The sequence below is a fragment of the Triticum aestivum genome, chromosome 6B (assembly GCF_018294505.1).
Source record: "Triticum aestivum cultivar Chinese Spring chromosome 6B, IWGSC CS RefSeq v2.1, whole genome shotgun sequence".
In the NCBI taxonomy this organism is placed as follows: Eukaryota; Viridiplantae; Streptophyta; class Magnoliopsida; order Poales; family Poaceae; genus Triticum; species Triticum aestivum.
The window spans coordinates 562,724,499-562,796,587 of NC_057810.1; the positions used below are offsets into that span (position 1 = coordinate 562,724,499).

At 45.6% G+C, this 72,089-nt stretch overlaps 1 protein-coding gene and 1 pseudogene across 1 annotated transcript; both read right to left on the minus strand.

The window, feature by feature from the left end:
- Positions 1–20,104: 20,104 nt before the first annotated feature.
- Positions 20,105–35,904, minus strand: LOC123134423 (fatty acid desaturase DES2-like). Its single transcript, XM_044553681.1, has 4 exons — positions 35,693–35,904; positions 35,294–35,389; positions 25,165–25,903; positions 20,105–20,746 (listed from the first exon to the last, which is right to left on the minus strand). Exons 1-4 carry the CDS (start codon positions 35,902–35,904, stop codon positions 20,312–20,314), a joined length of 1,482 nt encoding a protein of 493 aa, XP_044409616.1. The 3' UTR covers positions 20,105–20,311.
- Positions 35,905–38,077: 2,173 nt separating this feature from the next.
- On the minus strand, positions 38,078–53,628 carry LOC123139382 (flotillin-like protein 2; annotated as a pseudogene).
- Positions 53,629–72,089: the final 18,461 nt, after the last annotated feature.

Consider the following 72,089-nt stretch of genomic DNA (forward strand, 5'->3'; position numbering starts at 1 on the left):
GCACCCCCTACAGCCCATGTGGCCCCCCGGGGCAGGTGGCCCCACCCGGTGGGCCCCCGGGACCCTTCCGGTGGTCCCGGTACAATACCGATGACCCCGAAACTTGTCCCGATGGCCGAAACAGGACTTCCTATATATAAATCTTTACCTCCGGACCATTCCGGAACTCCTCGTGACGTCCGGGATCTCATCCGGGACTCCGAACAACATTCGGTAACCACATACAAGCTTCCTTTATAACCCTAGCGTCATCGAACCTTAAGTGTGTAGACCCTACGGGTTCGGGAGACATGCAGACATGACCGAGACGTTCTCCGGTCAATAACCAACAGCGGGATCTGGATACCCATGTTGGCTCCCACATGTTCCACGATGATCTCATCGGATGAACCACGATGTCAAGGACTCAATCGATCCCGTATACAATTCCCTTTGTCTAGCGGTATTTTACTTGCCCGAGATTCGATCGTCGGTATACCGATACCTTGTTCAATCTCGTTACCGGCAAGTCTCTTTACTCGTTCCGTAACACATCATCCCGTGATCAACTCCTTGGTCACATTGCGCATATGATGATGTCCTACCGAGTGGGCCCAGAGATACCTCTCCGTTTACACGGAGTGACAAATCCCAGTCTCGATCCGTATAAAACAATAGATACTTTCGGAGATACCTGTAGTGCACCTTTATAGTCACCCAGTTACGTTGTGACGTTTGATGCACCCAAAGCACTCCTACGGTATCCAGGAGTTACACGCTCTCATGGTCAAAGGAAGAGATACTTGACATTGGCAAAGCTCTAGCAAACGAACTACACGATCTTTGTGCTAGGCTTAGGATTGGGTCTTGTCCATCACATCATTCTCCTAATGATGTGATCCCGTTATCAACGACATCCAATGTCCATAGCCAGGAAACCATGACTATCTGTTGATCACAACGAGCTAGTCAACTAGAGGCTCACTAGGGACATATTGTGGTCTATGTATTCACACGTGTATTACGATTTCCGAATAATACAGTTATAGCATGAATAAAAGACTATTATCATGAACAAGGAAATATAATAATAATACTTTTATTATTGCCTCTAGGGCATATTTCCAACAGTCTCCCACTTGCACTAGAGTCAATAATCTAGTTCACATCGCCATGTGATTAACACTCACAGGTCACATCGCCATGTGACTAACACCCAAGAGTTTACTAGAATCAGTAGTCTAGTTCACATCACTATGTGATTAATACTCAATGAGTTTTAAGTTTGATCATGTTGCTTGTGAGAGAGGTTTTAGTCAACGGGTCTGAACCTTTCAGATCCGTGTGTGTTTTACAAATCTCTATGTCATCTCCTAGATGCAGCTACCACGCTCTATTTGGAGCTATTCCAAATAACTGTTCTACTTGGAGCTATTCTAAATTGTTGCTCCATTATATGTATCCGGTATCTCTACTCAGAGCTATCTGGATAGGTGTTAAGCTTGCATCGACGTAACCTTTACGACGAACTCTTTTACCACCTCCATAATCGAGAAAAATTCCTTAGTCCACTAGTTACTAAGGGTAACTTTGACCGCTGTCTGTGAGCCATTCTTGGATCACTCTTGTACCCCTTGACTGACTCATGGCAAGGCACACTTCAGGTGCGGTACACAGCACAGCATACTGAAGAGCCTACGTTTTAAGCATAGGGGACGACCTTCGTCCTTTCTCTCTATTCTGCCGTGGTCGAGCTTTAAGTCTTAACTTCGTACCTTACAACTCAGGCAAGAACTTCTTCTTTGACTGATCCATCTTGAACACCTTCAAGATCATGTCAAGGTATGTGCTCATTTGAAAGTATTATTAAGCATTTTGATCTATCCTTATAGATCTTGATGCTCAATGTTCAAGTAGCTTAATCCAGGCTTTCCATTGAAAAACACTTTCAAAATAACCCTATATGCTTTCCAGAAATTCTACGTCATTTCTGATCAACAATATGTCAACAACATATACTCATCAGAAATTCTATAGTGCTCCCACTCACTTCTTTGGAAATACAAGTTTCTCATAAACTTTGTACAAACCCAAAATCTTTGATCATCATCAAAGCATACATTCCAACTCCGAGATGCTCACTCCAGTCCTTAGAAGGATCGCTGGAGCTAGCATACCTTTTAGCATCCTTAGGATCGACAAAACTTTTCTGATTGTATTGCATACAACCTTTCCTTACGAAAACTAGTAAGGAAACTTGTCTTGACATCCATCTACCAGATTTCGTAAATGCAGCTAATGCTAACATGAATCCGACGGACTTAAGGATCGCTACGGATGAGAAAATCTCATCGTAGTCAACTCCTTGAACTTGTGAAAAACTTTTTGCCACAAGTCGAGCTTCATGGACGGTGACATTACCATCCACGTCCATCTTCTTCTTAAAAGATCCATTTATCTCAATGGATTGCCGATCATCGGGCAAGTCCATCAAAGTCCATGCTTTGTTCTGATATATGGATACTATCTCGGATTTCATGGCTTCTAACCATTTGTCGGAATTTGGGCCCACCATCGCTTCTCCATAGCTCGTAGGTTCATTGTTGTCTAGCAACATGACCTTCAAGACAGGATTACGTACCACTCTGAAGTAGTACGCATCCTTGTCATCCTACGAGGTTTGGGAGTGACTTGATCCGAAGTTTCATGATCAATATCATAAGCTTCCACTTCAATTGGTGTAGGTGCCACAGGAACAACTCCCTGTGCCCTGTCACACACTAGTTGAAGAGACGGTTCAATAACCTCATCAAGTCTCCACCATCCTCCCACTCAATTCTTTCGAGAGAAACTTTTCCTCGAGAAAGGACCCGATTCTAGAAACAATCCATATTGCTTTCGGATCTGAATTAGGAGGTATACCCAACTGTTTTGGGTTTCCTATGAAGATGCATTTTATCCGCTTTGGGTTCGAGCTTATCAACCTGAAACTTTTTCATATAAGCGTCGCAGCCCCAAACTTTTAAGAAACGACAACTTAGGTTTCTCTAAACCATAATTCATACGGTGTCATCTCAACGGAATTACGTGGTGCCCTATTTAAAGTGAATGTGGTTGTCTCTAATGCCTAACCCATGAACGATAGTGGTAATTCGATAAGAGACATCATGGTATGCATCATATCCAATAGGGTGCAGTTATGATGTTCGGACACACCATCACACTATGGTGTTCCAGGCGGTATTAATTGCGAAACAATTTCCACAATGTCTTAATTGTGTGCCAAAACTCGTAACTCAGATATTCATCTCTATGATCATATCATAGACATTTTATCTTCTTGTCACAATGATCTTCTACTTCACTCTGAAATTACTTGAACCATTCAATAATTCAGACTTGTGTTTCATCAAGTAAATATTCTCAACATCTACTCGAATCATCTATGAAGTAAGATCATAACGATATTCACTGCATGCCTCAGCACTCATTGGACTACACACATCAAAATGTGTTACTTCCTATAAGTTGCTATCTTGTTCCATCTTACTGAAAACGAGGCTTTTCAGTCATCTTGCCCATGTGGTATGATTTGCATATCTCAAGTGATTCAAAATCAAGTGAGTCCAAACGATCCATTTGCATGGAGTTTCTTCATGCATATACACCAATAGACATGGTTCGCATGTCTCAAACTTTTCAAAACGAGTGAGTCCAAAGATCCATCAACATGGAGCTTCTTCATGCGTTTTATACCATTATGACTTACATGGCAGTGCCACAAGTAAGTGGTACTATCATTACTATCTTATATCTTTTGGCATGAAAATGTGTATCACTACGATCAAGATTCAATAAAACATTCCTTTAGGTGCAAGAGCACTTATTCAGGTTTAATACTAATCTTGATGGTAGAGGGAGCGTGCGATGTTAGATCACATCAAACTTGGAAACACTTCCAACACATATCGTCAGCTCACCTTTAGTCAGTCTCCGTTTTATTCCGTAGCTTTTATTTCGAGTTACTAACACTTAGCAACCGAACCGGTATCTAATACCCTGGTGCTACTAGGAGTACTTAGTAAAGTATACATTAACATAATGTATATCCAATATACTTCTATCGACCTTGCCAGCCTTCTCATCTACCAAGTATCTAGGGTAATTCTGCTCTAGTGACTGTTCCCCTTATTACAGAAGCACTTAGTCTCGGGTTTGGGTTCAACCTTGGGTTTCTTCACTGGAGCAGCAGCTGATTTGCCGTTTCATGAAGTATCCCTTCTTGCCCTTGCCCTTCTTGAAACTAGTGGTTTCACCAACCATCAACAATTGATGCTCCTTCTTGATTTCTACTTTCGCGGTGTCAAACATCGTGAATACCTCAAGGATCATCTTATTTATCCCTGATATGTTATAGTTCATCACGAAGCTCTAGCAGCTCGGTGGCAATGACTTTGGGGAAACATCACTATCTCATCTGGAAGATTAACTCCCACTTGATTCAAGTGATTGTTGCACTCAGACAATCTGAGCACAAGCTCAACGATTGAGCTTTTCTCCCTTAGTTTGCAGGCTAAGAAAATCGCCGGAGGTCTCATACCTCTTGACGTGGGCACGATCCTGAAATCCCAATTTCAACCCTCGAAACATCTCATATGTTCCGCGATGTTTCGAAAACGTCTTTGGTGCCTCTACTTAAACCATTTAACTGAACTATCACGTAGTTATCAAAACGTGTATGTTCGATGTTCGAAACATCCACATGCGACATTTGGGGTTCAGCACACTAAGCAGTGCATTAAGGACATAAGCGTTCTAGTGTCCGCATAATCGCTACTGTCAACTTTCAACTATATTTTCTCTAGGAACATAACTAAAACAGTAGAACTAAAGCGCGAGCTACGACATAATTTGCAAAAGGTCTTTTGACTATGTTCAGGATAATTAAGTTCATCTTATGAACTCCCACTCAGATAGACATCCCTCTGGTCATCTAAGTGATTACATGATCCGAGTCAACTAGGCCGTGTCCGATCATCACGTGAGACGGACTAGCCAACGTCGGTGAACATCTTCATGTTGATCGTATCTACTATACGACTCATGCTCGACCTTTCGGTCTCCGTGTTCCGAGGCCATGTCTGTACATGCTAGGCTCGTCAAGTTAACCCTAAGTGTTTTCGCTGTGTAAAACTGTCTTACACCCGTTGTATGTGAACGTAAGAATCCATCACACCCGATCATCACGTGGTGCTTAGAAGCGACGAACTGTAGCAACGGTGCACAGTTAGGGGAGAACACTTCTTGAAATTTTGTAAGCGATCATCTTATTTACTACCGTCGTCCTAAGTAAACAAGATGCATAAACATGATAAACATCACATGCAATCAAATAGTGACATGATATGGCCAATATCATTTTTGCTCCTTTTGATCTCCATCTTCGGGGCTCCATGATCATCTTGTCACCGGCATGACACCATGATCTCCATCATCATGATCTCCATCATCGTGTCTTCATGAAGTTGTCACGCCAACGACTACTTCTACTTCTATGACTAACGCGTTTAGCAATAAAGTAAAGTAAGTTACATGGCGTTCTTCAATGACACGCAGGTCATACAAAAAATAAAGACAACTCCTATGGCTCCTGCCGGTTGTCATACTCATCGACATGCAAGTCGTGAATCCTATTACAAGAACATGATCAATCTCATACATCACATATCATTCATCACATTCTTCTTGGCCATATCACATCACATAGCATACCCTGCAAAAACAAGTTAGACGTCCTCTAATTGTTGTTGCATGTTTTACGTGGCTGCTATGGGTTTCTAGCAAGAACGTTTCTTACCTACGCAAGACCACAACGTGATATGCCAATTGCTATTTACCCTTCATAAGGACCCTTTTCATCGAATCCGTTCCGACTAAAGTGGGAGAGACTGGCACCCGCTAGCCACCTTATGCACCAAGTGCATGTCAATCGGTGGAACCTGTCTCACGTAAGAGTACGTGTAAGGTCGGTCCGGGCCGCTTCATCCCACAATACCGTCGAAACAAGATTGGACTAGTAACGGTAAGCATATTGAACAACATCAACGCCCACAACTACTTTGTGTTCTACTCGTGCAAAGAATCTACGCAATAGACCTAGCTCATGATGCCACTGTTGGGGAACGTAGCAGAAATTCAAAAATTTCCTACGTAACACCAAGATCTATCTATGGAGAGACCAGCAACGAGTAGAAAGGAGAGTGCATCTACATACCCTTGTAGATCGCTAAGCGGAAGCGTTCAAGTGAACGGGGTTGATGGAGTCGTACTCGTCGTGATTCAGATCACCGATGATCAAGTGCCGAACGGACGGCACCTCCGCGTTCAACACACGTACAGCCCGGTGACGTCTCCCACGCCTTGATCCAGCAAGGAGAGAGGGAGAGGTTGAGGAAGACTCCATCCAACAGCAGCACAACGGCGTGGTGGTGATGGAGGAGCGTGGCAATCCCGCAGGGCTTCGCCAAGCACCATGGGAGAAGAGGAGGAGGGAGAGGGGCAGGGCTGCACCAACGAGAGATCAAATCGCGTGTTATGGGCAGCCCCATGCCTCAATATATATAGGGGGGAAGGGGGCTGCGCCCCCTTTAGGGTTTTCCCACCCCCTAGGGGCGGCGGCCAGCCCTAGATGGGTTTGGGGTGCGGCCAAGAGGGGGGGAGGAGTCCATCCTCCCCAAGGCACCTCGGAGGTGCCTTCCCCCTTGAGGACTCTTCCCTCTAGGGTTCCCTAGGCGCATGGGCCTCTTGGGGCTGGTGCCCTTGGCCCATGTAGGCCAAGGCGCACCCCCTACAGCCCATGTGGCCCCCCGGGGCAGGTGGCCCCACCCGGTGGGCCCCCGGGACCCTTCCGGTGGTCCCGGTACAATACCGATGACCCCGAAACTTGTCCCGATGGCCGAAACAGGACTTCCTATATATAAATCTTTACCTCCGGACCATTCCGGAACTCCTCGTGACGTCCGGGATCTCATCCGGGACTCCGAACAACATTCGGTAACCACATACAAGCTTCCTTTATAACCCTAGCGTCATCGAACCTTAAGTGTGTAGACCCTACGGGTTCGGGAGACATGCAGACATGACCGAGACGTTCTCCGGTCAATAACCAACAGCGGGATCTGGATACCCATGTTGGCTCCCACATGTTCCACGATGATCTCATCGGATGAACCACGATGTCAAGGACTCAATCGATCCCGTATACAATTCCCTTTGTCTAGCGGTATTTTACTTGCCCGAGATTCGATCGTCGGTATACCGATACCTTGTTCAATCTCGTTACCGGCAAGTCACTTTACTCATTCCGTAACACATCATCCCGTGATCAACTCCTTGGTCACATTGCGCATATGATGATGTCCTACCGAGTGGGCCCAGAGATACCTCTCCGTTTACACGGAGTGACAAATCCCAGTCTCGATCCGCATAAAACAATAGATACTTTCGGAGATACCTGTAGTGCACCTTTATAGTCACCCAGTTACGTTGTGACGTTTGATACACCCAAAGCACTCCTACGGTATCCAGGAGTTACACGCTCTCATGGTCAAAGGAAGAGATACTTGACATTGGCAAAGCTCTAGCAAACGAACTACACGATCTTTGTGCTAGGCTTAGGATTGGGTCTTGTCCATCACATCATTCTCCTAATGATGTGATCCCGTTATCAACGACATCCAATGTCCATAGCCAGGAAACCATGACTATCTGTTGATCACAACGAGCTAGTCAACTAGAGGCTCACTAGGGACATATTGTGGTCTATGTATTCACACGTGTATTACGATTTCTGGATAATACAGTTATAGCATGAATAAAAGACTATTATCATGAACAAGGAAATATAATAATAATACTTTTATTATTGCCTCTAGGGCATATTTCCAACAGCCCACACCCTGGCCAGGAGGGTGGGGGGCGCGCAGGCGCGCCCCCTATCTCCTGGGCCCCCTAGTGGCCCTCCAGTGTCCATCTTCTGATATATGAGGGCTTTTATCCTGGAAAAAATCGTGGGCAAGCTTATGGGACGAAACTCCGCTGCCACAAGGCGGAACCTTGGCGGAACCAATCTAGAGCTCCGGCAGAGCTGTTCTGCCGGGGACACTTCCCTCTGGGAGGGGGAAATCATCACCATCGTCATCACCAATGATCCTCTCATCGGGAGGGGGTCAATCTCCATTAACATCTTCACTAGCACCATCTCCTCTCAAAACCCTAGTTCATCTCTTGTATCCAATCTTGTATCAAAACCACAAATTGGTACCTGTGGGTTGCTAGTAGTGTTGATTACTCCTTGTAGTTGATGCTAATTGGTTTACTTGGTGGAAGATCATATGTTCAGATCCTTAATGCATATTATTACTCCTCTGATTATGAACATGAATATGCTTTGTGAGTAGTTACGTTTGTTCCTGAGGACATGGGTGAAGGCTTGCTATTAGTAGTCATGTGAATTTGGTATTCGTTCGATATTTTGATGAGATGTATGTTGTCTTTCCTCTAGTGGTGTTATGTGAACGTCGACTACATGACACTTCACCATTATTTGGGCCTAGAGGAAGGCATTGGGAAGTAATAAGTAGATGATGGGTTGCTAGAGTGACAGAAGCTTAAACCCTAGTTTATGCGTTGCTTTGTTAGGGGCTGATTTGGATCCATATGTTTAATGTTGTGGTTAGGTTTACCTTAATACTTCTTTTGTAGTTGCGATGCTTGCAATAGAGGTTAATCATAAGTGGGATGCTTGTCCAAGTAAGGGTAGTACCCAAGCACCGGTCCACCCACATATCAAATTATCAAAGTACCGAACGCGAATCATATGAGCATGATGAAAACTAGCTTGACGATAATTCCCATGTGTCCTCGGGAGCTCTTTTCTCATTATAAGAAATTGTCCAGGCTTATCCTTTACTACAAAAGGATTGGGCCATCTTGCTGCACTTTATGTACTTTCATTGCTTGTTACTTGTTATAATTTATCTTATCACAAAACTATCTGTTACCTACAATTTCAGTGCTTGCAGAGAAAACCTTACTGCAAACCACTTATCATTTCCTTCTGCTCCTCGTTGGGTTCGACACTCTTACTTATCGAAAGGACTACAATAGATCCCCTACACTTGTGGGTCATCAACTGTCATTTGGATCGTCGAGGGGTCTTTTGAACCCGAGTGAGACCAATCTTTGGTCTAACTTTGAGTTCCAAGCTCTTGGCACTTGCTTCAGCCCGTACAGTGCCTTCTTGAGCTTGTACACTTTCCCTTCTTATCCTTTCTTCTCATAGCTAAGGGGATGTTCTACGTACACTTCTTCTGTGAGATCGCCATTGAGGAAAGCGGATTTAACATCCATATGGTGAACTTTCCAATCCTCTTGCGCTGCCAAAGCTAGGAGCACTCTCACCGTCTCGAGTCGAGCAACCGGTGCAAACACCTCCTCATAGTCAACTCCTTGATGTTGTACGTAACCCTTTGCAACGAGTATTGCCTTGTACTTCACAATGGCACCCTTCGTGTCCTTATTTAACTTGTAAACTCACTTCAAACCTATGGCCTTTTGGTTCGGAGGTCGGGTTACCAAAGTCCACGTGCCATTGCTCTCGATCGCCTTCATCTACTCATCCATGGCTTGCATCCAACTTGAACTTTTGCTCACCTCTACGAAGTTCGCCGGCTCCTCAACTCCGAGTAAACACAAATGGGAGTACTCGAGTGTAACTGTCTTTGTGTACTTGTAGACTTTCTTGAGGGGCTTGTAGCGACAAGGCTCGGAAAAATCCATCGTGTCTTGCGAAGGGGGCGACACAAGTTGTGTCGGTGTCGATGCACTTGAGGAAGACCGTTGAGTATCATGCATGGCAGATGCCGGATCGTTGGCATCCTTGTTGTTGGCGTAGTCGTCGTGACCATGACCATCATCTTGATTGTCATCGTCACTATGCGCCTCATTGTCGAGATCTCCGCCTGTGTCGTGCGCGTCATTGTCGCTATCACCTTGCGACCCATGCGCGTCGTCGTTGGTGTCGGCACCATGGTGATCACTGCCATTGCGGTCACCTTGGTTGGATGTCTTGCCAACCACCTGAACATCCTCCCTTTCATCATCATCAGTTGGAAAATCAACTGTGAATATGTTACCGTTTGGAGCATCGTGGCTGCCGCGCTCCAATTCCATGCTTAGTTTTATTCAAACACAACGTCGTGTGAAATCCGTAGATGCTTGGTTCGTAGATCATAGAAACGGTATGCTTTGGTGCCGGAACTCCTCTCGTATCCAATGAACACCATCTTGGTGCTACGATCGGCAAGCTTTGAGAGATGCGGCTCCGCCGTCTTCACATGCGCCACGCACCCGAATGTCCGTAGATGAGACACATTTGGCTTACGTCCATAAATTGCTTCATACGGAGTCTTGCCAATCACCGCCTTTGTTGGAGCCCGGTTGAGAAGATAGACCGCCGTCGAGATAGCTTCTCCCCAAAAGGTCCCCGGCAAGTTCTTGCTCTTGAGTAAACTTCTCGCCATGTCAACGACGGTTCGATTGCGCCTTTCAACAACCCCGTTCTGCTGTGGCGTATAAGGTGCTGTGAGGAACCTTTTTATGCCAATCTTCTTGCAGTAGTCATTGAACTCATTCGACGTAAACTCTCCGCCGTGATCTGTCCGTAAAGCGCGAACCTTCAGCTTGTGTTCCATCTCCGTTGCAGCCTTCAACTTCTTGAACGCTTCAAATGCCTCATCTTTAGATCGTAGGAGAATGACCCACATGCATCTCGAGTAGTCATCTACCACAAGGAAGAAGTACTTCTTTCCTCCGTGAGTTGCTGGGGTGATAGGGCCACATAAATCACCATGGAGCAGCTCGAGTGCATCACTTGCACGATAGGTAGACTGAGCAGGGAACGGCCTGTGGTGCTGTTTTCCAACCAAGCACCCATCACATACTCGATCAACATGGTCGATAAACGGTATCCCAGATACCATCTCCATCTTCGACATCTTCTTCAAGGCGTAGAAGTTAACGTGTCCAAATCTAGCATGCCATAACCATGAATCATCATCACTCTTGGCGAGCCAACACTCCGGTTGAGATTGATCAAGGTTGAGGATATAGAGCCTGTTCCGCGTGTGATTCACATGCGCTAGCACGTTTTGGAGGTTATGGAAGATCGTCATCACTCCGTTCTCAATATCCACCTTGCATCCATTCTCGTTAAGTTTCCCGAAAGAGATGATGTTGTTGCGAAGCCGTGGGATGTAGTACACTCCGGTGAGTATGCGATGTTCTCCTGTGAGACCCTCGAAGAGGACATAACCTTACCCGCAAATCTCCACATTTGAACCATCACCGAACTTGACCGAGCCTTGAACATCATATTCTAGCTCGAGGAACTTCTCCTTGCACCCCGTCATGTGGTTACTGGCACCCGTGTCTAGATACCACAACACGTTCTGGTCCCGGATAACTTTGGTGTTACCTTTTTCTCATGAAGTAGCACCTTCCGGTTTGGTTTCACAACCACCGTTTGGACGAGATCACAAACTTTGGCCATCAGAAGACCTGGACGTTCGTCTTTTTGTTTTGCCAAATTTGCCTTGATCTCACGCTTGTTAGGCTCCACAAGATCACAAACTTCGGCCAGCAGAAGACATGGACGTTCGGCTTCCTGCTTCACCAAATTTGCTTTGATCTCCCTCTTGTTAGGCTCCGGACAATCCTTCGCAAAGTGACCCATCTCGTTGCAGTTATAGCACTTGACCTCGGACATATCCAAGTTCCGTGGCTTCCGCTCTTTAGATTGGTCCGCCTTACCACGACCTTGTGGCTTGCCTTTTCCTTTGCCTTCTTCGGTTTGTCCGCCGCGCTTTGTGTTGCTTGAGCCTTCGCCAACGTTGCGCCTTCCTTTGCTACATGGGGACTCCCAATCTGCGCGCGAGTACATAAGTTGGTCATAACCTCCTCCTTTTCCTTTCCGACAGCCACGAACATTCTCTTCCCATGTTCGCAGGCGTCCGATCGCCTCCGTTATGGTCATGTTGTCGATGTCGTAAAGCTGCCCGAGCGTGCCGATGATGTAAGTGAATTTATCAGTCACTGAACTGAAAAACTTCTGGCAAACGACTTTGGAGGTCCGTAAAGCTGTTGATCAGTGATGGAGCGCGTCGAGCTCGGGTGTAGAGGTGATCTGTCTTCCATCCCTTTGGTGGTCGCTTCGGTGGTGTCGAAGGAGGGAGATAGGCGCTGGTTTTTTGCATAGATTTATCCTATCTTTTCATGCCTGTAAGGTCGGTGTGTACGTGCCTTGTAACTTGATTTCATCTTATAAATGAGACGCGTATTATCATGCAAAAAAAGTATTTCTTGTGTAAGGCCTCAATCCCCTCTTCCCATGTGCGCCGCCGCCATGACCACAACATCTCAACATCCGTGGAGGAAGCTGTCATGTAGCGCAGTCGTCATCAGCCGCTAGCCGCCAGCGACGACGACGCTAGTGATTACTATTTTGGAAGGCCTCAGTCCTCTGCTCCCTTATCCGCCGCCGGCGACGACTGACGAAAACAATGTCTATGTTGTTGCCGCTCTCTCTCTCTCTCACGCCGGACGGAGGTGGAAGAAGGAGCACACTTTTTTCCCGGCGACCAACGCCCCGGCGCCCAAACGCCACTTTTATATTCAGCACACATGCTACATCACGGCTCGTACCGGTGCCTTTCTATCAGTACACAATGGGGTTTTATACCCAGGCCAGCCCACACACGTGACCCGAGCACCAACTCCACACACGCACACACGACCCGCCACCACGGCCACTAACTGCATGCACTTATCCACTCCTAGAAGGACTCCACTAGCTAACTAACTCAGCCATGCATGCAGCTAGAACCACACACGCCCAGCCTTTGTAGCTAGCCAACTAACTAGCCGCAACTAACAGCGATTAACGAAAGCACAGGTGCACACATCCACGTGCATGTCAGAATTAAGTCTAACATTTTTCCTCCTAATCTTGACATGCTTCGTCCTCGGCCGTCATCTTGAACGCACTGCACGCGTCAACGCGCGACTAGGCCACTGTGCCACACACATACCGCGCCACGCGCCTCCACGGCCGTCGCACCGCGCCACTGCGGCCTTCGCCCGTCGCTGTGACGTGTCGCATGCTTGCCGTCGTCGGACTTGATGTTGCTACTCCCATTGTCGTCGTCACGAGCGTGACCCAGCCCGCGGACCCGACCTGGCGCAACGACGCCGGTCGCACCGTGCTCCATCACGACTCCGGCGACACACGCCGAGCTCTTCCTCCGTCGGCGACAGACGCTTGGCGTCCCTCTGCGTCCCGCACGTCCCGCGCGCATCCGACGCGCCCGACAAGCCCGACAGCATCAGACGCTCACCGCGTGCCGCCTCCGCGTCCGCCATGGCAGCCGCCACGCCGCGCCTACGTGTCACGTACCTTCCACGGTTGTCGCCCCGAGCCGTCGCGACCTCTGCGCCACCACGCATGTCCTTCGCGACCTCCTCGTGTCCGCGACCGCCGTGCCCTTCGCGCGCACTCCCCACGTCCCCACGCTCCCGGCCCGCGCTCCCGCCGCACACGTACGCGATCTGCGCAACCAGGTCCAGCGCCTCGACGCGGTCCCGACGCGCCCGACGCGTTCAGTGCGCACTAGGCCGCCGCGTGTTATTGCCCTGCACCGCCGTGGCCTCCATGCCGCCATGTCGTGCCGCGCCACCGCGCCACAACGCAGCGCCTCGGCGGCCTCCGCGGTCGCCGCACGTACGACGTCACCGTCCGCCGCCTCCGCCACACGCCATGGCAGCCACAGCGCCGCCCACCTCCATAAACCGACACACGACCCGGAGCTCCAACACGCAGTCGCCGACGAGCGCCGCCATCGCTGCCACGCCTCCGGCACGGCAAGCACGCCCAAGACACCAAGCTCTGATACCAATTATTGTTGCCGCTCTCTCTCTCACGCCGGACGGAGGTGGAAGAAGGAGCACACTTTTTTCCCGGCGACCAACGCCCCGCGCCCAAACGCCTTTTTTATATTCAGCACACAGGCTACATCACGGCTCGTACCGGTGCCTTTTTATCAGTACACAATGGGGGTTTTATACCCAGGCCAGCCCACACACGTGACCCGAGCACCAACTCCACACACGCACACACGACCCGCCACCACGGCCACTAACTGCATGCACTTATCCACTTCTAGAAGGACTCAACTAGCTAACTAACTCAGCCATGCATGCACCTAGAACCGCTCACGCCCAACCTTTGTAGCTAGCCAACTAACCAGCCACAATTAACAGTGATTAACCAAAGCACAGGTGCACACATCCACGTGCATGTCAGGATTAAGTCTAACAGTCTAAACAATTGAACATCCCTTCCAGTTTCCGTGGAGTGGACGCTTTCAAGTAGCACGGCCGCTGTCAGCTGCTAGCCGCCAGCGACGACGGCGCTAGTGTTCCTTTCATCCTGATCCTGTGATAACGACAAGACGTGATCCTCGTTCTAGGCCATGCATAGTCGCCTGCTCACGGAAAGGTAGTACATGTATAAACATTCAGTGCAGACTCACTCCCTCTGACTAATCAACATGGTAATCGTTTTTTGATAGTATATGCTATCACAAGAAATAGTACACGCATGCCCTCTTAGCAAAATTCAATGCGTGCTCAATTAGGGCATCTCTAACACAAACCCGCATATTTACTTCACATCCGTTAGTAAACAGAGTGACCATTCCGAGGACATGGATGCGGGAGCCTGTTATCCAACGGTGCCCATATATATTAGGAACCAAGTTTCAATTAACTAGACGAAATTCATGCAAACACAACGGATTTTCATATAAACCGTAAGGAATTCTATTACATTTTGAACATTTTTCATTAAAAAACATGGCCGGACCCTGAAGCTATCCTACGGCGGTGGCCGTCGTCCACTTCCTTTGTATTCGGCATCGGTGACCACGTCCTACATCTGCCGTGTCCATGAATGGCGGCGGGGTTCAAGACCCGTGAAGTGGAGGTGCGGTCTCTGGCAAGGAAAAGTAGAATATGGGAGACAGACCGGCCCACTTGGGAGACAATGCTCTGCCGCCTCCCATGCCCTAGTCATCTTCGGGGGAGTCCGCGACCTGTCCATCGCCGATGCCGGTGGACGTGGACGGTCCGTCACTGTTCACTTGCCATATGCGCCCCTGAAAGTTGGACGGCGGCACGTAAGACGCGCAACTGGCAGCATTCTCATCATCGACCGCCTGCGCTGCCAACGCTTGTTGGGCGGACTGCCTTGCGAGCGACACATTAAGCATGCACAGCTTCGTAGAGCATCTGCTTCTCCGCAACGTAGTCTGGGTTCGTCGCGGCCATGGCAACCACGGAATCCTCATTTGCGCGCTCGTTGTAGATTTGGCCCTTAGCCAGCCGGCGCTGTCAAAGAGGAGCAGGTTGTACCTTTGCTCCTCCTAAGCCTGCTCGAATGCCGACATAGGAGCCGGCGCAGATTGCTCCTAATCCGCCATGGCGGCGATGTAGTGCGCCTGCACCTACTCCATGGTCAAGCCAGCATGCAACGGCGCAGTGTCGTCATCGAACCCGTCTCCATTGCGGGGTCAGCGGCGCCGACCTCGGGGGAGCTGGCCGGCATGCCAGCCTCAATCCGCTTGGCACAGCAGCACTGCTAGGTGGCCGCAAGGGCGGCGACCTCGCGCTTCGTCTCCGTCGATAGGCTCTCCCATAGATCGTTCCCGCTCGCGTTCATGGTGGATGTGGTGCAATGGAGGAGGATGTGGAGCAGATGTGTTGTGGTGTGGAGTTTAGCCGGGTGTGCCCGCGGTTGATTCCGGTGAGGCCAAGCGTCCGGGTGCACCTCCGCAAAGCCCCCCCCCCCCCCCCCCCACACACACACTTCTCTTTGGTTTTGTGGGAAAAAGCACGTCCGGACTGACCTACAGACCGATACAGGATCACATTGGTTGGCAAAACACGTCAGGTCGGGACGTATGGGGGCGGTTTGAGGGTCGGCGTTGAAGATGCCCTTACTCGGTAACAAATAAACTCCTGTGATAGACCCTTTTTGCGAAAAGGGCAAAGGTACCTCTGGCTATATAAAGACTCGAAAAAATTATCACTCCCTCCGTTTCATAATTTATTTCGTGGTTTTAGTTTAAAATTTTGAACTAAAACTACAACAAGAGTTATATATACCGTCTCACAAACAAACATATATACTCACGACAAGAGTTATATACTCTAAACATCCCTTCCCGTGGACGCTTCTCATGTAGCTCGGTCACCATCAGCCGCGAGCCGCCGAGCCACCAGCGACGACGACGCTAGTATTTCTTGTGTAAGGTCTCAATCCCCTCTTTCCCTGTGCGCCGGCGCCATGACCACAACATCTCAACATCCATGGAGGACGCTGTCATGTAGCGCAGTCGTCATCAGCTGCTGGCCGCCAGCAACGACGACGCTAGTGATTACTACTCCCTCCGTCCGAAAATATTTGTCGGGGGAATGGATGTATTTAGATGCAATTTAGTTCTAGATACATCCATTTCCATCAATTTCTCCGACAAATATTTTCGGACGGAGGGAGTATTTTGGAAGGCCTCAGTCCCCTGCTCCCTTATCCGCCGCCGGCGACGACCGACGAAAACAAAGTCTGAACAATTGAACATCCCTTCCAGTTTCCGTGGAGTGGACTCTTTCATGTAGCACGGCCGCTGTCAGCTGCTAGCCGCCAGCGACGACGACGCTGGTGTTCCTTTCATCCTGATCCTGTGATGACGACGAGACGTGATCCTCGTTGTAGGCCATGCATAGTCGTCTGCTCATGGAAAGGTATATGTATAAACATGAGTGCAGACTCATGTTGTATTACTTATTTATTCACACTCTCTCTGACTAATCAACACGGTAATCGCTTTTTAGTATATACTATATGCTATCACAAAAAATGGTACACGCATGCCCTGTCAGCAAAATGCAATGCGTGCTCAATTAAGGCATTTCTGATCCACAAATTTGCTCCCGCATCCGTCCACATATATTTCAAACCAAGTTTCATGCAAACACGACGGATATTCAGATAAACCATACGTTATTGCATTTTGAACATTTTTCACCAAAAAAAGTAGCCAGGGCCTGAAGCTGCCATACGGTGGCGCCCGTCGTTCACTTTCTTTGTATTCGGCATCGGCGACCATGTCCTCCATCTGTCGTGTTCATGAATGGCGGCAGGGTTTAAGACCCGTGAAGTGAAGGTGCGGTCTTCGCGAGATAAAGTGGAACATGAAAGATGGGTCTGCAACCTGTCTGTCGCCGATGCAGGTAGACGCGAGGTTGATGATCGATGTGGACGGTCCGTCACTGTCCACCTGCCAGATGCGCCCCCGGAAGTTGGACGACGGCGTGTAAGACACACAACTAGCAGCGTTCTCGTCCTCGACTGCCTGCGCTGCCAGCACTTGTGCGGCTGCGTCCGCGTCCGGCTGTGCCAGCACTGCGTTGCGAGCGACGCGTTGAGCACGTCCAGCCTCGTAGAGCGTCTGCTGCTCCACAACGAAGTTCGGGTTCGCCGCTGTAATGGCCACCACGGCCTCCTCGCTTGCGCGCTCGCCGTAGATTTGGCCCTTCGCCAACCGGTGCTGTCGAAGAGGAGCAGGTTGTACCTTTGCTCCTCCTCAGCCTGCCGGAATGTCGACATAGGAGCCGGAGCAGGTTGCTCCTCATCCGTCATGGCGGCGTCGTAGTGCGTCTGTGCCTGCTCCATGGTCAAGCTGGCATGCATCGGCACGGTGTCTTCATCGAACCCTGTCTCCATTGTAGAGTCGTGGTCGGAGGCCTTGGGGGGAGCTGGCCGGCATGCCGGCCTCAATCTTCCTGACACGGCGACAGTGCCAGGTGGCCGCAAGGGCGGCGACCTCATGCTTCATCTCCGTCGATAGGCTCTCCCATAGATCGTTCCCGCTCGCGTTCATGGTGGATGTGGTGCAATGGAGGAGGATGTGGAGCGGATGTGTTGTGGTGTGGAGTTTAGCCAGGTGTGGCCGCGGTTAAATAGCGGATTCCTGTGAGGCCAAGCGTTGGGTGCGTCAATGCGCGGCAGCTGACGTTGGGCTGGAACACACATGGATGAAGGAGGAGGGTTTTTGACGGGCCAGTGTAGTCAAGAGCGTGCGTGGTAGCGGTCCGGACGCCCGCAAACCCCTCCCTCCCCCCCCCCCCCCCACTTTGTATGATTTGCGGGAAAAAGCTCCTCCATACTGGCCTACAAACCAATACAGGATCGCATTGGTTGGCAAAACACGTCTGGTCCGGACGTATGCGGGCGGTTTGAGGGTCGGCGTTGGAGATGCCCTTACTAGGTTACAGATAAACTCCTATAATAGACCCTTTTTGCGAAAAGGCCAAAGGCACCTCTGTCTATATAAGGACTCAAAAAAATATTACTCCCTCCGTTTCATAATTTTTGTCGTGGTTTTAGGTTAAAATTTTGAACTAAAACCACGACAAGAGTTATATACCGTCTCACAGACAAACATATATACTCACTCACCAGAAAATGTGTATATACTCACTCACAGAAAATGTATATATACTCACCAGGAAAAAAATACCCATTGTGTAAAAAGAAGGTATATACTCTTTTAGTTTCTAAGTACTCCTACTATATACCTCACCTCAAAGTAGTACAAATACAGCACAATTCGCTTTTTGTGGGCTAAGTCTCCTGACACATAAAAATATTGTATAACATTGTATCCTCCTTGGTTGCAAGTAATCCCACTAAAAAGCATTAGTGTATGTTCAAAGTTTCAGACCCAGTGGCATCGAAAAAAAAGCTACTTATACTACTCTCGACGGAACATATACTGCATGGAAGGGGGGAAACGTGAACTGTGCAGTACAAAACGTGGATAACATCCAAGCTTTTCTGATTTCTAGGAAGGAGGTATGCACTCGTAGCAAGTAGTTAGATTAGTTGGACGGACGAGCCCCCAGGCTGTCTTGTCTTAAACCTTGTGGATGATGTAATTCCTTTCTAAGTTAATAAAGCTAGCCATGATGGCTTTTCCTAAAAAAAAAGTTAAATTATTTACTAATTTGCATCATAGTTTTCACTCTATTGAATACTAGATGATACTTGGCATGTTGTTGTGAAAATGTGTTGCAATATATTCATAGTGTTGCATTTAATATGAAAATTTTGAGTAATAATATAACAATTAAAACTGATATTCATATGATTTTTGTGTTTGATTATTGTATAATATAAACATCATAATAGAATGAAAATGGCATGCATGTTTGCATGTTGAGGTGATTTTTTATAGATAGTTGTACATGTTGAGGTGGTTTTTTTATAGATAGTTGTACATTGAGGTGGATCTTTTCCCATTCATATTGAGATAAGTAGATTAGTGGAGCTAGCTATTTAAATACAGAAGATATTCACCCCGTCCAGCACATTCACTAACGATGGAAGTACATACTCCTAGGAGTATAAAAGAGGAGTCTTACAACCGGGTGCGGTTACACTCACATCTCATGTATTGCCATGTGATATTATATATACTACTCCCTCTGTAAAGAAATATAGAAGTGTTTAATATGTTCATATATTATATCTAAGATACTTTAAAGTGAGCTATATCATATATCTAAGATATTCCAAGTGAGCTATATGAAGGGGGAAATCTAAGAGAACCCATAATTTTTACTATCATCATATTCCACTGGAACATTTTCTCACTAAATCACTAATCAAAGCTTACCGTTAGTTTAATTTTGATTAGAGAGACTTGCAAAATCACACAATGGCTAGCAAGAACATTTCGAGAAAGACAAATATTTAGGAACGAAGGAAGTATCAACATAAATATTTAGTTTTGCTAATGAGGCATATGTTGGCCAACTATTATTGTGCCGCATGGTGCGGTGCGCAAAAGCGAAAGCCATGGAAAAGAACCGGTGTACTATGAAAAATCCGACATAAACACGAAATGGTTTATTGGTTTACAGCAACACGACATGCATGGACGGGGAGATGACAGACGCACACACAACATACGGCCATGTCAATGGCCACGGACACCAAGGACGACCGCCGGCCAAACCATGTCCGGCGACTAAATCACAGAGAAAAAAGTAAAGATGGAACTGAGCAAAACCACGGTAATAGTCTTCCTTCCGCCCAAATGCCCTGGATCTCTTCCTGAGTTCTTCCTGCAGCACGGTTGATGGATCCTGGCGGCTAGAACTTGTTGCTGTACCAGAAGATCCCCTTGCTGTCCTCGCGCTCGATGTACAGGCACTCCTTGGCCTCGCGCCATGTGGCCTTAGCGAGGGGGGTGGCGTCTAACTGATAGTACTCGCCGAGGATGGGCTTGATCGCCTTGGTGGCCTCCATGGCGTGGTAGTGCGGTATGTTGGAGAATAGGTGGTGCAAGATGTGCGTGTCCGTGATGTTGTGGAACACGCGGTTGAGGATGCCGTAGTCGCGGTCCATGGTGGCGAGCGCCCCCCGCAGCCAGTCCCACTCCGTCGAGTCGTAGTGCGGCAGCGCCGGATGGGTGTGGTGCAGGTAGGTGACCAGGACCAGCCACGCGTTCACGATCATCAGCGGCACGCCGTAGACCCGCACCACCCACCAGAACCCGAACGTCGACACGAGCTTCAACATGGCGAACTGTTGAGTATATTGTGTATGTGTATATTTGTGTGTAGGACTCACCTCCTGTTTCTTTGTATAGTTGAGGTTATGGCCCACCTCTGTACTTATATATACGTGACTGGTGCACCGATCAATACATCGAGATTGCACAGCCCATATCTTGTCCTTCTACATGGTACCTATCGCAGCACGATCCTAACCCTAATAGCCGCCGCCGCCGCGCCTCCACGTTCCGCCGCCGCCGCTACTCCCCGCCGCCGTCACCAGCCGCCGCCGCCGCCCTCCTTTCGGTCCGCCGCCGCCGCTGGTCACCGCCGCCTCTCCCACCACCTCGCCCACCGCCGCCGCCGCCTCTCTCCAAGGCCGCCGCCGCCTCTTGCTCCTGCTTCCGCCAACCGCACCCGCATCATCACCCTCCACCCGCGCCGCACCCCTCCCCTCCCCTCCCACCCGCGCCGCCACCCTTCCCCTCCTCTCCCACCCGCGCCGCACCCGCACCACCCCGTCTCCCTCCACCCGCGACGAGTCCCGAACCCTAGCCATGAGCTCCTCCTCGTCCACCGTTTCCAACCCGTTCGCCGGTCCCGATGTCACCCTCGTCCGCGACCTCAACATCCATGAGCGTGTTCCGGTCAAGCTTGATCACACCACCGCGTCCTACTCCGCTTGGAAGCGGTATTTTTCGCTTGTGTTCCGTGAGTACCTCCTGCACGGCCACGTGGACGACACCGTGGACTCGGCACTCATGATCAACGATGAGGAGTGGATGATCCTCGACGCCACCATCATCCGCTGGTTCTACCTCACCATCTCCAGCGACCTCTTCCACACCGTGGTGGACGACGAGGACGACGCCTATGCGGTCTGGACCAAGCTCAACGGCCTCTTCACCGACAATCGGCTGCAGCGCAAGGTCCTGCTCTATGGTGAGTTTTACGGGTGCCAGCAAGTTGACTCATCCATCTATGATTTTTGCATGCGCCTCAAGAAGCTCGCCGATGAGCTCCGTGATCTCGGGGAAAAGATCGGCGATGAGCTCCTCATCAGCACCCTCTCCGGCGGCCTCAACGAGGACTTCGGGAACGCCGCCTCCAACCTCACCCTCATCCCGGAGCCCACCTTCGCCAAGGTGGTCGCGTACCTCAAGTTGGAGGAGCGCCGGATGCGGGTGGCGCGGACTCGCGTGACCCACACCACCCTCATCGCAGGCACCCGCGGGGGTTCGGCCCCGCCACCGCCGCGCCCGACGCCGCCACATTCGGTGGCGCCCGCCTTCCCGCCCATACCGGCCGCCCCCTTCCCGCCGCCCCAGCCGGCGGCCAACGGGGGGGGGGGGGGGGGTCGTCGTGGCGGCCGCAAGCAGGGGGGCGCAGGTGCTCAGGGAGGAGCGCCCCGCCCACCGCAGCAGGCTTCTCAGCCGGTCCCGTGGTACGCCGGCCTACTCCATGCCGGTTAGCCGGGCCCCTGCCCCGGGCATTCTCGGCACCCGGCCTCAGCCACACTAGGCGTACTACACCGCGCCGCAGCCCTACGCGGCGCCCTATGGTCAGCAGCCGCCGCCAGGTGGGCCGCTGCTGCTGCCCCTGACGGCCGCGCCGCCTCTCCCGCCGACACCGTGGGACCCGGCCCTCCTGGCGGCTCTCCACAACGCTCCTTACCCGTCCAGCTACACCGGCGGCGGCGATTGGTACATGGACAGTGGCGCCACCGCTCATATGGCGGCATACCCCGGTAACCTCCACACCGCCCATCCTGTCCACACCTCCAACCGCATCACCGTCGGTGACGGCTCTTCCCTTCCTATCACTCATATTGGTCATACATATTTTCGGTCTAACTCCACTCCTATATCCATGTCTAATATTCTAGTTTCTCCTGAACTTATTAAAAATCTTGTTTCTGTTCGTTCTCTTACACGTGAAAATCCGGTTACCGTTGAATTTGACGAATGTGGTTTTTTTGTTAAGGACGCTCGCACGCGGATGGTGCTCCACCGATGTGACAGCCCCGACGAGCTCTACCCGGTTCACTCCGCCACCTCCACTACTTACGCCGCCCATGTCGCTCTCGCCACTGGAGTGGATCTTTGGCATGCTCGCTTGGGTCATCCTAATCCTGCGACCCTTCGCCACATACTTCGGAGTTTTTCTTTCACGTGTAATAAGAACGAGGATCACTCGTGTCATGCATGTCGCCTCGGTAAACATGCTCGTCTTACGTTTAGGGCTTCTTCTTTTGTTGCATCGTACCCGTTTGAGTTAATTCATAGTGATGTTTGGACATCTCCTATTGCCAGTAATACGGGCTTTCTTTATTATCTTGTCATACTTGACGATTTTTTGCATTATGTGTGGACCTTCCCGTTGCGCCGCAAGTCGGATGTTGTATACACTCTCGCAGCTTTCTATTCTTATGTTCTCACGCAGTTTGGTCGTCCCATTCTTGCGTTGCAGACAGATAACGGGAAGGAGTTTGACAACCTCGCAGTCCGTAATCTTCTCACCACACATGGCACGATTTTTCGTCTCACTTGCCCGTACACCTCGCAGCAGAACGGTCGTGCTGAGCGCATCCTTCGCACTCTCAATGACTGTGTTAGGACTCTTCTCTTTCATGCCAATGTGCCTCCGCGCTTTTGGCCTGACGCTCTCGCCACCGCTTCTCTCCTCATCAACATCCGCCCATGTCGTACTCGCGGGAACTTTACACCTCATCATCTCCTCTTCGGTGCACCGCCCTCTTATGATGGGCTTCGCATCTTTGGCTGCCTTTGTACCCTAGCATCACCGCTACTGCACCTCATAAGCTTGCACCCCACTCCGTCGCCTGCATCTTTCTCAGCTACCCACCTAACGCCAAGGGCTATCGCTGCTATGATCCCGTCTCCCATCGGGTTTTCACCTCCCGACACGTTTACTTTGATGAGATGGTGTTTCCATTTCAGCAGCAGGTACCCCTTGTCGTCTCGTCACCGCCGGCCACCAGCGGCTCTTCGACGACTTTAGGCGAACGGTCCCGCCTGGCCCGTGGACCGCCTCCGGGCTTTGGCGGTCCTCGCGCCCTCACGCCGGTGCCCGCCCCCTCGGCCTCCTCGGCCGGCTTTGACGGTGCAGCCGTCGCCCCACCTTCACCCGCCGCCCCCGACTCAGGCGCCGCGGGATCGGACGCTGCAGGCTCGGCCGCCTCTTCCGCGGCCTCGACGCCAGCCACCTCGCCGGCCCTGATGCCGGCCCCCTCGCCGGCTACCTTGCCGGCCCCTTCGCTGGCCCCGACGCTGGCTACCTCGCCGGCCCTGACGTCGGCCGCTTCGTCGGCCCCGACACCGGCCGCCTCGACGACGCCTCCTCCGCAGCTGTTCTTCAGCAGATTACTCTCCGGTTGCGTGACGAGTTTGCTATCAAGGACCTGGGTACTCTACATTATTTCCTTGGCATTGAGGTCGTTCGGCGTCCGGACGGTTTCTTTCTTCATCAGCAGAAGTATGCACATGAGCTTCTTGAGCGTGCTGGCATGCTCAACTGTCACCCTATTGCTACTCCTATTGACACGAAGGCCAAGGTCTCTGCTCTTGAGGGATCGCCTGCGTTGGATGCTCCTTTCTACCGGTCTATTGTCGGCGCTCTACAGTATTTGACTCTCACCAGACCGGATCTTCAGTATGTTGTTCAGCAGGTGTGTCTCCACATGCACGCCCCTCGTGACTCTCATTGGACTCTCGTGAAGCGAATCCTTCGCTACATCCGCGGCACGATGGCCCTCGGGTTGACACTCACGGCGTCTACTTCTCTGGAGATGGTGGCCTACTCCGATGCAGACTAGGCTGGCTGCCTTGATACTTGTCAGTCCACCTCTGGCTACTGCGTCTACCTCGGTCCTTCACTCGTCTCGTGGTCGTCCAAGCGATAACCCACGGTTACACGCTCCAGCGCGGAGGCTGAGTACCGAGCTGTGTCCAACGCTGTCACCGAGTGCACCTGGCTACGACAGCTACTTCAGGAGCTGCATCACGACGTCTCCCAGGCTACGGTTGTCTACTGTAACAACGTTTCTGCGGTGTACCTCTCCGCCAACCCGGTTCATCATCGCCGGACTAAACACATCGAGCTGGACATTCACTTTGTGCATGAGTAGGTGGCTCTTGGACGTATGCGGGTTCTCCATGTGCCGACCGCTCAGCAGTTCGCCGATGTGATGACGAAGGGACTGCCAACTTCTACCTTCGAGGACTTCCGTTCCAGTCTTTGCGTCACTGGCGCCGCTTCGACTGCGGGGGGTGTTGAGTATATTGTGTACGTGTATATTTGTGTGTAGGGCCCACCTCCTATTTCCTTTGTATAGTTGAGGTTGTGGCCCACCTCTGTACTTATATATACATGCCTGGTGCACCGATCAATACATCGAGATTGCACAGCCCATATCTTGTCCTTCTACACGAACGACACGGCCAGCACGCCGACGTCTGAGATAAAAATCTGGGCGCGCTCCCGGTCGTTGTAGATCGGGCTGTAGGGGTCGAAATGGCAGGCGAAGCGCGGGTACGGGCGGCCCCAGGTGTTGAGCGGCAGGTACATATACCACCCAAGGGTGAGCTGCACGACGATGAGCACCACATGGACGACGGGGTTGTCGTGGATATAGGGGGTGTACCACGGCAGCGCCTCTTTCGGCCTTGGGACGAACACCTCGTCGCGCTCCAGCGACCCGGTGTTGGAGTGGTGGCGGCGGTGGCTGTGCTTCCACGAGAAGTAGGGGACGAGCAGCCATGAGTGGAGCACCAGGCCGACGATATCGTCGAGCAGCGGGTAGTCAGAGAAGGCGTGGTGGCCGCACTCATGCGCGATCACCCAGACGCCGAACATGATGCAGCCCTGCGCGACCCAGTAGAGCGGCCAGGCGCCCAGCTGGAGCATGCCTGGGAGGGCTGGGATCCAGACCAGCGCGGCGTACAGGAGCGCCGCGACGATGACGAGGTCATGGACCAAGTAGGAGGAGGACTTGACCAGGGAGCGCTGGAAGCAGTGAGGCGGGATTGCCATCTTGATCTGGCCCAGCGTAAACGGCGGCTTGTCCATCGGTGAGCGCTGGAAGGCCGTGCCGGCGCCCGTGCGGCCGAGCAGTTCCTGCTTCTCCCGCTCCTTCTCCGCCATCCTGCCTCCGGCACCCATGATGCTGCTGACAACAACCACCACCACTGGTGATCAGTCAGTGTCTATATATATATATATATATATATATATATATATATATATATATATATATACATATATATATATATATATATATATATATATATATATATATATATCATTCATTTCAAGAACGATGATATTATGGGATGGAGGGAGTATGAATGAGGCTGCGCTATATCTGTCTTGCCACAAAAATAAGGAGTGTCTGTTTGACACTCAACAGGAATTCAATTGAGCTTCAGTCAAAGTTGCACCACAGACATTGTCAAAATAAAGAGTATGTTTGACGGGACCGGCTATAGCCGAGAAGACTGAATTTAATTTTAGGTTCAGTCACTTTTTTTCTGTACCACCCCACATATTCATCTCAAAGCAAGCATATAAACAAGAATTAATTAAAGTGGTTAAAGGCGAACCAACCTGTGGTTGGATAGTTAGAGGGACTGTGGTATCCCCAGCCCACCAGGGTTCAAATCTTGGTGCTCGCATTTATTCCTGGATTTATTTCAGAATTTCCGGCGATGCGCTTTCAGTGGGAGGAGATGTTCCCGTCGACGACGAGGCGCTTACGGTGACTTCGTAAATCTCAAGATGATATGCCGGCTCAGTCTTTCGAAGGTGCCCATAGGGGTAGGGTGTGCGTATGTGCGTTCATAGGGGTGAGTGTATGTGCGTGTATATGAGCGCTTGTGTCTGTACTGATGTTCAAAAAAATAAAAAAAATAAAGTGGCTAAAGCTAGCCCACATCAGATGCGTTTCACATTGCACGTGTACACACATAAGCTTTGGATTTTCTTTGTTCTCCTTTTTATTGTTGCATCTGTTGAGAAAATACGTGGAGATGTCTTAGAACTATGATGGTCAATTTCACTTTCAGAAATATCTCGCCCCCGGTCCTTGATAAGTCTCGTATCTATAATTTTTTATTACTTCATGCTACTATATTATCTGTTTTGGATGTCTTATATGTGTTAATATGTTATTTTATATTATTTTCGGAACTAACTTATTAACTAGAGCCCAGTGTCAGTTTTTGTTTTTTCTTGTTTTTAAATTTTACAGAAAAATACCAAACGGAGTCCAAACAGAATAAAACTTTACGATGATTTTTTTTTGGACCAGAAGACACCTAAGTGACTTGGAGAGAGGGTCAGAAGAGTCCCAAGGGCGCGCCCGGGGGGGGGCGCCCTGAGGGCTTGTGGGCCCCTCGGGTGTCCTCCAACCCTAATTTCAGCTCTAAAAATTTCCAAATATTCCCCAAACATTAGTAGTATCCACGAAAATACCTTTCCGCCACCGTAAGCCTCTGTTCCCGTGAGATCCCATCTTGGGGACTTTTCCGGCACCCTGCCGGAGGGGGATTCACGGAGGGCCTCTACATCAACCTTGCTGCCCTTCCGATCAAGCGTGAGTAGTTTACCACAGACCTACGGGTCCATAGCTAGTAGCTACATGGTTTCTTCTCTCTCTTTGCTCTTCAATACAATGTCCTCCTCGATGTTCTTGGAGATCTACCCGATGTAATACCTTTTTGCGGTGTGTTTGTCGATATCCGATGAATTGTGGATTTTTGATCAGTTTATCTATGAATATTATTTGAGTCTTCTCTGAACTTTTTTATACGTGATTAAGATATCTTTGTATTTCTCTTCGAACTATCGGTTTGGTTTGGCTAACTAGATTGGTTTTTCTTAGTGCTTAGCTTTGGGTTCAATCTTGCGGTGTCCTCAACCAGTGACAGAAGGGGTAGCGAGGCATGTATTGTATTGTTGCCATCAAGGATAAAAAGATGGGATTTATGTTGTATTCCTTCAGTTTATCCCTCTACATCATGTCATCTTACTTAAAGTGTTACTCTGTTCTTTTGAACTTAGTACTCTAGATGCATGCTGAATAGCGGTCGATGTGTACAGTAATAATAGTAGATACAGAATCGTTTCGGTCTACTTGTCACGAACGTGATGCCTATATTCATGATCATTGTCTTAGATATCGTGATAACTATGTGCTTTTCTATCAATTGCTCAACAGTAATTTGTTTACCCACGTATGTTTTCTTTCAAGAGAGAAGTCTCTAGTGAAACCTATGGCCCCTGGGTCTATTTTTCATCATATATTTTCAGATCTATAAACCAAATAACCCAAAAATACCTTGCTGTAGTTTATTTATATTTACTTTAGTTTGCTCTTTTATTTATCTTTTAAACCTATATCTATCAGATCTCACTCTTGTTCGTGGCCGTGAAGGGATTGACAACCTCTTTTTCGCGTTGTGTGCAAGTGTTTGTTAATTTGTGCAGGTGCAAATATTGGGGACTTGCTTGTGCCTCCTACTGGATTGATACCTTGGTTCTTAACTGAGTGAAATACTTATCTCTACTTTGCTGTATCACCCTTTCCTCTTCAAGGGAAAAATCAACGCAAGCTTAAGAAGTAACAGGAAGAATTTTTGGCGCCATTGCCGGGGAGGTTCTACATCAAGCTTACCAAGTACCCATCATAAAATCTCATCTCTTGCACTTATATTATTTGCCATTTGCCTCTCGTTTTCCTCTCCCTCCCTTCTAAAATGTTTTCAGAAAAACACAAAAATATTTGCCTTTTTATTCGCCCTTCTTTCGTTCGTCTTTTCGTTTGCTTGTGTGCTAGATTGCTTGCTTTGTCACGATGTCACAAGAAAATATCAAATTATGTGATTTTTCCAACACTAATAATAGTGATTTTAGTAGTACTCCTATGGCTCCCGCCACTAGTGCGGAATCTTATGAAATTAATGTCGCTTTGTTGAATATTGTTTTGAAAGATCAATTTTCCGGTTTTCCTAGTGAAGATGTCGCATCTCATCTAAATACTTTTGTTGAGTTGTGTGATATGCAAAAGAAAAAAGATGTCGATAATGATATTGTTAAATTTAAGCTATTTCCATTCTCACTACGAGATCGTGCTAAAACTTGGTTTTCATTTTTGCCTAAAAATAGTATTGATTCATGGACTAAGTGTAAAGATGCTTTTATTTCCAAGTATTTTTCTCCCGCTAAGATCATCTCCCCTAGGAACGATATAATGAATTCTAAGCAACTTGATCATGAACATGTTGCACAATCATGGGAGAGGATGAAATTGATAATAAGAAGTTTCCCTACTCATGGTTTAAGTTTATGGATGATCATACAAAAAATTTAAGCCGGATTGAATTTTGCATCTAGAAATCTTTTAGATTCCGCCGCGGGAGGTACTTTTATAGAAATTACAGTAGGAGAAGCTACTAAACTCCTAGATAATATTATGGCAAATTACTCTCAATGGTATACTGAAAGATCTTTCAATAATAAAAAAGTGCATGCAATTGAAGAAATTAATACTTTGAGTGGAAAGATGGATAAACTTATTAAATTGTTTGCTAGTAAGAGTGCTCTTATTGATCCTAATGATATGCCTTTGTCCACTTTGATTGAGAATAATAATGAATCTATGGATGTGAATTTTGTTGGTAGGAACAATTTTGGTAATAACGCATATAGAGGTAATTTCAACCCTAGGATGTTTCCTAGTAATTCCTCTAATAATTATGGTAATTCCTACAACAATTCTTATGGAAATTATAATAAAATACCTACTGATATTGAGAATAATATTAAAGATTTCATTAATTCTTAAAAGATTTTCAGTGTTATGGTAGAAGAAAAATTGCTTAAGATTGATGATTTGGCTAGGAACGTTGATAAGATTTCTCTTGAGATTGATTATTTAAAAATTAGATCTAAGCCACCCAAGATTGATATTAATGAGTCTCTAAAAGCTATTAGAATTTCTATGGATAAATGTAAAGAAAGAACCGCTAGGATGCGTGCTAAGCGAGATTGGTTTGTAAAAGCGTGTTCTTCTATTTCTTGTGATAATAATGATGAAGATCTTAAAGTAATTGGTGTGACTCCTATTGAATCTTTGTTTGATAATATAAATCTTGATAAAATGGGACTAGTGATGAGTCAACTTTAGCTAGAAGGCATCCCAATAATTTGGAGTTTAAAGATCTTAAAGAAAAATTGACAAAAGTGGGATTGGAGAGGTCAAAACTTTAGGTAGCAATGAACCCACTCTTTTGGATTTCAAGGACTTTAATTATGATGATTGTTCTTTGATAGATTTTATTTCCTTGTTTAAATCCATGTTAAATGCACCTCATGCTTATAATCAAAATAAAGCTTTTACTGAACATATCATTGATGCTATGATGAAATCTTTTGAAGAAAAACTTGAGTTGGAAGTTTCTATCCCTAGAAAGCTTTATGATGAGTGGGAACTTACTATTGAGATTAACATTAAAGATTACGAGTGCAATGATTTGTGTGATTTGGATGCTAGCGTTTCCATGATTTCAAAAACTTTATGTGATGTGCTAGGTTTCCATAAATTGGATGATTGTTCTTTGAATTTGCATCTAGAGGATTCCACTATTAAGAAACCTACGTGAAGGGTTAATGATGTTCTTATTGTTGTAAATAGGAATTATGTGCCCATAGATTTTATTGTGCTTGATATAGATTGCAATCCTACATGTCCTATTATTCTTGGTAAACCTTTCCTTAGAACGATTGGTGCAATTATTGATATGAAAGAAGGAAACATTAGATTTCAGTTTCCGTTAAGGAAGGACATGGAACACTTCCCAAGAAAGAAAATTAAGTTTCAATATGAATCTATTATGAGGGCTACTTATGGTTTGCATACGAAAGATGATAATACCTAGGTCTATGTTTTATGCCTAGCTAGGGGCGTAAAACAATATCGCTTGTTGGGAGGCAACCCAATTTTTATTACCCATTTTTTATTGTTGTGTTTTTGTTTTTGCTACTATTCTTCAATAAATACACATTATTACCTTTGTAGTAATTGTGTTTTAGTGTTTTAATTAGTGTTTGAGTCAAGTAAGACCTTTGGGATGGTCTATGGTGATGGTTGATTTGGTCTTGCTGAAAAACAGAAACTTTTGCGTTCAGTAGCAGGATTTCTAAAATTCACAGAATCGTGATAAAATCCTGATTTTTCTACACAAGATTGATATGCAAATTTCCTAGGTTGTCCTAAGTTTCAGAATTTTTGGAGTTACAGAAGTATACGAAGTTTCCATATTACTACAGACTATTTTGTTTTCTATGTGTTGTTGCTTATTTTGATGAATCTATGGGTAGTATGGGGAGTATGAACCAATGAACCATGGAGAGGTTGGAATAAAGTAGATATAACACCAATATAACTTGAGAATGAGTTCACAACAGTACCAAAAGTGGTGATTTATTTTATTATACTAACGGAGCTTACGAGTTTTCTATTGAGTTTTGTGTTGTGAAGTTGGTAAAGATTTGATGGACAACGGAATAAGGAGGAGCAAGAGCCTAAGCTTGGAGATGCCCAAGGCACCCCAAGGTAATATTCAAGTACAACCAAGCATCTAAGCTTCGGGATGCCCCGGATGGCATCCCCTCTTTCATCTTCGATGCATCGGTGAATTTACTTGAGGCTATATTTTTATTCACCACATGATATGTGTTTTGCTTGGAGCGTCTTGTATGATATGATTCTTTGCTTTTTAGTTTGCCACAATTATATTTGTTGTACACACCTTTTGAGAGGGACACACATTAATCATGAATTTATTAGAATACTCTATGTGCTTCACTTATATCTCTTGAGCTAGGTAGTTTGCTCTAGTGCTTCACTTATATCTTTTTAGAGCACGGTGGTGGCTTTATTTTATAGAAATTGATGAACTCTCATGCTTCACTTGCATTATTTTGAGAGTCTTTAAACAGCATGGTAATTTGTTTAGGTTATGAATTTAGTCCTAATATGATGGGCATCCAAGAGAGATATAATAAAAACTTTCATATAAAGTGCATTGAATACTATGAGAAGTTTGATTCCTTATGATTGTTTTGAGATATAAAGATGTTGATATTAGAGTCATGCTAGTGAGTAATTGCGGATTAGTAGAAATACTTGTGTTAAAGTTGTGATTCCCGTAGCATGCACATATGGTGAACCGTTATGTGATGAAATCAGAGCATGATTTATTATTTGATTGTCATCCTTTGTGTGGAGGTCGGGAGCGCGCGATTCTTAACTCCTACCAACCTCTCCCCTAGGAGCATGCGCGTAGTACTTTGTTTTGATGGCTAATATTTTTTTGCAATAAGTATATGAGTTCTTTATGACTAATGTTGAGTCCATGGATCACCCTTCCACCATTTCTAGCCTCTCTAGTACCGTGCAACTTTCGCCGGTGCATTAAACCCACTATATACCCTTCCTCAAAACGGCCACCGTACTTACCTATTATGGCATTTCCATGGTCGTTCCGAGATATATTGCCATGCAACTTCCACCGTTCCGTTTATTATGACACATAGCATCATTGTCATATTGCTTTCCATGATCATGTAGTTGGCATAGTATTTGTGGCAAGGCTATCGTTCATATTTTTTATACATTTCACTCTTGATCATAGCACATCCCGGTACACCGCCAGAGGCATTCATATAGAGTCATCTTTTGTTCTAATATCGAGTTGTAATTCTTGAGTTGTAAGTAAATAAAAGTGTGATGATCATCATTATTAGAGCACTGTCCCATGTGAGGAAAGGATCATGGAAGCTATGATTCCCTCACAAGTTGGGATTAGTCTCCGGACTTTATAAAAAATAAAAGAGGCCACAGAAGCCCAAATAAAAAATAGGCCTAGAAGCCCAAACAAAAAATGAGAGAAATGAGAGAAGGGACAATGTTTATCGTTTTTCCACACTTGTGCTTCAAAGTAGCACCATGATCTTCATTATAGAGAGCCTCCTATTTTGTCACTTTCATATACTAGTGGGAATTTTTCATTATATAACTTGGCTTGTATATTCCAATGATGGGCTTCCTCAATTGCTCTAGGTCTCCGTGAGCAAGCAAGTTGGATGCACAACCACTTAGTTTTTTTTGAGCTTTCATACACTTATAGCTTTAGTGCATCCGTTGCATGGCAATCCCTACTCACTAGCATCGATATCAATTGATGGGCATCTCCATAGCCCATTAATTTTCCTAGTTGATGTGAGACTTTCTCCTTCTTTTTGTCTTCTCCACAACCACCATATTCTATTCCACCTATAGTGCTATATTCATGGCTCACGCTCATGTATTGCGTGAAAGTTGAAAAAGTTTGAGAACACTAAAAGTATGAAACAATTGCTTGACTAACACCGGGGTTGTGCATGATGAAATACTTTGTGTGATGAAGATGGAGCATAGTCAGACTATATGATTTTGTAGGAATAACTTTCTTTAGCCATGTTATTTTGAGAAGACATGATTTCTTTATTAGTATGCTTGAAGTATTGTTGTTTTTATGTCAATATTAAACTTTTGTTTTGAATCTTATGGATCTGAATATTCATGCCACAATAAAGAAAGTTGCATTGAGAAATAAATTAGGTAGCGTTCCACATCAAAAAATCTGTTTTTATCATTTACCTACTCGAAGACAAGCAGGAATTAAGCTTGGGAATGCTTGATACGTCTCCAACATATCTATAATTTTTGATTGTTCCATGCTATTATATTATCTATTTTGGATGTCTTATATGCATTAATATGTTATTTTATATTATTTTTGGGACTAACTTATTAACCAAGAGCCTAGAGCCAGTTTCTGTTTTTTCCCTTGTTTTTGAGTTTTACGGAAAAGGATATCAAAAAAGTCCAAACGATATAAAACTTTACGATGATTTTTCTTGGACCAGAAGACACCTACTTGACTTAGAGAGAGGGCCAGAAGAGTCCCGAGAAGGCCACAAGCCTCGAGGGCGTGCCCTAGGGGGCACCCTGACGGCTTGTGGGCCCCTCTGGTGTCCTTCAACCCTAATTCCACATCTATAAATTCCCAAATATTCCCTAAACATCATAAGAATCCACGAAAATACTTTTTTCCACTGCCGCAAGCCTCTGTTCCCGTGAGATCCCATATTGTGGACTTTTCCGGCACCCTACCGGAGGGGGATTCGATCACGGAGGGCCTCTACATCAACCTTGTTGCGCTTCCGATGAAGCGTGAGTAGTTTACCATAGACCTATGGGTCCATAGCTAGTAGCTAGATGGCTTCTTCTCTCTCTTTGATCTTCAATACAATGTTCTCCTCGATGTTCTTGGAGATCTATCTGATGTAATACCTTTTGTGGTGTGTTTGTCCAGGTCCGATGAATTGTGGATTTATGATCAGTTTATCTATGAATATTATTTGAGTCTTCTCGGAACTCTTTTATGCATGGTTAAGATATCTTTGTATTTCTCTTTGAACTATCAATTTGGTTTGGCCAACTCCAATCTAGTTTGGTTAAGATAAACCCCTCGCTATCGGTTTGGTTTGGCCAACTATAGGTGCTTAGTTTTGTGTTCAATCTTGGAGTGTCCTCATCTAGTGACAGAAGGGGTAGCGAGGCACGTATTGTACTGTTGCCATCAAGGATAAAAAGTTGGGTTTATATCATATTGCTTGAGTTTATCCCTCTATATCCTGGCATCTTACTTAAAGCATTACTCTGTTCTTATGAACTTAATACTCTAGATGCATGCTGGATAGCGGTCGATGTTTGGAGCAAGATTGTCAGAATCGCGATTCTATTATACGATTCTACGGCTTCACGATCCAAAATAACCCCTCTGATTCTATGATTTTAGTTCATAGAATCTACATTTTTACGATCTTGATAGTGAAGATTCTATGATTTGCGATCCTACCATCAGAGCTCCGATCCAATTCAAAATCGCGATTCTGACAACCTTGGTTTGGAGTAATAGTAGTAGATGCAGAATCGTTTCGGTCTACTTGTCATGACATGATGCTTATATTCATGATCATTGCCTTAGATATCGTCATAACTATGCACTTTTTTATCAATTGATCGATAGTAATTTGTTTACTCGCCATATGTTTTCTTTCAAGAGAGAAGTCTCTGGTGAAACCTATGCCCCCCGGATCTATTTTCCATCATATATTTTCAGATCTATAAATCAAAAAACCCAAAAATACCTTGCTGCAATTTATTTATATTTACTTTAGTTTGCTCTTTTATTTATCTTTTAAAACTATCTCTATCAGATCTCACTCTTGTTCGTGACCGTGAAGGGATTGACAACCCCTTTCTCGCATTGTGTGCAAGTGTTTATTAGTTTGTGCGGGTGCATATATTGGGGACTTGCTTGTGCCTCCTACTGGATTGATACCTTGGTTCTTAACTGAGAGAAATACTTATCTCTACTTTGCTGGATCACCATTTCCTTTTCAAGGGAAAAATCAACACAAGCTCAAGAAGTAGCAATCCCACGCTCACCGCCTCTCGGTTTCTTTCTCTTTCCGCTGCACCTTCCTCTCCCCTATCCCGTTCCAATTTTCATCCAAAAAATTGCCAGCATTGTCACCTCCTCCTCTGCACTTCATCCCCACTGTACCTCCTCCCCTCCTCTACCTTCTATCCTTGGTTACGATGGGGTAGGCCACCTTCGCCTTCAGTGCGGCCCTCAGAAGTACCTCCTTCCCCAACCCTAGCTATCTTGATCTCAAGCGCGGCGGCAGCAACCGTTGAGGCGGGCCATGCACCACCAAGAGAACCGCAACACCGCTACGCATGTGCCCTCACAAGTGACCCCTGACCATCAGCCAACGCCATCGAGGTCATCAACGCTCCACCTAATGTGTAGCCACACAATAGCAAGGAAGGCGACGAGCACACACGTGGTCTGGTAGGTTAGCCTCCGGACTGCAGGACATGAGGACATCGGGCTCAAGGATGATGCAAGCTGGGTGGACGTGCTCCTCGCCCTGCTGGTGGTTCTCTTCCCATGGTCCAAGGCAGCAACACCTATTTCTGACCAACAGCCGACAGTGGACAAGCTCGCAGCCATGTTGTGCTCTAGCTTCACGCTGCCCTTCTCCACCTTTCATGGTGCCACTGTTGGCATCGGCTTCGGTTGGGCCCTTACTTCGCCTAGCTGCCACTAACAATTCTACCATGCCTGTTTACCCCGACCGCGTGAAACGTTTTCATTACAAACTGGTAGGTGTTTTTTGGGCACCATGGTATCAAGCTGTTCACGCGGCCGAAGTAGTTCCAAGAAGATGGTATAGGCACAATTTTTATTCAATTTTTTATGTAATATTAATTGTCTTAATTCAGACTAAATGGATATTAGTTATTAACTATGAGTTCATACGCTAGCCACAAGAATTTACTGGAACCTGACTTGTGTCTTCTCATTTTATTTTTGTGATTTATTTGTAGCAGATATAAGGAGGAACATTCAGCTGAACTGAAGTGACGAGTGGCAAAGAACATCCTGACAACCTTCGATTTCATGTGACGACCCTTCTTCGTTCAGCCATTCACTGCTATCATTTTGGTTTTTTGTTTTTGTATTAAACTCAAATATATTTTTTACATTTCCTTGACTACTTATACCGTATCGGATATATGGAGAGAAAGTTCATATGCTCAGCAGCTATTTAGATCGTTTGCCACATTTTACTTTGCCCTCATTTTATTTGGTTCGGATTACCATGGGCACATCTTGCTTCATTCACTAATACAATTTTCATCTTTTGCAGGATGGGATACTATCCATACAATGTGATCTTTAAAATGTGTACTAGTAGAACGCCCGTGCGTTGCTACGGGCTTTTGAAATATTTACTCATCGGAATACCAGTTGGGAATAAATGTTGCCATAAACATTTATCGTAATTCCAGCCGGTTTGCTTTATTTTGAGTGCGTCGTTGTTGTGGGATATCATCACTTGCACATCTTTTTGTTGTATAAAACATGGTGAATTTTTGTCCCCTTCCAATGACGTCGCCCCAAAAACCCTCTGAATGTTTTTTTAACCCCGACATAATCCATCTTCATCTCTCATATTCTACCAAATTAAATATATGTAGAAATATACCTTTTGAGTATTATATCATGTGCAACATACATACAAAGAAGAACAATTATTTGCATGCACCTCTTTTGGTTGTGTAAAACTCGTTGAATTCTTAGCCCCCTTCATCATCGTTACATCAGGGTCTTTGTCAGTTGACATCTCCGAAGCACAATCAAATCCATCAGTTTTTATGACCTACAAAGGTATTCTAATATAAACAAAGATTAGAATAATTTTTTTATGATGATGGTATGGAAAATATATATTCTATGGACAAATGCTAGAAATGAGCAGTTTCTAGTAGATTGAGTGGCATCCCAATTTTAATAATTTTAGGCTCACCTCTAAATCACATGTTGATGGTTATTCTCATGAAAATATCTACTATTTAGGGTATGTGGTATATTGCCCATAAAAAACTATGTTACATTTCTTCACGAGCAAAGAACGGATTTCCCCTTTATACAATGATAGTCGGTCATTTCTAATTTCTTGGATATTTTTAAGTAATTTATTGAGAAAATATTTTATGCTATTCTAAATATATAGTGTACAGGTATAAATAAAGCTTTATTTTTTTGATATTCCCATTATACCCCTCCTATACGACTTGGTGTCCTCTCCCGCACGACCGCACTCTATCCACTCCCTCTCCGCACCACTCACTCTCTTGTTCCCCTCCCTCTCTAGATACATAGACTTCACCGGCGTCGCTCACTCTCCTCTCTCCGCCCTCGCCCCCACAACCAACAGAATCGGCGACCTCATATCCCACCCCTCCACCCTTTCATCCCTCCCCTCTTCTCACCAAAATTAGTGAGGGGGGGGGGTCGAGAGACCGGACGGTTGCCTGATCCGCCCACAAACCGACGAACAACATCACGCCAAGGTCACCGACGCCGTCATGAAATGACAGGCTTCTTCCACCTCGACAGACTTGCTCACACACCAAGATATGCGAGGGGGGCTTCTACTTCTCCCTCGCTCATCACCCCTTTGGCCAAACCATGGATCAACCTTCCTCTACTCTGACCCATGCCATGGACCAAGCTCATTTCCCTCCTCAATGTCATCTCTTCACCCCTTTCCTCGTGTGGCATGTTGCACCGCTAACCCTCACCTTATCTCCCTCCCTTTCCTCCCATATCGAGACATGCATGTGTTTCTGCTAGGCCGCTTCACCTCACCGCCGCCTTCATCTCCTTATACAATGTCGTATCCCGCCGCCTTCTGCCAGCTGTAGAAGAAGCGTGTTCGATTCTTGAACCTACAAAATATAAAATGCTGAGGTCAATAAGTATGATTTTCTCTTGTCCCTAGTACTATATTTTTATACATGCTTATTGCATAACCAACCTGTGTGTCGTAGTGTACTGTGGACTTGCTGAGCTGCTCAACCTTGAGCTTGTCAGTTTGGCAGAGCACGTTCTTCGTCTTAACCTCCATCTGCAGCTCGGCATTGCGGATGGCGACAGCCTTGGTGGCCTCAACCTCGGCGACCTTGGCCCGCTAGTCCCAGCCTTCCCCTTCAATCCTTCATGGCAAGGTCGGTCATTGAGGCGGCGTTGTCGGCCTTCCTACTGTTTTCAAACACCCACACCTCCGCCTTGACCTTGGCCTTCTCCTTGAGCGCCTCGCCCTGCTGCCGCACAGAGAGCACCTTGTTCTCGGCGTCCACCTTGGCGGCGTTCTGGCACGTGAGGCCATCCCGCTCCACAAACATCCACCTTGGCCCTGCTCGCTGCCTCATGTTGTGTCTTCTCGCTGAGGTAGGAGAAGTACTCATGCCCCGGCACGTCCACCAGCTGCTTCACGGTGGCATTGTAGATGAAGAGGCCGAATTGGTCCAGCTCCTTCTGCACGTTGCTGAACACCTCCTGCTTGAACTTTTTGGTGCAGGTGAAGATCTCGTCCATGGTCAGCTGCGCCACCAGCATCCGGGTCTCACCCTCGATCAGCCCTTTAGCCCTTCACCATGTCGTGCCCGTGGCTCCTACCGTACGAGTGCAACAGCGCGATCAACTTCACGTGGAGTAGGAGCTTCGCTTCGACGGTGGGCAGGGTTGGACGTACCGCTCATGGCTCAATCGGTGTTTGACACGCTTGGTCCTGGCTTGTTAGAGAAAATGGACGATCTGGTCTGCTAAAATAGGCCTAGAAAATTGTCGGTCCGATCCAGTCTGGTGTTCAACCGGTCCGACCAAGATGACTGAGAAAAAATGTCACTATCACCGCCATTCGTTCTTAGCGTGCCGACCGGCAGCCCCCGGGTAAACTACCATGTCCCCAAGCTTCCCCTCTCCTTCTTTTCTCTCCTCCCCATCAACCATAGCCTCTCGCCGCCCCTGTCGTGCATGCACCACTGACGATCTCAAGTTCTCAACTTGGCGCTGGCAGCATTCTAGCTATGGGTTTCGCTACCATGGCAGCGACCGTTTTAGCACAGCTCACATGCAAGCCATCAACTGGGGAAACGGTCGATTGGATGTGAACTTCCGATCGTGCGAGAATCGCTCAGCCGTGATTTCCACGTGAGATTTAATAGCCTCTGCCTATAATCACGCACCATGATCCTACGCTGTCGTTTTCTTTGTTGAAGCATATGTTCAGGTCCACCTTCCGCCACGTGATTCTCTCTCTCCCATTGCTCTCTCCGTAACAACCTTTCCTTATCGTCTGTGTCTTTATCGCGAGTAAAGGATTAGCAAGGTCAGCTCAGGACTTAGTTGGGTTACTGGCCGCACCTGCCTGTGTATATCTTGTATAAATGTATACCTCTATAACTGAATATGACTGCTTTCAGTCGTGTTGGTGTGTTCACTTTCTGCACTTCTATTCAGTCGAACAGGAAATAGGAAGTACAAGAGAAACATGGCTTGATCCGAAAATCACAGCACCATTTGACAACAAACCGAACGTCATGTTTTTTTTCATGGTTAATCCGCTAATTATGGCAAGGCCCGAACATAAAAAAACATGGGCTCGTGAAGAAAGCTGCTACGGAAGGTTCATGGCTAACAGCCGTGCACTTTCCGCGGCACATCACCGGCCTCATCGCTGGCGCTCCCGCATGTCCACTACCTCGCCACAGCACCCGCACACGCAGCCCACCTCGCTGCTGCCCCAGCACGTTGACGTCGGTGGTGGTTGGCCGGTCCAAATGGTGGCTCGATGAGGGACCGAACCAACCCGGACCGTGTCGCCTTGGTAGCGTCGCCGAGTTCCAGGGTGGTCACCCGGGGACCGATGCTGAAGACAACGGGCAGCACGAAGGGCAGCTTCTTGGAGCTCTACCAATACCCACGCCTTCTTCACCAGCATTAAGTCCTCGATGCCCCAGCCGGTGATGGCCAGGTACTACGACGCGTACGCGGCGATGAAGCTCGCCGTTGACTGTTTTGCCCGGCTGTACCGTTAGGTTTTCTTTCCTTCTTACCTACGTAGGACATAGGAGTGTTGACCGATCAAAGGAAATAAATAGAACCTGTTAGTACATATAGCAAAAATGCCCGTGCGATGCAACGGACCTATCAAACTTGTTTTACGTGATCTCTGTTGTATGTTCTTTCTCTATTCCAAAATTCCACTCACGCGAGTAAGAAGTATTTCACTGTCTTATGCAAGTAGTTCAGTGCATACATATGCTACTCGTTCGTAATTGCAACCTCAACAGAGTAAAAAAAATCGGTTCGGTGCATGGATGGATTGATGGGAACACACTGTCTAATGAAAAGGATAAGAATCACATTGGCATGCATAGGTGATTTGAAATTTTAAAAATATAGCATCTACATCTGCGCATCATGAGGAACAATTCCAGAGAAAAAATTGATCCAGTCAAGTGTATCTTTGGATATTTCATTATCCACTTAGGCCATATTAGTATTACTTCCCACGTGGTGCACATCATCCTGATGCATGGGTGTGCCTCGGCCCTTACATTGCAAATGTTATTATTGCAGGAAGAGCACACATTCATAAGCTAACGGTTTCACAATGCGTTCTTGCTGATAGTAATTGAACCAAATGAAACGATGGACAAGCAGATTGATTAAGGAACTCTAGGTAATACTTCATGCCGTAAGCATTGGCTCAAAAAGTTAATTTGTAAGTAACAAAAAAAGGCCTAGAAGAATAGTTCTACCTAAATAAAGTTTACTGCTGCACATGAGCAGATCCACACGAAGCAGAGGGGAGGTGGAGCAGGCCGGTAACCAGGGGAAGGAGCAGAGTGGGAGAAGATTTACACCGCCGTCTCCACTGGATATGGTGTCTCCGCCGCATCTGTGGAGGCGCCGCGGCTCCGCCTCGGATGGTGCTCGTGGCTATGGTGAAGAGGAGGGGCGACGCATGGGCAAAGAGGCAGGCGGTACTCGTGGCCAAAATAGTGGGTCATTCGAGCTGCGGGAGGGAGGAGGGGATCGCCGGGAGGCGGCGAGATCGGTGGGTGGCGGCGGCGGCGTCCAGGTAGGGAAGTCGAGGTAGGACGCTGTGTTTTTTTAGGGGAATTGCTTGTGAAAATAACGTGCCACGACGATGTAGCGAGCGGATCCCCTTAAAAAAGACGTAGCGAGTGGATTCCCTTAAAACTGGTAGGAATGGACACGATTGACGACGTTGATAAATAGTGGTGAATGTTGGCCTAATTTACTATCATCATGCATGGAAACGAATCATCAAGAAAAAGAATACTTCCTATTACTACGCTCATAGGAAGCTTCCTAATCTCTGCTACCAAACAGTTTCTGCCCAAACAAGGAAGGAAAGTTATGGACCTGATTCGGAAGGAAACAAACGTTATGAAGATTAATTAATTTAGATTTGATCTTTAGAAATTGATTGTGATTGATTCTTTTACATAAAGACATTACTAAATAATTTGTGTTAGTATGGAAAGTTCTGATCCGTTCAATTTTTTTCGGTGTGTGAGAAGGTGAAGCAAAAATAAACCGATGAAGTGGGGGGAAGGGACGAAAAAACCAGTGAAGGTGGGAGGAGGTACCAAAAAAAACCATGGTAAGTGGGACGAAAAAAAACCTGAAAGTGAGACTACCAACTACTCCATTAGAAGTAGAGACTAGAGCATTTTTTGTTTGGTTCGAAGGAAGCTTCATTTTGTACAACTTTTGGTTGTACCAGAGAATTTTCAAACTGTGACTATTTTGTTAGGAACATTTTTGACTGGATCGTTTAAGATATATAGCTAAGCGTTTGTAACCATGTGTTTTTTGATATCTTTCGGTATTTATCTATTTTAAATTAGCTTGCAACTGCCATCTCGCTTACCCACTATCATCATTTTTTTTCATAAAAAAAACTATGCAGCCACGTACACCTGCTTCACGAAGGGCGCAGCGTGCCACCGCGCCTTCTGCTTGCTAGTGCAAATTAAAAAGCTGGTAGGCCGTGACGCAAGAGCCACACATGCAGACAACACACGCACGTAAACATGTCCACATGCGTGCAGAACATGCACCACAGACATGACGTTCTCATCATCAACCTTTTGGCTGTGGGATGGAGCAAAATTAACACTAAAAGTAAAACAAAACTAAAAAAATCTTTTTAAGGAGAAACGAATTAAGAGCATTGATATTACCTCAAAGAGGAAAGACAATGAAAAAAGGGGCGACTACGTGTTAGCAGTGGCCTGCCTAGCGGGTGTGCCCGGAATTTTGGAAAATAAAATTTTTTCCTATGTAAAAATTAGCTGATTTTCAAGGCCACGCCCTCTATTTTATTTTTATGTCCGCCACCACATGTGAGATGTCTAAAAAATTTCGGTGTTCAATCAGATAGATCTCCACGATTCGATCTGGATCCAAAGGCCTAGCTGGCCTGTTCTTCCACCCTTTTTCTCCCCTTATATGAAAACTAAATTAAATAACCAAAAAATAAAAAGGAAAATAATATTATGCAACTATGTGTAACATAATAGAACATAGAAACTTATCCTTTCTATAGCCTTCTATCGCCCTATACTTATATACTAAAAGAAAAGTAAAGAAAAACAATAAAATGAAACTATCCCCATCTCTACAGTTTCTAAGCTCCCAAGAATTACAACGTTGTGGTTGATCAAGGCTTCTAGCCGCGCTCGTGGGCCCACCTGTAAGTGGATATGGGCTTTAGTCGGTTTGACCACACGTCGGTTCTCTTCCCTTTTTTCAGCCTATCCACTAGCCGCTCCCTGAATCCCAAATCCCCTTCTGCATCCGCCTTCCACAGTGTTGCCGCCTCCGCCACCGCGCCCGCCTCCACTTTGATGCCGCGCCACACCCAGTTCCCCGTCCACCTTCGCTCCTCCCCGCGCCCTCCCCTCTGCGCCGTTGTGCCAATCGCTGAGCCTCGCCTCTACCGGTCTATGGTGCTAGCGCCGGGGATCCGTTCCGTGCGGCGCTTGTTCAACTCGGCTCGGCGTTCGCAAAGATTCTTGCTTAGCCTCCTCTGCAGCGCCACTAACCCACCACCACGCTACCCGACTCATCTCTCACTCTCCACGGCAAGGCAATGGCCGGCGGCATCAACTTAAGGGGCATATAGAGCAGGCAGCGCGGGAAGTTTTCATGGCCCTTATGGCGGCGACCAGGGAGTTCGAACTAGCGATGTGCTTCATCGTGAAGTGGGAAGGTCATCAATTCCAAAGCATTGATGCACTCAATTTGGTGGTAGTGCTCTCCACGCCTCATCTACAGACCAACCCAACGACCACCATGGCGAGCTTGGAACCCCTTCCTGCTTTTGTCTACATAATTATCTTCCTAATTTGCTCAAAGGTATATGTATCGTGGACCTCAGAAGCAGTTCTAAGATTCTTAATGTTATGGTGTGAATGGCATAATGAACAACTCAAGATGCAGATCATTATTTTACAATCACTACTATTATAACCTCCATCTTCATGCGGGGTATGTTGCATATCCGCTAATATAAGGTCATTGCTCTATTGTTTTTGGGTTACCTATCTATTTTTTTAGTTTTGCATTCTGAAAGATCATGGATGTCGCCTAGAGGGGGGTGAATAGGCGCTTTAAAATAATTACGGTTTAGGCTTGAACAAATGCAGAATAAACCTACCAGTTAATTTATCAAGCACAAAACCTACAACAACTAGGCTCACCTATGTGCACCAACAACTTATGGATATATGACATGAAACAATATGGCTATCACAAAGTAAAGTGCATAAGTAAAGGGCTCGGGTAAGAGATAACCGAGGCACGCGGAGACGACGATGTATCCTGAAGTTCACACCCTTGCAGATGCTAATCTCCGTTTGGAGCGGTGTGGAGGCACAATGCTCTCCAAGAAGCCACTAGGGCCACCGTAATCTCCTCACGCCCTCGCACAATGCAAGATGTTGTGATTCCACTAAGGGACCCTTGAGGGCGGTCACCAAACCCGTACAAATGGCAACCCTTGGGGGCGGTCACCGAACCCGTACACTTTGGCAACCCTTGGGGGCGGTCACCGGAACCCGTCAAATTGCTCGGCGTGATCTCCACAACCTAATTGAAGACCCCGACACTTGTTCGAAGCTTTACACCACAATGATTAAGCTCCGAACACCACCAACCGTCTAGGGCGCCCAAGCACCAAGAGGAACAAGCTCAAGGGTACCAAGAACCCCAAGAGTAATTAATAAGCTTCTCAACTTGTAACTTCCACGTATCACCGTGGAGAACTCAAACCGATGCACCAAATGCAGTGGCAAGGGCACACGGAGTGCCCAAGTCCTTCTCTCCCAAATCCCACCAAAGCAACTAATGCTAGGGAGGAAAGTGAGAGGAAGAACAAGAAGGAGAAGACCAAGAACTCCAAGATCTACACCCAAGGGGTTCCACTCACATAGAGGAGAAAGTGATTGGTGGAAATGTGGATCTAGATCTCCTCTCTATTTTCCCCAAAAACTAGCAAGAAACCATGGAGGGATTGAGATATAGCCATCTCGAAGAAGGTCAATAGTGGGGGAAGAACATGAGCTCAAAGGATAGGCTCCAATGGGGAAGAAGATCCCCTTTTATAGGTCCCCATGAATCTGCCCCTTATGTGCAGAAAACAGTAGCACCGATACAACCGGTGTAAGTACCGGTACAACCGGTCAAAGAAGAGATAAAAGCTACATGTAGGAAAAGCACTAAGAGGTACAACCGCCCGTGGCACCGATAGTACCGGTTAAAAATGAACTAACCGGTAAAATCGGCCAACAACCGCCCAAGAACCTCTCCAAAACAGAAACTAGTCGGGTGGTGGAGCGGTACATGGCCGGCACAACCATTGGACTAACTCTGGAGCGGTAAACAGCCCCAAACACCGGTAGTACCGGTCAGCCAGTACAACTGGTGTAAGAAGCGGTACAACCGGTCTAAGTAAAACAGGTAAGATCAAAACAGCCATAACTTTCACATACGAGCTCCGAATTCGACGAAATCAAGTTTGTTGGAAAGCTATTGACAAGAGCAAACGCAATCTTGATAGAGAGCAAGAAATAGCAATTGAGAAAATATCCAAAATAAAATGGTGAGAACCCTTTCTCAAATAAGACAGGCAAAAACTCCAACATCAAAAACACAAAAGAAGATGCATATGAAACCAGTTTTCGGTGAACTAGAGCATGTCATGAAGATAACCACATGCTCTAAAACCTCACAAAGAGAAAATCCAAACAAGAACCACGAAATATGATGATTCCAAGAATGCAATGGTTGGAGCTCTCACCGAACAATACGATCAAGCTACTCACTCGAGAGCCCCCCTTGATAGGACGGCTATCAATCCTATAATCCGGTCTTCCAACTAACACCATGAGACTGGTAAAATAGAAAACCTATCAAGGACAAACCTTTGCCTTGCACATAGTCCACTTGATCTAGATGATGACGGTCTTGACTCCCTCAAGTTGGACCACATTTCTTAATTGCATTGGCTCAAAGAAGACTAGATGATTGCTCCCCCATATTCCACTATGGGTGAGCCACTCCTCGGCACATCTTCAAAAGTCCATTGCCACTACAATGGACGGCAAGCTTCAAGGATGATCTCTTCGTGATGCTCCACTTGAACTTGCACACCCCAATCTTGATGACGATCACCACTTGATGTTATCCTCCATGGGTTGTATGAGATCTTCCTCATACCATCGGATCACTTGATCCCTCTCGGTACATCTTGTACGCTTTGCGTGTTGATCAACTTGATTCACTCTTGACTTAGTCTTGATCAACCCAGAAACTTTCCAACTCTCTTCATTTGGATGATCTCTGGAAGGTAAACATGAATGATCACACATCTTCTTCTTCAAGACATGCTTGCAATAAGCTCAACACTCACATGACCAATCTTTGGATAATTCCTTAATAGCACCTTGGTCAACTCATAAACTCCTTGAAACCAACACATGGACTTCAAGAAACGCCTATGGACAAATCCTTTAAATCTAACTCAATGTAACCATTAGTCCATAGAGAATGTCATCAATTACCAAAACCACACATGGGGGCACAACATGTCATTTCAATCTCCCCTGTTTTGGTAACTGATGACAATCGCTTTCAAGAGAGTTTATATAAGGAATTATGCATCAACATGAAATGCAACAACCAATGATGCATGTGTAAGAGATGCAAATGCTTAGGAACAAAACCAAAGCAAGAAGAAATAACTCTGTAAAGTTCTCCACAAAACTCTCTGAAACTTCTCCCCCATTGGCATCGATTGCCAAAATGGATGAAAAGCTTAGAAGGCCAATATAAATTGTGTTCCTCCATAAATTGTGTATTTCTCAACAAGAGAGTGGAATTCCATACACATATCCAAAGTTAAATACTTGGAGGAAGACAAACTATATTGAGGCACAAAGATTGCTAAAGAAAGATATGCCACAAAGATAAATCAAAGAGAGACACAAGCAATCAGGCAATCAAAGGATACCAATTGAAGCAAGCAAACAAAATATACCAATTGAACCAACTAGACAAAATATCCTATGAGCCACATGAATAAAAGATATTATGATATGAGCATAGGAGTGTTCTAAAGAAACTAGAGAAGCTCCCCATGATTTGTGCACAAATAAGAATATTTGTATTTGAATACAATGGGCACAAAATAGGATCGTCACTCCCCCAAAATCAATAGAAACTCACAACAAGTGCAAGTGAGCATATATGAAACAAAGCCTAGCACTTGAAACAAACACATGGTTGAGCAACATGTAAAAGAGGCAACTTAAAAATAGGCTCAACCAAGATGAGCGTGCGAGTCATGGCAAAGCACTTGAAAAGACTAATATAAGGATGAGAATTAAGCATCAACATAGTCTTGGATAAATTAGATACAAGGTGCAAGACATGTCCTCCCCCCCCCCCCCCCACACACACACAACAAGCAAAAGGATACACAAGCTTAATAAAAAGTGAAATAACAACCAAGCTTGTGACAACCCATGGTGAAGATAAAAAAGGAAATCCTCATCAAGACGAGGGATACCAAAAGGATGGCAAAAGCCTCGTCAAGACAAGCATGAGGAAAATGATCTTCACCACACAAGAGTGCATCAAGAAGCAACAAGATAAGACAAGCACTCAAGGAAAAAGCTTTCACGGAGCCACAAGGAAAATAAATATGAGAAAGAAATGGTGGACGTGGAAGAAAGGGATATCAACTAGATATGCAACTTCTCTCAAGTGTATAAGATTCTAGGTAGATGAAGATCACGATGATGTCAATCCACAAAGAAGGATGTACACACAAGATATCCACAGGGAAGTCATAAATATATCAATAAGATATTTGCTTGAAAGCATAGCACATGGGTAGATATGGTCTTATTGTATATAAATGAAGCCGAACCACACGAACAACAAATACATCACAACTAGCAACAAGAGATCATTGAGATGCTTTGAAAAAGGAAACAAGTATCACAAGATGGAATGAATATCATGCCAAGATGCAACCTACACAAGGTTGAATGCAAGAAAAGAATGCATGAATAGATATTTGTTACCGAGATATCATTGAAAGGATGTAGAAGAAGCCAATTGAAGGTAGTAGATAGTAGTTCATTGAGCATCCTAGCTTGAGTACAATAAGCACATGGTGACACCACCTTCCTTGTGAGTGAGCCGAGCATCCAATGCATCTCCAATTGTTCCTAGAACAACAACACAAACAAAATGGTACCCAAACTCATTGGGACCAAAGAGTTATAGAACCAACAATACAAAGGACAAACTCCACATAAATATGTGAATATAGATATGAAAATGAATTTCATGCACATCTCATCCAATTTCAGACTTGGTGGAGTTTGCCTTATATATTGGGTCAAAGAAATAAAGCATGCCAAAGAAACTACATGAAGTTAATATGCATGCTCAAGACTTTCAAGAACCAATACCAATTGACAAAGAACTACCAAGTGAAGAAAAGATACCAAATATTAATGAACAAATAATCACTTGGAGGATATCAATAAAAGATACATGGAGGAATGAGATATCCATTGATACAAACTAAATAAAAGATATCAAACTCCCAAAAGAGAGGATGGTTCCAAACAAACCAAGCTCTCTATAAAGCTTCATGCTGGCACAAAGTACCAAAAAGAAAACGGCTTGACCTCCACCAACACACACTTGATAAGGAAGATGAGTGTTTGTTAGAAAATAGGATAGCTCCCCCAAGAGTAGTGCGTTATAGGAAATTTGCATTTGAATACAAAATGCACAAGGTGGGATCACCACCTTCACTATATCTAGAAAACACTAGACAAGATCAAGAAATTAACAAGATCCACAAGTGGTATGGAAGACAAAGGGAGTTGATACATTCCTTGGCAAGAGATAAGGCAATAAGAAGCAAACTCCACCGTGAAGATGATCAATAATTTCTACCACACATAAATGAGTACCAATTGTCAAAAGACAAGAAGTATTTGGAAATAATTTCCGGTGGTAGATAGCAAGGATATCCGACATCATCTTCACACCAAACACATAGGCAACTTGCAACTTGTAGAGCTAACATGCCACCTAGGAACAAGATAATCTACAATATCAACTCTAGGTGACAATATCTCAAATGTGCACATTTTGTAGGCTTGCAATATACACAAAGCATATTACTCCCCCATAATGTGATACCAATGAAAACTTACAAGATGCAAAAAGAGGATCCAACAAGAGATAATTAATGGACTATTTAGAATTTGAATTTCTCGTGAGAAGGCATACCACAAAGAGACTAGATAATCTTGTAATATCAATACTAGATGGTATTCCTCATGTACACAAATTTATAGGATTGTGAGGTGCACAAAGCACGTCACTCCCCCAAAGTGGGATGTTCCATTAATCTCTCTCAAGATCCAACAAAGATACAAACAAGATGCACAAAGGCTCAACGCACGACACACACATACATGATGTGCAAACCAACATACACATACTTGATTTCTCAAGATAAGAAAATTGGAGGCACAACATATACAAACACATGCAAGGAACAAAACCAAAACATGCAAAGGGGCAAGTAACTTTCAATGTAAACAGTTTAAGTACAAGTTACCGCAAGGAGGCACATTGGATATACGATAGAAACTTGATAATCCAATTGACTTGGCTTGAGACAATAAGAATGATGAAGTCCCCTTAACTCTTCATAATGTAGCCAAGTCTCCAATGCCCTCCAAAAACACCTATTGTTCAATTTTGAGCTAGTTGGTCCCCAACCAAGTTGGGTCCTAAGAGGTAGGTCACAATAGGCTTGGCTACCCAAATGGTTCTTTTCTTGACACCACTTTGAGTACCAACAAATTTGGCAAACACATTGCCAACCTTATCCTTTCCAAGAGAATAGATATCATCAATTAGAATAGGGTTGGATAAGGTACCATTCATGCATGAAGAAGTGACGTGACCTTTCTGACGACATAGGTAGCAACGTCTACTCTTCACTTTCTTATCACTTGATTTCTCAACTTGAGAAGCATTAGATTGAGTCTTCTTGGGAAGAGGCCTTTCTTCAACTTGAGGTTGAGCATGAGAGTGAACTTGTGGCCGCTTCCCTTGTTGCTTGTCACTAATGGGCTTCTTCTTCAATGGGCAAGATCTAACATGATGCCCTTCAACTTTTCAGTTGAAGCAAACAATCTTAGCCGAATTCTTGACTTGTTCTTGACAATGCTTCAAGTCCCATGCCAAGAACGGCAATTGCAGAGTAGTAGTTGCAGTACAGACAAAGTGCTCATTATACTGATGGATGCAGCCTGTGACTTGTGCTCTGCCCTGATTCTTAGGGTAAATTTACCAATATTGTTAAAATTGTACCTCATGTTATCCATGTTTAGTTTGGACGTTCTTTGCTAATTAAGATGATTTCTTCCTTTTGTGTGTCCTAACATTTTCTTAATGTGGTTTTAATGACCATTGGGTTCTAACTGAGACCAAAGTTCAGGTGAGAACTTCAGAATAATCCCAAGTTTAGGTGGGCACTCCGGGACCTCGCCCACATCCAAATGGTATGTGCAAAACCTCTTATTCACACTGCTCATGGACTTATAGATAGCATCCACATCATGAAATTTTGTAACAACGTTCTAAAATTTGCAGTGAATGACATAGGAAATTAAGATATGGCATGCAGTTGAGATCATAAGAGTTTGTCACACGAAACAAACTTATGTAATGCTTAGTGAATTTGTGTGACCTGGAACTGTTAGAACTGTTATCAGCTTTAGTCTTGATTACATTATACAAATAACAAATCTGAACTGGTAAGAGTTAATTTTGTGGGTTGCAGCACTGTACTACTTTGTGTAGAATCAAATAACTCTTTGTAGCTACCGAGTCCCATTCTTGATGGTGAAATTGTTCACTGTTCTTTTTAGTCTGCTCCAGATGTGAGGATAGACGTACCATTTGGATGTGGCCGAAACCAAGTCGCTCCTGCTCCGACGACCCATAAAAGATATTTGTGCCAATATTATGTTGTGTTGTGATATGAGACTTCTCACCTGAACTTTTGTCTCGGTTATTCTAAAGTGAACATAATTTTTTTTGGACCTCATCTAAAGATTAACTCAGTTACTTATGGACTTCCAATTATGTGTAGGTATTAAAAGTAAAGAGTTTCTTGCATCCATAAGATATATTTAATTGTATTAGTAGCACACTCTTGAGCTTTCAAATGCTTGGATGATGATAGTAATATTTTTCTATTGCAGGATGGTTGAGAATCTTTTCAATGTACCATGCTTCTTATTTAGTCCCGAACTGCTTAAATATATACTATATTCATTTTTTTGAGAGAAAGTACAAAGTAGTGTGTAAGATATTTTTGTCAAACCCATAACCAGGGTGTTTGTTTACTTGTTGTCCATCTAGGTCATAGGTGCGTATAAGAATTATTGGCATATCTATGTAGAAGAAGAGAGCCTGTTGTATATGCACAGGGCGTATCATATCTTTTAATGTGAACAAGCTACAATGAATGCAATGTTGTAAATTTAAGATTTTCATCAAAGTGAGCTTTCGCTTTTATTGGAGTTTCTCATTGCTTCCAAGTTTTGGTGTAATGAGTTCTCCCTTTAAGGTCGTAAATTAGTTCCAGCTCCAAAAATCTATGTTTCCTTAGTTTATATTTGCATATATGCCAACGAAGTTGTCTGTGGACTCCTCTTTGCAATTAGAAAGCATTATCTTCTTAACTTGTATACTTATATATGGAAATAAAAATAAAGAAAATGGAAGATTTCTAAGAAAGACTAACTTATTCGCATTTGTATTACCCTTCAAAGATAGAAATATGAAAAAATAAATTAAAACAAATAATGAATAATATTTGCACACATTATACACAAAATTACACTTTTTAATATGCTAAAATAATTACATAATAGTGGATTTTTTACACAAAAAAGAAAATTAAGAAAATAAAACAAATAATTGCAAATTTAGCACACAATTTACATAAAAGTTGCTTTTTCTATAATATGCAAGAATAAGTATAAAATAGTGGAATTTCTTAAAAATAAAAGTTTCTAAGAAGGAATTAATTAGTGACATTAGTATTACCACAAAAATAAAAATAAATGAAACAAAGTATAAGATACTAAAGTTCTTAAGAAAGAATGAATTAGTGACATTGGTATTACCCTTCAAAATAAAAGAAAACTAAATCAAATAATGAAGTTTTCTATGGAAGAACGAATAAGTGATATTAAATATATTTTTCTTAAATAAGAAATGAAATGAAACAAAAACTAAAACAAAATCAAAATAATGAAGTTTTCTGAGAAAAAATAAATTAGTGGTATTGGTATTACCCTTTAAGAAGAAAGAAACTAATGAACACACGATTTACACAAAATTACACTATTAAATAATTTGCAAGAATAAACATGTAATAGAGGAATTTTGCAAATAAGAAATTTCCTAAAAAGGAATTAGGACATTGATATTACCCTTAAAAGGGAAAGAAAATAAAATATAAACTAAAACAAAATCAATGAATTTCTAAGAAAGATTTAATTAGTGGCACTGGACCCTTTAAGAAGAAAGATAATGATAAACGGAACAAATAAGGACAAAATGTGCACAAATATGGTGTTATTTGCACTCAGATTACAAATAATTTGCATGTATATATTCATGTTAATCGTCTCTCAACATATTAATAATAAATTGCATCTTATATTGTGGTGTCATCTCTCTCAGCATGCTCACGCGTGAACACACCCACACACCAACACACAAAAAAAGTGTCACACACAGGAAGAAAAACTAAAAAAGAAAAGAAAAGAGACACAAGGAAGAGACGTAGAAAACGCATTCTGACCTATGCGATTGACACAATAGAGAAATCCATAGAAAGCGTCTTTAAATTCAAACTGAAACGAGCTTTTGGGATCGACCTCGATTAATCTGCTAGACTAACACACCCACTAATACTCTAGGCCGTACTAATCTACACGCCAACTAATATGCTAGACTAACACGTCATGGTTTCCTCCCGCATCCGTCCGCAGATAGTGGGCCAGTCCACGGACACGGATGCGGAAGGCCGCCATCCAACCGTAGCCGCATATATTTTGACTACAACTCGAACTAACTGGACGAAATTTGATCAAAACGAGCTGATTTCATGTAAACACATCCGGATTTCATAGAAACATGACGGATTTCACTACATTTACATCAAAGCGGTGCTAGTCCGACTCTGCGGGTATAGTTATTACCTAATCTAAATGGTCGCCGGCGCCCGTTATCTGTGTCCGCCGATGAGCCCCAAGAACTGAAACCTCACCATCTACAGTTCCGCCTCGGCGCTCTCCAGCTCCGCCCCCGAGGCCCAGGAGGTGAAGTTGTCCGCCTCCACATCGCCACCAAGCGACTAATCGGCCGACGATGTTGAACCCACCAATCTTGGCGTCGACGGGAGGGGAGGAGTGGTGGCCTTCCTGGGACACGAGCGGCCGCGACCTACCATGCACTACTCTTTCTTGCTCTCCGCGGCGCCCTCAGACGTGCTGGCTTCGTGGTCGTCGCGGCAGGGCGCGGACTCGGCGATGTCCTCCTCCTACTCCTCCTCGGTCTCGTCGAACACTGCCTCGCCCGCGTCGTCACTCTCCTTGTATGCGGCCACCACCTCCGCCACCCGCTGACGTTACCGCCAGCGAGCGAGGCGGATCTCGCGGTCGGTGCGGTAGGACTCGAGCAGCGCCTCCTGCTCCGCGGGGTCCATTGTCTGGCGCGACAGCCCTGCCGGCAGCGAGCTCCTCCTCCGCCTGCATGTGTTACTGCAGGACGTGGTTGTTGCAGGCGGCGTCGGCCTGCGGCTCCCAGAACAGCTCCTCCCGCACCATGTCCATGTAATGGGCACGGGCCTCGCCGATGGTCATGGTGCAATGCACTGGCGAGGGTGGTGTGGAGGAGGAAGAGGGTGCCACTGGTTCGTCGTCGGCAGCATCCTCCATTTGGATGTCGTCGTCCTCTGGCTGCCAGCCGACAGCAATGGCGGCCATCTCCTTCTCCTGGTCCGACGTCAGCCTGTCCCAGAGAGCTTTGGCAGGGGAAGATTCCATGGTGAGAATGGCACGGAGAGGGATCGGAGATGGATGACTGTGGCTATGGCCGGGATAGCGGTTTATATAGCAATGGTGGGCGGCAGAGGGATGGACAGGTGGCGCCGGAGAAGATGCCTCAGCAACCGTGTGCCATCAATATGGGTGGGAGACGGACGGACAGGCGGCCATCGTGTCATTTGAATGCACGGCACCCGCCTGCAACGGAAAGCGGCACGAGAGACGCTCTCTCGACCGGTGTGCCGCTTCAGTGTCGGTGCTAGTGAACGGTCGCGTCCGCTCTGGTCGGGCATGAATGCGGGCGCTAACACTCTAGAGCGGCGCAGATCGGTGCGGGAGGGAAAGGTGAAGGAAATATGCCCTAGAGGCAATAATAAAGTTGTTATTTTATATTTCCTTGTTCATGATAAATGTTTATTATTCATGCTAGAATTTTATTGATCGAAAACTTAAATACATGTGTAAATACATAAAAAAATACCGTGTCCCTAGTGCGCCTCTACTAGACTAGCTCGTTGATCAAAGATGGTTAAGGTTTCCTAACCATAGACATGTGTTGTCATCTGATAACGGGATCATATCATTAGGAGAATGATGTGATGGACAAGACCCATCCGTTAGCTTAGCATATCGATCGTTTAGTTTATTGCTATTGCTTTCTTGTTGACACATATATTCCTTCAACTATGAGATTATGCAACTCCCGTATACCGGAGGAATACCTTGTGTGCTATCAAACATCACAACATAACTGGGTGATCATAAGGATGCTCTGCAGGTATCTCCGAAGGTGTTTGTTGAGTTGTCATAGATCGAGATTAGGATTTGTCACTCCGAGTATCGGGGGGGTATCTCTAGGCCCTCTCGGTAATACACATCATAAGAAACCTCCCAAGCAAAGTGACTAAGGAGTTAGTTGCAAGATGATGTATTACGGAACGAGTAAAGAGACTTGCTGATAACGAGATTGAACTAGGTATGAAGATATCGACGATCGAATCTCGAGCAAGTAATATACCGATGGACAAAGGGAATTACGTATGTTGTCATAAGGTTCAACCGATAAAGATCTTCGTAGAATATGTAGGAGACAATATGGGTATCCAGGTTCGCTATTGGTTATTTACTGGAGAGGTGTCTCGGTCATGTCTACATAGTTCTCGAACTCGTAGGGTCCGCACGCTTAACATTCGTTAACGATATAGTGTTATATGAGTTATATGATTTGGTGACCGAATGTTGTTTGGAGTCCCGGATGAGATCACGAACATGGTGAGGAGTCTCGAAATGGTCGAGAGGTAAAGATTGATATACAGGACGATGGTATTTGAATGCCGGAAGTGTTTCGGAGGTGTACCGGGTCGTCATCAGAATACCGGAGGGGGTACCGGACACCCTCGGGAGGGTAATGGGCCTATTGGGCCGTTAGAGGGGAGCACACCAGCCCACAAGGGGCTGGCGCACTTCCCATGGTAGCCTCCCAAGTGGGGGGAAAGGAAAGGGGGGATTCAGCCTTCCCCTTCCTGTTGGAAATATGCCCTAGAGGCAATAATAAAATGGTTATTATTATATTTCCTTGTTCATGATAATTGTCTATTGTTCATGCTATAATTGTATTGACCGGAAACCGTAATACATGTGTGAATACATAGACTAGAATATGTCCCTAGTGAGCCTCTAGTTGGCTAGCTCGTTGATCAATAGATGGTTGCGGTTTCCTGACCATGGACATTAGATGTCATTGATAACGGGATCACATCATTAGGAGAATGATGTGATGGACAAGACCCAATCCTAAGCGTAGCACAAGATCATGTACTTCGTTTGCTAAAAGCTTTTCTAATGTCAAGTATCATTTCCTTAGACCATGAGATTGTGCAACTCCCGGATACCGTAGGAATGCTTTGGGTGTACCAAACGTCACAACGTAACTGGGTGGCTATAAAGGTACACTACAGGTATCTCCGAAACTGTCTGTTGGGTTGGCACGAATCAAGACTGGGATTTGTCACTCCGTATGATGGAGAGGTATCTCTGGGCCCACTCGGTAATGCATCATCATAATGAGCTCAATGTGACTAAGCAGTTAGTCACGGGATCATGCATTACAGAACGAGTAAAATGACTTGCCGGTAACGAGATTGAACGAGGTATTGGGATACCGATGATCGAATCAAGTAACATATCGATTGACAAAGGGAATTGTATATGGGATTGATTGAATCCCCGATATCATGGTTCATCCGATGAGATCATCATGGAACATGTGGGAGCCAACATGGGTATCCAGATCCTGCTGTTGGTTATTGGTCGGAGCTGTCTCGGTCATGTCCGCATGATTCCCGAACCCAGGGTCTACACACTTAAGGTTCGGTGACACTAGAGTTGTTATGGGAATTAGTATGCAGATACCGAATGTTTGTCATGTTTACATCTTATTTGCTTAGAACGACGGTGGCATAAATAAGATGATCCCTCATAAAATTTCAAGAAAGTGTCCCCCCTAACTGTGCACCATTGCGAAAGTTCGTTGTTTTGAAGCACCACGTGATGATCGGTTGTGATAGATTCTAACGTTCGCATACAACAGGTGTAAGTCAGATTTACACATGCAAAACACTTAGGTTGACTTGACGAGCCTAGCATATACAGACATGGCCTCGGAACACAAGAGACCGAAAGGTCGAACATGAGTCGTATAGTAGATACAATCAACATGAAGATGTTCACCGATGATGACTAGTCCGTCTCACGTGATGATCAGACACGACCTAGTTGACTCGGATCATGTATCACTTAGATGACTAGAGGGATGTCTATCTGAGTGGGAGTTCATTAAATAATTTGATTAGATGAACTTAATTATCATGAACATAGTCTAAAATCTTTGCAATATGTCTTGTAGATCAAATGGCCCACACTAATGTTGCCCTCAACTTCAACGCGTTCCTAGAGAAAACCAAGCTGAAAGACGATGGTAGCAACTATACGGACTGGGTCCGGAACTTGAGGATCATCCTCATAGCTGCCAAGAAAGCATATGTCCTAGAAGCACCGCTAGGTGAAGCACCCATTTTCCCAGCAACTCAAGACGTGATGAACGTCTGGCAGTCGCGTAGTGATGATTACTCCCTAGTTCAGTGCGGCATGCTTTACAGCTTAGAACCGGGGCTCCAAAAGCGTTTTGAGCAGCACGGAGCATATGAGATGTTCCAAGAGCTGAAAATGGTTTTTGAAGCTCATGCCCGGGTCGAGAGATATGAAGTCTCCAACAAGTTCTATAGTTGTAAGATGGAGGAAAACAGTTCTGTCAGTGAGCATATACTCACTATGTCCGGGTTACACAACCGTTTGTCTCAGTTGGGAGTTAATCTCCCAGATGACTCGGTCATTGATAGGATCCTCCAGTCGCTCCCACCTAGCTACAAGAGCTTTGTGATGAACTAAAATATGCAGGGGTTGGAGAAGTCCATTCCTGAGTTATATTCAATGCTGAAATCAGCGGAGGTGGAAATTAAAAAGGAACATCAAGTGTTGGTGGTGAATAAGACCACTAGTTTCAAGAAAGGCAAGGGTAAAAAGAACTTCAAGAAGGATGGCAAGGGAGTTGCTGTTGGGGAACGTAGCAATAATTCAAAATTTTCCTACGTGTCACCAAGATCAATCTAGGAGATGCAAGCAATGAGAGAGAGAAGGGAGAGCATCTCCATACCCTTGAAGATCGCTAAGCGGAAGCATTACAAGAACGCGGTTGATGGAGTCATACTTGCGGCGATTCAAATCATGCAAGATCCGATCTAGCGCCGAACGGATGGCACCTCTGCCTTCAACACACGTACAGCCCGGGGACGTCTCCTCCTTCTTGGTCCAGCAAGGGGAGAGGAGAAGTTGAGGGAGAGCTCCGGCAGCAAGACGGCGTGGTGGTGGAGCTTGTGGTTCTCCTGCAGGGCTTCGCCAAGCACTATGGAGGAGGAGGAAGAGTTGGAGGAGGGAGGGGCTGCGCCAGGGAAGGGGTGCCGCTGCCCTCTCTCTCCCTCACTATATATAGGGGAAGGGGGAGAAGGAGACGCCCCAGGGTTTCCCTAGGGGAGGGGCGGCGGCCATAGGGGAAACCCTAGATGGGTTTTGGGCGCCCCCACCCCTAGGAAACTTGCCCCCCAAGCCGGGAGGGGTGGCTGCCCTAGGGGAGGCGCCCCCACCTCTCCAGGTTACGTGAGATAGGGTGGGAGGGGCGCTCAGCCCCTTAGTGGGCTGATGTACCCCCTCCCCTTGGCCCATCAGGCCCCCCAACGCTTGTCGGGGCCTCCAAAACCCCTTTCGGACACGCAGGTCATCACCTGGTACTCCCAGAACAATTCCGGACTCCAATACCCTTCGTCCAATATATCGATCTTCACCTCCGGACCATTCCGGAGTTCCTCTTCACGTCCGGGATCTCATACGGGACTCTGAACAACCTTTGGTAACCACATACTATTCCCATTACAACTCTAGCATCACCGAACCTTAAGTGTGTAGACCCTACGGGTTCGGGAACCATGCAGATTTGACCGAGATACCTCTCCGGCCAATAACCAATAGTGGGATCTGGATACAAATATTGGCTCCCACATGTTCCACGATGATCTCATCGGATGAACCACTATGTAGGGGATTCAATCAATCCCGTATACAATTCCCTTTGTCCACTGGTATGTTACTTGCCCGAGATTCGATCGTCGGTATCCCAATACCTCGTTCAATCTCGTTACCGGCAAGTCTCTTTACTCATTCCATAAGGCATGATCCCGTGACTAACTCCTTAGTCACATTGAGCTCATTATGATGATGCATTACCGAGTGGGCCCAGAGATACCTCTCCGTCATACGGTGTGACAAATCCCAGTCTCAATTCGTGCCAACCCAACAGATACTTTCGGAGATACCTGTAGTGCACCTTTATAGCCACCCAGTTACGTTGTAACGTTTGGTACACCCAAAGCATTCCTACGATATCCGGGAGTTGCACAATCTCATGGTCTAAGGAAATGATACTTGACATTAGAAAAGCTCTTAGCAAACGAACTACACGATCTTGTGCTATGCTTACGATTGGGTCTTGTCCATCACATCATTCTCCTAATGATGTGATCCCGTTATCAATGACATCCAATGTCCATGGTCAGGAAACCATAACCATCTATTGATCAACGAGCTTGTCAACTAGAGGCTCACTAGGGACATGTTGTGGTCTATGTATTCACACATGTATTACGGTTTCCAGTTAATACAATTATAGCATGAACAATAGACAATTATCATGAACAAGTAAATATAATAATAACCATTTTATTATTGCCTCTAGGGCATATTTCCAACAGTCTCCCACTTGCACTAGAGTCAATAATCTAGTTCACATCACTATGTGGTTATATTGAATCCAACACCCATGGTGTTTGATCATATCTCGCTTGTGAGAGAGGTTATTAGTCAACAGGTCTGAACCTTTCAGATCCGTGTGTGCTTTACAAATCTCTATGTCATCTTTTAGATGCAGCTACCATGCGCTATTTGGAACTATTCCAAATAATTGCTCTACTATACGAATCCGGTTTACTACTCAGAGTCATCCAGATTAGTGTCAAAGTTTGCATCGACGTAACCCTTTACGACAAACTCTTTTACCACCTCCATAATCGAGAAAAATTCCTTAGTCCACTAGTTACTAAGGATAACTTTGACCACTGTCCTGTGATCCATTCCGGGATCACTCTTGTACCCCTTGACTGACTCGTGGCAAGGCACACTTCAGGTGCGGTACACAACACAGCATACTATAGAGCCTACGTCTAAAGCATAGGGGACAATCTTCGTCCTTTCTCTCTCTTCTGCCATGGTCAGGTCTTGAGTCTTACTCAATACTCACACCTTATAACACAACCAAGAACTCTTTCTTTGCCAATCTATTTTGAACTCCTTCAAAATCTCGTTACGGTATGTATTCATTTGAAAGTACTATCAAACGATTTTGATCTATCCTTATAGATGTTGATGCTCAATGTTCAAGTAGCTTAATCTAGGTTTTCCATTGAAAAACACTTTTCAAACAACCCTATATGCTTTCCAGAAATTCTACATCATTTCTGATCAACAATATGTCAACAACATATACTCATCAGAAATTCTATAGTGCTCCCACTCACTTCTTTGGAAATACAAGTTTCTCATAAACTTTGTATAATTCCAAAATCTTTGATCATCTCATCAAAGCGTATATTCCAACTCCGAGATGCTTACTCCAGTCCTTAGAAGGATTGCTGGAGCTTTGCATACTTGTTAGCATCTTTTAGGATTGACAAAACCTTCTGGTTGTATCACATACAACCTTTCCTCAAGAAAATCGTCGAGGAAACAATATTTTGACATCCTATCTGCAAGATTTTATAAATAATGCAGTAACTGCTAATATAATTCCAATAGACTCTTAGCATCGCTACGAGTGAGAAAGTCTCATCGTAGTCAACTCCTTGAACTTGTCGGAAAACATCTTAGCGACAAGTCAAGCTTTCTTAATGGTGACACTTTCCATCATTGTCCGTCTTCCTTTTAAAATCCATCTGTACCCAACAGCCTTACGACCATCAAGTAGTTCTTCCAAAGTCTATAATTTGTTTTCATACATGGATCATCTCTCGGATTTTATGGCCTCGAGCCATTCATTGGAATCTGGGCCCACCACCGCTTCTCCATAGCTCATAGGTTCATTGTTGTCTAGCAACATGACCTCCAAGACAGGATTACCGTACCACTCTGAAGTAGTACGCATGCTTGTCGACCTATGAGGTTTGGTAGTGACTTGATCCGAAGTTTCATGATCACTATCATTAGCTTCCACTTCAACTGGTGTAGGCGCCACAGGAACAACTTCTTGTGCCCTGCTACACACTAGTTGAAGTGACGGTTCAATAACCTCATCAAGTCTCCAGCATCCTCCCACTCAATTCTTTTGAGAGAAACTTTTCCTCGAGAAAGGACCCGTTTCTAGAAACAATCACTTTTGCTTCCGAATCTGAAATAGGAGGTATACCCAACTGTTTTGGGTGTCCTATGAAGATGCATTTATCCACTTTGGGTTCGAGCTTATCAGGCTAAAACTTTTCACATAAGCGTCGCAGCCCCAAACTTTTAAGAAACGACAGCTTAGGTTTCTCTAAACCATAGTTCATACGGTGTTACGTGGTGCCCTATTTAAAGTGAATGTGGTTGTCTCTAATGCCTAACCCATAAATGATAGTGGTAATTCGATAAGAAACATCATGGTATGCACCATATCCAATAGGGTGCAGCTATGATGTTCGGATACACCATCACACTATGGTGTTCCAGGCGGTATTAGTTGTGAAACAATTTCCACAATGTCTTAATTGTGTACCAAACATGTAACTCAGACATTCATCTCTATGATCATATCATAGACAATTTATCCTCTTGTCACGGCGATCTTCAACTTCACTCTGAAATTATTTGAACCTTTCAATAATCTAGACTCGTGTTTCATCAAGTAAATATACTCAGCATCTACTCAAATCATCTGTGAAGTAAAAAAAATAATGATATCCATTGTGTGCCTTAGCACTCATTGGACTGCACACATCAAAATGTATTACTTCCAACAAGTTGCTTTCTTGTTCCATCTTACTAAAACGAGGCCTTTCAGTCATCTTGCCCATGTGGTATGATTTGCATGTCTCAAGTGATTCAAAATCAAGTGAGTCCAAACGATCCATCTACATGGAGTTTCTTCATGCGTATACACCAATAGACATGGTTCGCATGTCTCAAACTTTTCAAAATGAGTGAGTCCAAAGATCCATCAACATGGAGCTTCTTCATGCGTTTTATACCAATATGACTCAATAAACTCATTTTAGGTGCAGTACCATTGAACATGTGTATACCATTGAACATACTATCATTACTATCTTATATCTTTTGGTATGAACATGTGTATTACTACGATCGAGATTCAATAAACTCATTTTAGGTGCAATACCATTGAAGGTATTATTCAAATAAACAGAGTAACCATTATTCTCCTTAAATGAATAACCGTATTGCGATAAACATAATCCAATCATGTCTATGCTCAATGCAAACACCAAATAACAATTATTTAGGTTTAACACCAATCCCGATGGTAGAGGGAGCATGCGATGTTTGATCACATCAACCTTGGAAACACTTCCAACACATATCGTCATCTCACCTTTAGCTAGTCTCCGTTTATTTTGTAGCCTTTTATTTTGAGTTACTAACACTTAGCAACCAAACCGGTATCTAATACCCTGGTGCTACTAGGAGTACTAGTAAAGTACACATTAATATAATGTATATCCAATATGCTTCTGTCGACCTTGCCAGCCATCTCATCTACCAAGTATCTAGGGTAGTTCTGCTTCAGTGACCGTTCCCCTCATTACAGAAGCACTTAGTCTCGGGTTTGGGTTCAACCTTGCGTTTCTTCACTAGAGCAGCAACTGATTTGTCATTTCATGAAGTATCCCTTCTTGCCCTTGCCCTTCTTGAAACTAGTGGTTTTACTAACCATCAACAATTGATGCTCCTACTTGATTTCTACTTTCGCGGTGTCAAACGTCGTGAATAGCCCAAGGATCATCATATCTATCCCTGATATGTTATAGTTCATCACGAAGCTCTAGTAGCTTGGTGGGAGTGACTTTGGAGAACCATCACCATCTCATCTGGAAGATTAACTCCCACTCGATTCAAGCAATTGTAGTACTGAGAAAATCTAAGCACATGCTCAACGATTGAGCTTTTCTCCCTTAGTTTGCAGGCTTAAGAAACTTGTCTGAGGTCTCATACCTCTTGACGTGGGCACGAGCCTGAAATCCCAATTTCGGTCCTTGGAACATCTCATATGTTCTGCGACGTTTCAAAAACGTCTTTGATGCCTCAATTCTAAACCGTTTATGCATTACGCACAGAACTATCACATAGTGATCAAAAATGTGTATGTCAGATGTTCGCAACATCCACAGACGACGCTCGAGGTTCAGCACACCGAGCGGTGCATTAAAGACATAATCCTTCTGTGCAGCATTGAGGACAATCCTCAGTTTACAGACTCAGTCCGCATAATTGCTACTATCAACTTTCAACTAAATTTTCTCTAGGAACATATCTTAAATAGTAGAACTAAAGCGTAAGCTATGACATAATTTGCAAAGAGCTTTTGACTATGTTCATGATAATTAAGTTCATCTAATCAATTATTTAGTGAACTCCCACTCAGATAGACATCCCTCTAGTCATCTAAGTGATACATGATCCGAGTCAACTAGGCCGTGTCCGATCATCACGTGAGACGGACTAGTCATCATCGGTGAACATCTTCATGTTTTTTTAGAACTGATGACAGTGAGCAACTCTCACTGCCTTTGTATTAAAAATAAATAAGGTTAGAGGGTTAGAGTGTCCAGGACTGTACAAGATTACATGTTGTGTGAGAGGGGGTGTGGGGGGAGTTAGCTATACAACTCAACAGAACAGAAAATCAAAGCAAGTTTACAATCAAAGTGATGTAGGGGGCCAGCTCCTGCTTTGCTCTATGAACCAGCATAGCAAAATCCTTCTTGAATCTGTTCCTCCAGGAATCAAAGGAAGGCTGAATCCCCCTGAAGTGTTTGTCATTCCTCTCCTTCCAGATCCCCCAAGCAGCAATTGTGAATACTTCTAAAAACATCGGCCTTGTCCACCTGTTCTTGCCTTCATGCACCATTTTAATCCAGTCAGGTTCATTTGGCCAATGTATCCCCAGCGCAGCCCAGCACCTCTGACTAAAAGGGCAAGCGAAAAAGAGATGAGCAATGTCTTCCTCGGGCGGCTGGTTACAGAGAAGACAGGCATAGTTATCATTATGGGTTCTGAAGTGTCTTCGTCGAAGCATATTCCTGGTATTCAGCCTGTCAGCCAACAACAGCCACAGAAACACCTTCCATTGCATCGTGCACTTAGTTTTCCAAATCAAACCAAAGATCTCATCTGCCTGAACCTGACTAAAGCAGTGTTCATAATATTTGGAAGATCAAAAGTTTTTCCCACCCCAAACACAAGACCAAACATCCCTGTCCTCAGCCAATGATATTTCAAGGGTTTCCGACTGAATTTGAATGACCTCATTCTTAGCCTCTAATGATAGAGGCAGGTGGAACACCTCTCCCAGCCTTTCCGAAGACAGGAGACGTCTTACAGACACATCCAGATTTCGAGCAAATGAAAATGCTCTCGGGTATCTGTCTTGAAGAGTATCTGTGCTCCAATTGTCCTTCCAGAACAGGATCGTATCTCCAGAAAACACTTCTGATTTAGTGACTCCTCTGTATATATCAGATATTGACATGAGGTCTCTCCACCAGAAGGACCCACACGGGTCAAAGGCATGAGGTATTTTATCCACATAGTATGAATCCCAAATCAGTTTGACCCAAGGAACATCATGTTTGTTATAAAACTTGTGAAGTTGCTTTAACAGTAGCCCTTGGTTTTGGGGTTTAAGGTCAATGATCCCCGGGCCACCTTTGTTCTTGGGGTTGCACACCATGTCCCAAGCTGCCAAGGATCCACTCTTGGTCCCATCGTCGGACTTTCTCACCCAAAGACACGACCTCCTCAGCTTATCAATGGGCTCAATGATCCTGGGGTTTATCTTGATGGAACACATGGCATAAACAACCAAGGAAGTGACCACAGAGTTGAGCAGCGTAAGCTTGGAACCATAGTCCAGAAGCAAGACTGCAGCAGGCATCTTACGCTGAACGGAGGCTACCATTGGCATCAAATCATTCAAACTCGGGCGCGTGGTGCCCATGGGCAGGCCCAAATACGTGAACGGCATGCTTCCAATGGAGCAACCAAAGATTGCAGCAATTTCCCCTGCCAGCACCGGATCAGAGTTGATGGGCACTAAAGTCGACTTGTGGAAGTTTATTTTTAGGCCCACCGACTTCGCGTAGTCCACTAGGATGGACTTCAAAACTTGTGCTTGCGAGACAGAAGCCGGGAGCATAGCGATTGTGTCGTCTGCATACTGAATAATGGGGTAATTGCTGTCAGAAGTGGGGAGAGGTAGCTGTAGCAGTCCATTCCGTGTGGCATCATTGATCGCTGACTGAAGCAGGTCCGCTGCGAGAACAAAGATCAGAGGGGACAAAGGATCTCCCTGCCGGACCCCACAAAGGCAATCAAACTATTTCCCCGGGGTTCCATTGAGCAAGACCGAGGAGCTACCAGAGGAAAAAATGCATTTGATCCACCCCAACCACCTCTCATCGAAACCCATATGTTTCATGATCTCAATCATTGGTTCATGCTGGATGGTATCGAAGGCCTTCGCAAAGTCTAATTTTAAGATGCAACACGCTCTCCCTGATGACTGGCACTGGTGTATGTATTCAAACGCCCAGGCCAGGCAGTCCTGGATCGATCTCCCCTTCAAAAAACCGTATTGGTTCCGATGTATGATTTTGAGAACCAGCTTTTGCAGTCGGTTAGCCAGCAGTTTAGTTATCAGTTTCAGACAACAGTTGAGCAGCGTGATAGGTCTGAAATCATTGGCAGTTTCTGGTGACTGGGTTTTCAGGATGAGAGTTATGAAACCCGAGTTCAGACTCCTGAGATCAATGGCACCATCGTAGAAATCATTGCATAATCTATAGAAGTCATGTTTGATAATGTGCCAGCACGATTTCAGAAAACACCCGTTAAAGCCATCCGGGACGGGCACTCTATCCGATGGCATCTCTCTAACCACATTGTCAATCTCCTCGTGTGTGAAAGACGTGGTTAGCTCCTCCAATCCCTCCACCATTTTAGTGATTCTAGACAAATCAAATTTCATCTCAAACTCACATTTTGTGCCCAATCTCTCTCTGTAAGTACTGAACAACTCATTGGCTTTACTCAAATGATCCGATACGACCGTACCGTCTTGAAGTTTCAGCGAGGATATGGAGTTCTTGCGATATCGTTCTGAGGCCGCCGAATGAAAGAATTTGGTGTTGTCACCCCCGCAAGAAAACCATCGGACCGTATACATCTTTTTCCAATATTCTCGTTTGTAGTCGAGAAGGGTTTGAGAATATCTCTGAAGTTTGCTTCGGGCACTGTGAGTGGCCTTTTGTCCTCGATATTGTCAAGTTCCAGGAGAGCCCAGTTGGTGTTATCAACACACAGGTTCAGCCTAGATATCCGTTTGCTCCAACGCTTAAGGGCATACCTTAGATTCTTAAGTTTTTTGCACAAGTGTTGAGCTGAATTCGGTGCAAAGCAATGTTTCTCCCAGGTGGATCGAACCAACTCAAAAAAACCCGGATGAGAAAGCCAGAAGTTTTCAAACCTAAATATCTTACTCTTGGGGACCGAGGATTCAATCGAAATCACACAGGGTGTATGATCATACAATGGCTTAGGAAGGGGACCCACTGTGGTGTTTGGATAGTTGGAGGTCCAGTTAGACGAGGTGAAGAACCAGTCAATTTGTTCGAGCAGTGGATCAGACTGCATATTACTCCATGTGTATTGCCTGCCCTTAATTGGTAACTCAACCAGAGCCTGGGCGTGTATGAAATCATTAAACGTGAGCATATCATTAGCATCTCCTCCTGGCTTGTTGCGATTATCTGGCGCTCTAATATAATTGAAATCCCCACAAATTAACCAGTCCTCATCATCAGGTATATCCAGATCAAACAGCCATGATGTGAAAGCGGATCTGCCTGGCCCAGCGCAAGGTCCATAGATATTAACAAGTTTCCAGGACTTGCCAGTGTGCACAGAGGATAGCTGAATGCCCAATGCAAAAATTTCAGAGCAAAAAACACATCCAGAGAAAACAGAGCTTTCCCATAGCACAATAAGACCACCAGAGGCCCCTTGGGAGGGCACAACCTCAAACTTATCAATTTTTTTGGACATAATAGTTTAACAAAAGCTAGATCGAAAGTAGCGCGCTTAGTTTCTTGCAGACAAATAACTGAACACCCACTACAACTGATAGCATTGCGCAACGCCAAAAGCTTCTTGTCGGAGTTAATCCCTCGAACATTCCAGCATAGAACTTTCCACGCCTTAAGCTGCATCCGGACCACCAATTTTGCTCTTGTGCATCTCTTGCATAGCAAGCAGCTTGTCTTCACTTAACTGGCTCGGATGAACACCACACATATTAGTCCCAATGGACTGAATAGCATGGATAGAAGTGGGAGGCGGGACAGTATTAGATACCTTTTCATTTTTCCTAGCAGAAGAAGAGCTAGAAAGAGAAGGGTCCTTTCTGGGCTTGACCTTGGAAGATGGCATTCTCTTGTCAGACAGCGGTGGCACCCTGAACCCATCGTACTTGTTTGCGCGTGCACTACGACGAAGGAGAACCGTGTCCACATTGGTTGTCTCCTTGAGCATCATACGCCCGATTGGGCCTGCATCGTGAGCCACAGAACCAGGGACTTCCAAACTCACAGTGGGGGCCAGCATTGGGGTTTCAAGCAAAGGCAGATCAGATGTAGGTTCTCCAAACCAAGCAGACAGAACAGTCACATTACCCATCTGAAAAACTGAACCAAAGATGCGTCCAAAGACATCAAATTCAGGCTGCATATGGGCGAGCACAGCCAAGCGCATACGATCCAATTGGAGCTGAATGCCAGTGAAAGGGTTAAGAGGATAGCACATTGTTTGAGGGGTCTCTGCAGGTAGTATAGCTCTAGTGTATATCCTCTTTAACATCCCCCCCATCCATGCGAGCAAATCACTGTCAGCGACAAAGAACACAGCAGAAACAGAGCCTCCAGCTCGGACGAAGGCATGGGCTGCAGAGGGGACACCATTTATGAAATTATCAGCCAGCTCCTCGACATAAGAAACCTCAGACCACACATCAGACAGATTGTCAACCAGATTATGTTCCTGTGGCACACCATCCATCAAGGACGGACCATCATACTCAAAATAGGTTCTGAAACTGAATCCTGTGTACGGCGGTGGCACCACTGGCCACGGACTCCAGCCATTGAGATGATCCTGATCCTGGACGTGCTGATTGCCATTCCATGCTGCCTCATTAGCTACTTGCTGGGCCTCCATCTCATTGATTCTAGCTTGCTGCATGATCGTATAGTAGGGCAGAGCGTACGGGTGTGGAGAAGCATTCAAGAGAGGGGGAGTATCCTCTGTCCCTTGCAGGCCAGGTACAGTATCTCTGCCATTCATACAATAAATGGGGACATACCAAGAGCGGCCCAAACCCGGCAGCATTCCAACCTTGGTGACAAGCAGACTATGGGGGACTTTAACAATATCCTTAATGTGGCACTTGACTAGAACCCTAGCTTTATCCTCGTTCGGTCGTGGCCATGACAGCAGTTTATCAAAGCGCGAGACCGCCTTATGAACATAATGTTCAGTCATATAATCCATAGGAAAAGCAAGCATCAAAATCCAGACTTCATATTGAAAAGCAGGCATTCTCATGTTAATCCCCTCTTCATGAGGGATTAATGTGAAGTAAGAATCATCAGTCAATGCATGCGGCCCCTCTCTAATGGTGTCATCTCTACTCTGAACATCAAGAAAAGCAACACAACCCACTGCGATCGGATAAACAAACTCGTCCTCAATCTGATACTACAAATCCTCTCTAATAATCCGGCAGACTTCCTCTAACCAAAACCTTTTCTGATGATCTGGAACAGGTGGAGTGATCTCAATCAGAGCATACCTCTCATGGTTCAGCGGCGCCTCATCTACCACCATGGTGCTCCTCTGCAGGCGATGATCTGGCCCTCGCTCAATGTGTGAGCCGACGGGGGTGAAGGCAAACGGCCTGACTGGAAAATTCGCCATGGCGACACCAGTAGGGTTTTTTGAGGACTCCGGTCTTGGAGCAGGGGATGCAGGGGCAGAGGAGAGGGAGGAGGCGGATGAAACTAGGGAGACTGCTTCTGATTGGGCCCCCTGGGCGGTGGAGTTGACAGCTGCAATGGGGGGGGGGGGTATTCGGAGCATCAAGCAATGAGGAATGGCCACGTCAGAGCTACACGGGATTTTCTGTTTCACCTTCCATAACAAACCCTGGTTTTTACCGTGTATATCCCGCCGACCCTGGCAGCTGATATCCTTCCGTTCCACTAGACGAGGCCTAGGTAGTTTAAAGGTCTTGGGCTGCCAATAGTAGGCAGGCCCAGACCATCCCCCCCGACAGGTAACATGGCCCAACAAGTTACACATGTTGCATCTCAGGATGCCAGGACAACTACGGCTTAAATGGTCCATGCTATTACACGCTAGACAGGTTTGCAGCTTACGGCCCAACATGCATGCGCCGCCCCGATCAGGAAGATATTCCGGACATAAACATTGATCGATAAGGCGGATGCACCGTTGGCAAAAAATACCTGGGTAGTCTGGGGCAAGGTGGCCATGATGCGAGCAGTTGGAGCATTTGAGCAAGCGAGAATCAATATAGTCTTGAGTTGGGACATCAACAATCTGGACCATAGAGGAGACTTCAGCATTAGAATAACCCGCTTGCCAACCGTCCATAATATGAAATAACTTTTCATCAGAAATGGATTGCCAATATGATTCTCGTAAACGAGATCCCTTAAAAGAAGGCAGGACATGCACATTTTTCTTTCCAGAGCAAACAAAATCTCCCAACCAGATATTCAACTCTTGATCTGCAATCACCGGAAAATTGAACTGCCCAAAAAAGATTCCTTCGGCGGCTGGCGGCCGACTCAACTCCGGCAAGGAACTTTGAGTATCACCATGTGAAGGCGCCAAATGTTGAGCAACCGAATTCAGTTGGTCAAATTTACTCTATTGATCTTGGAGCCATTTCGATTTGACAGCCAAAGGACGGGAACCCACCTCATGAAGAAAACTATCCGCATGCCAACCAACTTCATGATGAACACCAGCATGATCAGGGACTCCATGAAACAGATGAAAATGACAGATAAAATCTGGCCAAATCCGATCCTTAAGACCATAAATAAAGTGTCCCACACGGTTGGAGGCAACCGAGAACCGGAAACGACGATCACTTAGTTGCAAAACCCTAAACCTTGAGGCGAGGCCGCCAATGCAAGATTGTAGCGCTAGGGCCACAGATTCTTCAGTCAACTTGAATGAAGCCGACGAGAAAGAAACAACAAGGAAGAATTCCTTGGAGGATCCAGGGTTTGCCCAAGAGAAGTGGACCGAAGACCCAAACTTGGCACGTACCTGAGATTCAATCGCCAAACCCGGGGAGAAATCCCAATGAAGGAGACTCTCCATAAATAGATGGTGGATGCCACGGCCGGAGTGGCCCGTAACAGGGGAGGGGGTGGTGGCCGCCGGCGCCGGAGTGGCCACCGGCGGTGGTCGCCGAGGGAGTCGCCTAGGGGAGTCGCATACGGCCATCATGTTGATCGTATCTACTATACGACTCATGTTCGACCTTTCGGTCTCTTGTGTTCCGAGGCCATGTCTGTACATGCTAGGCTCGTCAAGTCAACCTAAGTGATTTGCATGTGTAATCTAGCTTACATCCGTTGTATGCGAACGTTAGAATCTATCACACCCGATCATCACGTGGTGCTTCGAAACAACAAACTTTCGCAACGGTGCACAGTTAGGGGGAACACTTTCTTGAAATTTTAGTGAGGGATCATCTTATTTATGCTACCGTCGTTCTTAAGCAAATAAGATGTAAACATGACAAACATCACATGCAAATCATAAAGTGACATGATATGACCAATATCATCTTGCGCCTTTGATATTCATCTTCGAGGCGCGGCATGATCACCATCGTCACCGGCATGACACCATGATCTCCATCATCGTGTCTTCATGAGGTTGTCTCGCCAACTATTACTTCTACAACTATGGCTAACGGTTAGCAATAAAGTAAAGTAATTATATGGCGTTTTCATTGACATGCAGGTCATACAATAAATTAAGACCACTCCTATGGCTCTTGCCGGTTGTCATACTCATCGACATGCAAGTCATGATTCCTATTACAAGAACATGATCAATCTCATACATCACATATATCATTCATCACATTCTTTTGGCCATATCACATCACATAGCATACCCTGCAAAAACAAGTTAGACGTCCTCTAATTGTTGTTGCATGTTTTACGTGGCTGCTATGGGTTTCTAGCAAGAACGTTTCTTACCTACGCAAAAGCCACAACGGTGATATGCCAATTGCTATTTATCCTTCATAAGGACCCTTTTCATCGAATCCGATCCGACTAAAGTTGGAGAGACAGCCACCCGCTAGCCACCTTATGCAACAAGTGCATGTCAGTCGGTGGAACCTATCTCACGTAAGCATACGTGTAAGGTTGGTCCGGGCCGCTTCATCCCACAATGCTGCCGAACCAAGATAGGGCGGTAAGCAAATTGAACAAACCATCACCCACAACTACTTGTGTTCTACTCATGCATAGAATATACGCATAGACCTAGTTCATGATGCCACTATTGGGGAACGTAGCAATAATTCAAAATTTTCCTACGTGTCACCAAGATCAATCTAGGAGATGCTAGCAACGAGAGAGAGAAGGGAGAGCATCTTCATATACTTGAAGATCGCTAAGCTGAAGCGTTACAAGAACACGGTTGATGGAGTCATACTTGCAATGATTCAAATAGCGGAAGATCCTATCTAGCGCCGAACGGACGGTGCCTCCGCGTTCAACACACATACAGCCCGGGGACATCTCCTCCTTCTTGATCTAGCACGGGGAGAGGAGAAGTTGAGGGAGAGCTCCGGCAGCACGACGGCGTGGTGGTGGAGCTAGTGGTTCTCCTGTAGGGCTTCGCCAAGCACTATGGAGGAGGAGGAAGAGTTGGAGGAGAGAGGGGCTGCGCCAGGGAAGGGGTTCCGCTACCCTCTCTCTCCCTCACTATATATAGGGGAAGGGGGAGGAGGAGACGCCCTAGGGTTTCCCTAGGGTAGGGCCGGCGGCCACAGGGGAAACCCTAGTTGGGTTTTGGGCGCCCCCGCCCCTAGGAAACTTTCCCCCCAAGCCGGGAGGGGTGGCTGCCTAGGGGAGGC

Excerpts from the sequence above, each read along its gene's own strand:
- LOC123134423 (XM_044553681.1), bottom strand. The coding sequence starts at position 35,904 with ATGAAAGGTGGAGAAGGGCAGCGTGAAGCTAGAGCACAACATGGCTGC. Across the intron at positions 25,904-35,293 it reads GAGAAAGAAACCGAGAGGCG|CAGCATCATGGGTGCCGGAG; the intron begins GTGAGCGTGGGA and ends GGTTGTTGTCAG. Across the intron at positions 20,747-25,164 it reads GCGTGCTGGCCGTGTCGTTC|TTCGCCATGTTGAAGCTCGT; the intron begins GTGTAGAAGGAC and ends TATACTCAACAG.